Below are 72,089 nucleotides of genomic sequence, written 5' to 3' on the forward strand. Positions count from 1 at the left end.
GACTTGGTACACTTGCCAAAGTCTTAACAACTGGGACTGCGTAAATTGACGTGTTTTTGGATATTTTGTGATATGGTTAAACTAATGCACTTATATAATATTGATGATACTTTCATTTGACGTGATTGGATGATGATTAGCGGGTGTGTAGAAATCTGATAATTATGGGGTTGAGTACAGACTCGTAAACCTTTATGAGTTACTTGCGATTGCTATATGTGATGTATGGAATGGGCAATATGTTAATAATAAGCCTCAAACAGTTGGTGTGGAATTGATCTGTGTGTGTTAAATGTATGAATACCTGTGACTGAATCCGTGAGGAGAAGATGAATTGGGAAAATTGGGAATAATAGCTTTCTACAGACGTGAAGGAACCTAAATGGTTCTGGAATCACTGTCACGCCGCCCGGCGACACCTGATATACCGCCAGGCGATCCCGAGCTGCCAGCAGCGTTTTGGCATGTCCAGTGGGTGGTGTGCACATAGGGGAATCAAAGATTTAAGCGATGGGTGTTAGGATGATTGTTAGTATAAAAGGAGGGTACTTGTGTGAGGTTAGAATTATCAAAATAGGGTTGGGATTATGTATGAACTCTAGTTAAGGAGGCATGAGAAAAACTTGGGATGAGTATTTTTGTATGATGCATTTGGTATGGCTACACGGGTGTCTTGATTGCTGGCATGAAAAGGTGTTTAGATGAAGTGGTTGTTATTTAAACTGTCAAGGTGACATATTAGTATTTAGGAAGAATGTGTGCTTAAACTCCAACACCTAAACACATGAGTGCTTGCCTTGATTGTTTGTTGATGATTTGATGACTTGAGGTATTACATATATATACTTGTATTTGAGGAATATGAATGTATGATTGTATGATCTGGTGAGGCTTAGCAGCGAAGCGGGGAAAACTCATGGGAACATTTTTATAGAGTTTTATCATTTATGGTTTTGGAATAAAGATGTAATCTATTATGAGACTGTTTTGGTATTTTATTAAATTTTGAGAAGATTTAAACTTAGAGTTATATTTATTATGAAATAAATTCTTTGAAATTCCTGCATTTTTGGGAAATGGATTTATAATAAATGTGATTTTATTTTCTTATTTTATATTATATTTTTAAATCCGTAATATCTGGTCGGGATGTTACACAAATTAAAGAATTAGAGGTTGCAAAACATACTTAGAATTGTACTTTAAGTAGGGGTGCTTCTTCTTTCTTTAGATTTCTTTCTTTAGATTTCCTCCCTTATCATTTATTTTAGAAAATGGTAAACTTCACACAATTTCTCTCCCATTTGAGATTATGTGTGTTCTATTTACTTCGTATAAAGTATGTGTTCCGATTGGAGTACTACATGTTTATAATTTTCTGCATTTTGGTAGTAAAGAGAGAGGAAAAACATGGTGGTGGTGTTTTTCAGAAGTAAACATGCATTTCAAATTGAAATTGCAATGGTGTATTTTAATTGTTCTTGATTCAACTTATATGTAATCTATCTATGATATCCAAATTCTAGACCGAACCATTTTCATTTAAATGGAGGATTAATCCCATTGACACTATGAGTTGGTGGAATAATTGTGAGGTGTTGAACATGTCACATGCCATATGGTAAGGACAATATGTCAAGTCCGATGAAATATACATCATTAAAGTTTAAGGATGAACCTAAATGAAGAACTACAATACACCTTTGGGGAGCAGTCATTTGCTGCACCTATGACAGACACAACAACGACAATCGCAACAACGATAGAGTGAGGCAACTACAACTTGCTTTTGGTGACTTTCAAAAAAGTTTAAATGGAATATGAATGAAAGAGGAAATGGATTAGAGACAGGAGGGAATACGGGAATAGAAGGTGGAGGGAACGAGGAGCTTAGGCAAGTAAGCATAATACAAAATAAAAAAAGTCAGGAGATGGGAGAACAACCAAAAGAACAAACACACAACTTCTTGGCACAAGTTCTCATACGCTCTCTGCCAGAGAAAAAATGAAGATTCCAAATATACATCCAGTAGAAGGACAGGAACGGAGGCACAAAAAATCAGAGGAAGGAGAAGAACCCATTAGAGGAAGCCAAGAAGGGCAGCTCACTCGGTAGGAGAAAGAAATTTGCAGTTTCAAAATACACATACAACAGAAGGGAGAGAAATAGAGGAAGGAAGAGCAAAGAAAAGAAAAAGGAAGTGAGCAGCATAAGATAAGGGAGCTCCAAGAGGTAAGTGTCGTGCCTTGAGTCTTTGAGTACTTGCGTGAATATTATGTGAATATGATCTGAAGTGTGTGTGACTTGTTGTGCTTGTTAAATGCTATAACGAATATAATGTTCTATTGTGCTATGTTCTATTGGTTGTTGATTCATGATTTTGTGGGAGTTGTTACCATCTCCATTAACATGTGCTCATACTACTTGTGCCTTACACCTGAATAAAAAACAAAGAAACAAAACTCAACCACAACAACTATCATAAATAACCTTCACTGTCTCTCCATCTTCCATCTTCACTAGCAAAACCACCCATAATCTCGATCCAGTGTCACTGTACACCCCCAAAATCCCAACCACCAGTTTTCATTATTGTCAACCTTCATCTTTAGCCCCTGCATTTGTCATCGATTATCTTTTTTCATTTGCATTTTTTGTTCATCAACATCTTCATCGTTCACCTGCATAAAAGCCAAAGAAAACACAGAGACCCAAAATCAGCACCTTCACCCTCACAATTTCAACACCCAAAACCACACTCGTCGAGCCATGGTACTAGCACCATTCATACTAAACCTTAAACCCCACATTCATTGACCTTCAATCCCTATTCATAAAACCATCACCTTCAACCTGCACTCAAAAAAATCAAGCAGTCATGTTTCACCATCACTCTTCATTTTCTGTTAAATCCATAATAGCATTGAACCAACATCGAACCAACACCACTCGTACCTTTCACACCCAAGGCAGAAAACAGAGAAACCACAAGAGGAAGAGGAATAAACCCTTTAGGGTTCTCTAATTTGAAAAGGGAAGAAGTTGGGTTTGGGATGGCAAGCTCCCAGGTCCATTTCCACTTTCAGCACCCACAATGTTAATTTTTACACTCCCACGAGTTCATCGCACTGGGTCAGTTATATCTACTTGCTGCACACCCATACCATTTTATTTCTTACACCTATGTCTCACTTCACGCACCCCACCTGTTTACTTCACGCATGTCCACATGCGATAATCCCGCACTTTCATATTATTATTTGCTTGGGCTTGTTTGTTGTGTTACTCCTGCACCCCCACATTCAATATAGACACCTCCCACTAATTACTCACTACACCACTCATTGCCCTCTTTTTTTCCTAAATAAATTTAATAAAATAAAATCAAAAATAATTTTCTCTTTCACTTTATTGTGTCTGTTCGGTCATCCACATCGTGTGACACTCATTTTCAAAAAAATATCAATAGTTTTGTTTCACTTTTAGTGATTGTTAGGCCACTCACGTCGTGTGACACCTATTTTCAAGTAATTCAAAAATAAAAAAAAATACAAAATTCTCAATATATAAAAATATCAACACTTTCTGACAAACAATTTCTAAAGAACTATGTGACTCTGATTTCTTATTTTGAATGAGAATACGTAGGACCAAGGTCAATCCTTATCGGGCTAAAAAAATAAAATAAAAATATTTTGTTTCTTTTGTATATTCTTTCTTCTTCTTATTTTTAGGGAAATTAACATTTTGAAAACCACATCAATTTCACATTTCTAATTAAAGGTACTACGTCCGAGCGGATGCTGTGGGGTGCTAATATCTTCCCTACATGTAACTGACTCCCAGACCCAAAATCTAGATTTCCACATACTTGTCTTATCTTCAGGGTTTTCCATAGTTTTCCATAATAAACTATGGTGGACTCCAAAATCTCTTTTCAAACCTGTTTGCTTTTTGGTTCGTGGTCTCATCATGATTTTGGTTGCGATACCTGCAAATTGTAAGACCCGCTAAATTTAAATAATTAAATAATCAATTATTTAATTAAAGTGAGGGAGAGAAGCCTTTATGGCATTAAATGTTAACCTTCATGACGTGGAAAAGTACTAGTTCAAGTGGTTGAGAGTACTTTGGTTGTGTGAGAGGACTTGGGTTCAAGTCCTATGTATGCCATTTGTGCAGGATTTAATTCTATTTATTTCTTTTTCTAATATGTATTGTGCGTGTGAGTAAGAAGATGGCAATTGAGTTATACTAGTTGGCATGAAACATGAATTGGCATGATGGTTTGATATTGATTTTGCGATTTCATGGTTATGGGTTCTAGCCTTGGGGAACACCTAAATTAAACTTATTATATTTTTTTGGTAGATGTGGACGGAATGGGAAGGGTTAGGGGAAACCCTAGGGTTAGGGGAGTTCCTTATGCATGTTTTATTTTGAATCGTATGAAAATTGTGTTCTGAGCATGCTTGAACTGTGAAATATCTCAATTCTGATTTGGATCGCGTTTTCTAGGTTTTCTCCATGAACCACCTGGCGGCAGAGGATGAACCGCCTGGCGGCAGAGGATGAACCGCTAGGCGGTACATGCACTGTGACGCTGTTTTTGGTTGTTTTGGACCTATTTGGGATACCTATGATGTCGTCGTAATGTTTATATGTTGAAAGTGAAATTTTACGAATATAATCGACTGTGAATATTGTGGTTACGTTGGAATGCATGAACTTTATCTAAAATTGGGGGTTAGGATTATGATGGCCTCAGTGATAAACAACATACATCATGTAAATGCTTGGTGGGGTTGGCTTTGCATAATTGAGATTAACATATTTGATGTATGAATTCGGGATGATGCTTTGATATAAAATTATGTCTGTATGAAGGGGAAAATTGGATAGGCACGTTTGGGTGTGTTTCGGTGCAGGAAAATAATCTGGAGATTTCCAGATATGTATGCACCACCTGGCGGTACGTGATCTGCCGCCAGGCGGTCTGGCAGTGCAGTGGGCATTGTACAGTTCTAAATGGGCGTCATTTCATTGGGGTTTAAGAGGCAAGTTATAAGGATATTATTTAAAGAAAATTTAATAGAAAAGGAAAAATTTGAGTTAAATGGGACTGAGGGGAGATTTAGATAAATGAAGATGTGAAGTATGATATAAATAGTAATGTTCTTTTAAACGTGTGGCTGTATGTGGTAAGACAGATTCAGATGGTATGTTAATTTGATAATAAGAGTGAGATAGGGGTATATGAAATGGTATGGTTGGTGTAATTTTTCCTTAGGCATGTTTTGTGGTTGTGAACTGTTGGTATGGTACATATGTAATATGGATTAAAGTGTGGTGTCATGCTTTATATAAATTCCAGAATGTATGGTTTTATGATTGGGAGTATGCAGAATGTATGAGACATATTTGAAAGGGGTAAACGGGGGTGAGTATGGATGCATGATAATATTGGATTGGTTGGCATGTCTAAATGAGTGTGATGTAATTTGGTATAGATATATGTCTGGTAAATCATAATTGTGTTATACTTGGGTGATTGGTTTGTTTGGAGATCCTTTGGGATCTGTTTAGGTGCTCAAAAACCAGTAGCATTGTGTTATTGGTATAGCGCTTGGCGGCATGAGCAAGCCGCCAGGCGGACAGGAAAATAAACCAATGACAGTGGTCACAGCGGGAGCAGAGCGCCTGGCGGTGGGCGATGGATGCGCCAGGCGGTGACGACGAGGCAGGGCGCCTGACGATGTGGTGGTGTCTGCCAAGCGGTGGTAGTACTGAGAGGGTACTGTAGGCGCGTGGTGACTGGCGACGTGTGATGACCGCCAGGCGGTCTGGAGCTAAGTTCTGCCTAGCGACGTGTGATGCGCGCTAGGCGATTTTGGTCTAGTGATGATGCGCGAGGAAAGTTTTCTACACCGCTTTAAGGGATGATCATGATGCGATGCTTTGACTAGGGGCCCAGTTACGAGTGTATCTTGTATTGGGGTAACACGTGACCACTCTAGGTTGAAGCCTGGTGGTTTAGGAAGTCTAGTGGAGTGTGCGAGTTGTGGCTCGTACGGTGAGGTTCGGGTGATTGCCCTCTTTAGAGTGATTCTGATAGAGTTTTGGTAGTCTGGAACAGCTACAAACTTTATGTTTGTTCGGGGATATCCACTTGGTGTCACGGTGAGATGTTGTGGCAATGTTATTCCCACGTGTGGACTATCAGGTGGTGGCCTGTAGTTGGAGGGGCGTGTGGAGACTCGTGTAACGAAGATCGATCATTGTTCTCACTTAAAGGGTATAGAATTGATAGACATCTAAAGGCAAGTGATGGATGTGAAAGGGAAAAAAGGAAAAGTGTATTAAACTGGGTTTACTTTTGTTAGTATGGTATTTAATATGATATTGTTGTTTTTATTTAAATGAGCTCACCCTATTTTTGTGTGTGTGGCGATGATCATGTGACTTGTTACATGGGAGCAGATGTTGGTGCAGGTGAGCAGACTGGCACTTAGAGACGGAGTGGGGATCTTCCAGGGATTTTGTTATCACTAGTTTTCATGTTGGACCATGGTTTTCTTTGTAATAATTGCACAAACAATTTTAATCGTATTACGCATTTTACGACTATTTTTATTCATGTTAGCGCGTTGAACATCGATATTTAAATTTTTCCCGCGTGTTTTTGGGAAATCGAGGTTAATAAATGAGGTTGTGACATATTTATCTTTCTTATTTATTTTAAAAAAGTAATTTCCGACTAGGACGTTACATTTGGTATCAGAGCCGTGATTTCAATGATTTCATGGGACTTTTGGGGAGTGAGCCTAGCGTGACGTGTGTGTGTGTGTGTGTATATATATATATATATATATATATATATATATATATATGTTGTTTGTTTTGTTATGGAATTGAAATATAAATGGTTTGATTTACCAGTTAATATGGGGCGCATCCAGGCTATGGCTAATAGGAGGAGGAGAAGCGATGCGGGCGCTGATGAGATTGCACAGGCAATCCACAGGATGGTAGATGCCATGCAGCCGGTTGCGGCACAGCCGAGAGCTTTGGTGCCACCTACTAGAGCGGTGACCATGGAAGATGTCCTGAAACATAAGCCGTCAAAGTTCAACGGCAAAACTACTCCGGATGAGGCCGATGCTTGGCTCAGGGAGTGCGAGAAAATATTTAGAGTGCTTGCGTGTACTGAAGCACAACAGCTGAGCTTTGCCACGTTCCTGTTGGTGGGTGATGCGGAGTACTGGTGGACGGGAATGCAGCAGCAGATGCAGACCCGTCAGGAGGAGGTGAGCTGGACGAGTTTCGGAACCAGATTTCTGGAAAAGTATTTTCCAGATTCAGTTAAGCATGCACTAGAGGCGGAGTTTCTCACATTACAGCAGGGGAATCAACTAGTGCAGACCTATATCGACCGCTTTGAGTACTTGGCGAGGTTTTACTCGCAGGCGAGCATAGAGGAATGGCGCTGTCGCAAGTTTGAGGAAGGCTTGAGGCATGAGCTGCGCAGAGTCTTGGTGCCGTTGCGGATCCGGGAGTTTCCAATTCTGGTGGAGCAGGCCAGGACCGTGGAGAAGCTAGAGATGGGACCTAGTCGGGTCGGGAGAGCACAGAAAAATACTCCTAAGGCCTGACAGCAGAAGACACCATACAGCAGGCCGCAGCCTTCCTCCTCAGGGCTGCGAAGTTATAATTATGGTGGCCCACACCTTCGTAGGAACTGCACGAAGGCGGCAGGAGTTCGGGTGCTAGTACGGAGCACGTGAAATGTTACAAATGTGAGAAGATGGGCCACTATGCCAGTCAGTGTCCCACTAAGAAGATCGCTGGAGGGGCCACACCACAGCAGAAACCCCAGAAGGCGTTAGCCGATCGACCCCAAGCTGCGGGGAGAGTGTTTGCACTTACCAATACTGAGGCCACTCAGTCAGGTAACCTTATCCTGGACCGTTGTATATTGTTTAATAACAGTGTTTTGGTCCTGTTCGATTCAGGTGCTACTCACTCATTCATCTCTCAAGAGTGTGTGAGTAGGCTTGGACTTGTAGCTCGTGATTTGGGTTGTGAGCTGGCAGTCTCGACACCTGCATCAGGGCAAGTATCCACCAATCTGGCATGTCCCGGTTGTGTTATTGAGGTGGCAGGGCACAAGTTCAAGGTGAACCTCATTTGCTTGCCATTGGAGGGACTGGACGTGATACTCGGGATGGACTGGCTGTCGGACAATTGCGTCATGATTGATTGCGAACGGCGCAATGTGGTATTTCTTGAGAATGATGGGCTACCTTTAATCTCCATCCGTGAGGTGGTACATGAGGCGACTGGTGGAGCTTCTTGTTATGTGATAATGGTGCAGCCGGAGAAGTGAAGTGCAATTGATCTAGTCAGAAGCATACCGATAGTGGGAGAATACGCCGATTTGTTTCCAGATGAGGTGCCTAGATTACCACCCAGCAGGGATGTAGATTTTGCTATAGATCTCGTCCTTGGAGCTGGGCCAGTATCAATGGCTCCATATAGAATGGCCCTGGCGAAGTTAGCTGAATTGAAGAGGCAGATTGAGGATTTATTGGAAAAGAAGTTCATACGACCGAGCGCATCCCTGTGGGGGGCCCTAGTGCTGCTAGTTAAGAAAAAGGATAAGAGCTCCCGACTTTGTGTGGACTATCGTCAACTGAATAAATTGACGATTAAAAATAAATATTCGTTGCCCAGAATTGATGACTTACTGGACCAGTTGAGAGGAGCAGGGGTATTTTCCAAGATTGATCTGCGATCTAGGTATCATCAAATCCTGGTTAAACTAGAAGATGTTCAGAAGACTGCGTTCAGGTCGCGTTATGGGCATTATGAATATGTAGTGATGCCCTTTGGAGTGACCAATGCCCCTGCGATATTCATGGATTACATGAATAGGATTTTCAGACCTTGGTTAGATAAGTTTGTCGTTGTATTCATAGACGACATTCTTATTTACTCCAAGAACCTAGAGGACCATGAACATCATCTGCGTGTAGTGTTAGATGTGCTCAGGGAGCATCAGCTGTATGGGAAATTGTCCAAATGTGAGTTTTGGATGAAAGAGGTGCAGTTCCTTGGCCATGTGATCTCGGCGCAGGGTATTGCGGTGGACCCGGCAAAGGTAGAGACAGTGATGAATTGGGAGAGACCTCAAACAGTATTAGAGATGAGGAGCTTTCTAGGGTTGGCTGGGTATTATCGGAGATTCGTGGAGGGATTTTTGAAACAGGTGAATCCTATGACGCAACTCACACGTAAAGATCAGCCTTTCGCCTGGACAGACAGTTGTGAGAGGTGTTTTGAAGAAATGAAGGTAAGGTTGACCATAACTCCTGTCTTGGCCATTCCTGATACAGCTAAGACTTTCGAAGTATACTGTGATGCTTCATATCAGGGGTTGGGTTGTGTATTGATGCAAGAGAAGCGCCCATGACTTATGTGTCTCGACAGTTGAAAGTGCATGAGAAGAACTACCCGACGCATGACCTGGAGCTAGCTGCAATAGTGTTCGCTCTGAAAACTTGGCGACACTATTTGTATGGTTTCCAGTTTCAAGTTTTCAGCGACCACAAGAGCTTGAAGTACTTGTTCGATTAGAAAGAATTGAACATGAGGCAACGCAGTTGGATGGAGTATCTAAAAGATTATGACTTTGAGCTGATGTATCATCCTGGTAAAGCAAATTGGTTGCGGATGCTTTGAGCAGAAAGAGGGTGCACGTATCAGCCATGATGATAAAAGAGCTAGAGCTTATTGAGCAGTTGCGGGACATGAACTTGGGGTTACACACCGGGGTGGATTATATACAGTGCAGTATGCTACAAATCACTAATGAGTTTCTGGATGAGGTTAGGGTGGAACAGGGGAAGGATTCAGAGCTGCAGCCGATAATCAGTGAGTTAGGCACTAAGAAGAGGAAAGAGTTCAGGATGGGTAATGACGGCATCCTACGGTTTAAGGAGAGGGTCTGTGTACCCAGGAGTCGGGTACTCAGGAAGATGCTTTTGGAGGAAGGGCATAAGAGTCGTCTTAGCATACATCCGGGTATGACTAAGATGTATAAAGATTTGAAAGCAAGATTCTGGTGGGCGGGCATGAAGACGGACGTGGCGGATTTTGTAACATCATGTCTGGTATGCCAAAAAGCAAAGATAGAACACCAGAGGCCGGGGGTACCTTGGAACCCTTAGATATTCCTCAGTGGAAGTGGGACAGTGTAGCGATGGATTTCGTAACCCACTTACCTAAGTCTACCAGGGGTTATGATGCAATCTGGATGATTGTGGATCGACTGACGAAATGCGCTCACTTCTTGCCGATAAATCAAAAACTGTCAATGGATAAATTGGCAGCATTATATGTGAGGGAGGTGGTTAGACTGCATGGGGTGCCAGCCAGTATAGTGTCAGATCGGGATCCGAGGTTTACATCGAGGTTTTGACAGTCACTGCAAATAGCACTGGGTACGCATAAGGATGTCAACGGGGCGGGTAGGGTACGGGTAGTAGCTCCCCCGTACCCTACCCACTGAATAAATATTCGCCCCGTACCCGTACCCATATCCGTCGGGTATCCGTTATGCGGGTACCCGTCTATTTTTTCATATTTGCGGGTATCCACGGGTAACCGCGGGTATTTAAAAAAATATTTTAAAAAATAAATATTTAACCATAATTAGTGCTTGGATCAAGAAGTCTCTTTTCTCGATTGATTCTTGAAAAACAAACAAATAAAAAATCATGACCAATTTATATTGTAGTTTATTTTTGAATAAAATATTAAAGAAATTACTAACTTCATCAAGGTACACCTCTTGCAACATTTTAAAAAGTTTCATGTTGTCCAATTTTAATCTAGAAGAGCCTGAAAACATAAGAAGTTCATTAAAAATTTCTAACAATCACTTAATTAAAATATCTAAATAAAAGTGTTAATTTCATTACCTTCCATGTTGGTCCATAACCAGTCTTGGAGACACATCAATGCCTCCACAATATCTGAAAGTAATTTACTCGGTTGTGGGGTAAGAATCTGACCACCATTATTGAATGAAGACTCATAATGTTTTTTACTAATATATATATAAGGGTATTTTTCTAAATTAAAGTTTAGCGAGTACGGGTATCCACGGGTACGGATACTATGATACCCATACTCGCCCCGTTAACATGCGGGTATCAAAAATATTCATACCCGCGGATAACGGGTATCCATTTTTAATATCTGTTTCCTACCCGTTGCGGGTTTTATCCACGGATACCCGCGGGTACAGATTTTTTTGACATCCCTAGGTACGCAATTAAGGATGAGTTCAGCCTATCATCCCCAGACTAACGGACAGTCAGAAAGGACTATTCAGTCCTTGGAGGACCTCTTGCGAGCTTGTGTGTTGGATCATCTGGAGAGCTGGAGTGAGGTACTTCCTCTGGTAGAGTTTACTTATAACAATAGTTATCACTCCAGTATAGGGATGGCTCCTTATGAGGCACTATATGGGCGGAGATGTCGGACTCCATTGTGCTGGAATCAGGATGGTGAAATAGTGGTGCTTGGTCCTGAATTTTTACAGATGACCACAGAGAAAGTGAAGATAATCCACGAGAGGATGCGAGCTACCCAGAGTCGGCAGAAGTCTTATGCTGACAAAAGACGACGACCATTGGAGTTTGAGGTTAGAGATCATGTGTTCCTTCGTGTGACTCCAACCACTGGTGTTGGAAGGGTTCTCAAGTCAAGGAAATTGACTCCCAGATTCATTGGGTCGTATCAGATCACTCGGAGGATAGGTCCGGTGGCATATGAGATTGCGTTGCCACCCCATTTGACGAATATGCATAATGTATTCCATGTGTCACAGTTAAGAAAGTACATTGCAGATCCGTCACATGTGTTGGAAGCGGACGACATCCAGGTTCGGGAGGATCTGACGATGGAGGCTGGACTTGTACGAATCTTAGATTTCCATATCAAACAGTTAAGGGGCAAGGAGATTAGAACTGTGAAAGTCCTTTGGGACGAGGCTACACAGGAGATGACCTGGGAGATGGAGGACATGATGAGGCGGTCCTATCCACACCTACTTCCTGGTAAGTTATAATTTTCGAGGACGAAAATTTTATAAGATGGGGGGAATGTAAGAACCGTTAAATTTAAATAATTAAATAATCAATTATTTAATTAAAGTGAGTGAGAGAAGCCTTTATGGCATTAAATGCTAACCGTCATGACGTGGAAAAGTACTTGCTCAAGTGGTTGAGAGTACTTTGGTTGTGTGAGAGGACTTGGGTTCAAGTCCTATGTATGCCATTTGTGCAGGATTTAATTCTATTTATTTAATTCTGTTTATTTCTTTTTCTAATATGTATTCTGCGTGTGAGTAAGAAGATGGCAATTGAGTTATACTAGTTGGCATGAAACATGAATTGGCATGATGGTTTGATATTGATTTGGCGATTTCATGGTTATGGGTTCTAGCCTTGGGGAACACCTAAATTAAACTTATTATTTTTTTTTTGGTAGATGTGGACGGAATGGGAAGGGTTAGGGGAAACCCTAACTAATCTAGCAGCCAAGGAAGGCTGAAAAACAAAGGGGTCATGAATGGCCATTAACCATTAATTAAGGAAGAAACCCGTTTTTGCCTCATTAACCTAAATTTAAGAATTGTTTAAAAGATGAAAGTGGAGTATTAAGAAGGGTTTTGCCAAGGCTGAGTATATACCAAAAAGAGAGCACGAAAAGAGAGTGATTGGGAGTGTTGGGAGAGATTTGAGTCTGAATTGGTAGAAGGGCAAGAGGGAGATTGGCAAACAAGGAAGAAGTAGCACATTTAACAAATTGAGCAAGGAATCCAGGTTAGGGGAGTTCCTTATGCATGTTTTATTTTGAATCATATGAAAATTGTGTTCTGAGCATGCTTGAACTATGAAATATCTCAATTCTGCTTTGGATCGCGTTTTCTGGATTTTTCCAAAAATCGCCTGGCGGGAGTTCATACGCCGCCAGGCGGCACATGCGATTTCACTTGTTTCTCGGTTTTCTCCATGAACTGCCTGGCGCCAGAGGATGAATCGCCAGGCGGCACAAGCATTGTGACGTTTTTTTTGGTTGTTTTGGACTTGTTTGGGATACCTATGATGTCGTCGTAATGTTTATATGTTGAAAGTGAAATTTTACGATATAATTGATTGTGTATATTGTGGTTGCATTGGAATGCATGAACTTTATATGAAATTGGGGGTTAGGATTATGATGGCCTCAGTGATAAACAACATAAATCATGTAAATGCTTGGTGGGGTTGGCTTTGTAGAATTGAGATTAATATATTTGATGTATGAATTCGGGATGATGCTTTGATATAAAATTATGTCTATATGAAGGGGAAAATTGGATAGGCAGGTTTGGGTGCGTTTCTGTGCAGGAAAATAATCTGGAGATTTCCAGATATGTATGCACCGCCTGGCGGTACGTGATCTGTCGCCAAGCGGTCTGGCAGTGCAGTGGGCGTTGTACAGTTCTAAATGGGCGTCATGTCATTAGGGTTTAACAAGCAAGTTATAAGGATATGATTTAAAGAAAATTTAATAGAAAAGGAAAAATTTGAGTTAAATGGGACTGAGGGGAGATTTAGATAAATGAAGATGTGAAGTATGATATAAATAGTAATGTTCTTTTAAACGTGTGGGTGTAGGTGGTAAGACAGATTCAGATGGTATGTTAATTTGATAATAAGAGTGAGATGGGGGTATATGAAATGGTATGGTTGGTGTAATTTTTCCTTAGGCATGTTTTGTGGTTGTGAACTGTTGGTATGGTACATATGTAATATGGATTAAAGTGTGGTGTCATGCTTTATATAAATTGCAGAATGTATGGTTTTATGATTGGGAGTATGCGGAATGTATGAGACATATTTAAAAGGGGTAAACGGGGGTGAGTATGGATGCATGATAATATTGGATTGGTTGGCATGTCTAAATGAGTGTGATGTAATTTGGTATAGATATATGTCTAGTAAATCATAATTGTGTTATACTTGGGTGATTGGTTTGTTTGGAGATCCTTTGGGATCTGTTTAGGTGCTCAAAAACCAGTAGCATTGTGCTACTGTTATAGCGCCTAGCGGCGTGAGCGAGCCGCCATACGGACGGGAAAATAAATCAATGATAGTGGTCACAGCGGGAGCAGAGCGCCTGGTGGTGGGCGATGGATGCACCAGGCGGTGACGACGAGGCAGGGCGCCTGGCGGTGTCGTGGTGTCCGCCAGGCGGTGGCAGTACTGAGAGGGTACTGCAGGCGCGTGGCGCCTGGCAGCGTGTGATGCCCGCGAAGCGATTTGGAGCTAAGTTCCGCCTAGCGGCGTGTGATGCGCGCTAGGCGGTTTTGGTCCAGTGATGATGCGCGAGGAAAGTTTTCTACACCGCTTTAAGGGATGATCATGATACGATGCTTTGGCTAAGGGCCCAGTTACGAGTGTATCTTGTATTAGGGTGACACGTGACCACTCTAGGTTGTAGCCTGGTGGTTTAGGAAGTCCAGTGGAGTGTGCGAGTTGTGGCTCGTACGGCGAGGTTCGGGTGATTGCCCTCTTCAGAGTGATTTTGATAGAGTTTTGGTAGTCTGGAATAGCTACAAACTTTATGTTTGTTCGGGGAGCTCCACTTGGTGTCACTGTGAGATGCTGTGGCAATGTTATTCCCACGTGTGGACTACTGAACAAGTACATGTTGTTTGTCTTTTGGCAGATTTTGAAAATATAACCTTTGAGGAAACGGTGCAAGATGAGAATTGGAGACTTGCAATGGATGAGGAGATCGATGCAATTGAGCGTAATAACACGTGGGAGTTGTCCAATCCCCCAACAGGAGCTCGACCTATTGGTGTGAAATAGGTATACAAGAAGAAGATGAATGTTCAAGGTGAAATAGAGCGTCACAAAGCCCGACTTGTTGCTAAGGGCTATAAACAAAAGGAGGGAATTGACTATGCTGAGGTGTTTGCGCCAATTACTAGAATGGAGACAGTTTGACTGCTAATTTCAATGGCAGCTCAGCACAAATGGTTGATCTATCAGATGGACGTGAAGTTGGCATTTCTAAATGGAATCCTAGAGGAAGAAGTTTATGTTGAACAACCACTGGGATACATGAGAAGAGGAGAAGAGAATAAAATACTAAGATTGAAGAAAACGCTTTATGGGTTGAAGCAAGCTCCTCAGGATTGGAATTACTGCATTGACAAGTACTTCAAGAAGAAAAGATATGAGCAATGTCCATATGAACATGCTCTGTACATAAAGAAAAGTAAAGGTGATGTAATGTTTGTTGCTCTTTATGTAGATGACCTTATATTCATGGGGAACAATGCTGAGATGATTCAAGAATTCAAGGACATAATGATAAAGGAGTTTCAGATGACAAACATGGGATTGATGGAGTACTTCCTTGGCTTGGAAGTCAAACAGGGTGAGAAAGGCATTTTTGTGTCCCAAGAAAGATATGTCGAGGAGATCTTGAACAAGTTCAAGATGACAAACTGTAACTCGGTTTCAACCCCAATGGAACCGGATACAAAACTCTCGAAGTTTGATGGAGGAGACCGAGTTGATGCCAACAAGTACCGAAGCTTGGTTGGAAGCCTTCGCTATCTGACGAGTACAAGGCCAGACTTACTACTAAGTGTTGGAATAGTAAGTTGGTATATGGAGGAGCCGAGCTACAGTCGTTGGAAGGTTTTAAAGCGAATACTAAGATATATTTGGGGAACGATATCACTCGGACTATACTATACTAAGTCGGACAACTACTAACTAGTAGGGTACTCAGATAGTGATTGGTGCGGAGATGTAGATAACTGGAAAAGCATATTCGGGTATGTATTTTTCATGGGCCACAGAACGTTCACTTGGCTCTCAAAGAAGCAACCCATTGTAACATTGTCAACGTGTGAAGCCGAGTATGTTGCAGCATCATGGTGTGTATGTCGTGCGATATGGCTTAGAAATCTTCTAAGCAAATTAGAGATGAAACAAGAAGAAGGTATTGTGATACGAATGGACAACAAGTCGACCATTGAGTTGGCAAAGAATCCGGTCAACCATGAAAGGAGCAAGCACATTGATGTGCGCTTTCATTTCATCCGAGAATAGGTAAAGGAAGGCAATGTGGAGCTGGTGCACGTGGGAAGCCGAGATCAAGTTGCAGATTTGTTTACAAAGCCACTACCCACTGTGTTGTTCAATAACTGCAAGAAACTGATCGAGATGGAGGATAAAAGAAACATTTAAATTTACGGGGGAGTTTTGTTGGGTTTTAGTAAACTTAAATGTACTAGTCGTTGTGGGTAACTAACTATTGTAAGAAACTAGCCCTTGGGTGGTTAATGTACTAGTAGTTGGATAGTTAATGCACTAGTTGTTGGGTAGTTAATGTACTAGTCGTTTATAGTCGTTGGGAGTACAACAGACAAAATTGTAAGCTTATAAATTGTATTGTTGATGGCATGAATAAACACAACGAAAAAGTGAATAAGTTTCCATCCAAGAGCCTCTTTTTCTTAACATTTTCACCGTGGTTGATTCAAACATAAAGAGCATAAATATATTTAACAAACTGTAATACCAATATACTCATCCAAAAACTAGAGACCTACACAAAAACTTGGTGATAATATAAACAATAAAAAATCAAAGAGTAATTGATTTTAGTATTAATTAGCTTCTAACTTAGCTTATAAGTTTATCTCCTTTAGTTTATATACCTTTTCTAATAATATTTATATATCAACTTTCTTACATATATAAGATACGAAATCATCGTAACAGAGAGAAACCATCACTTATAAATCATTATTAAATTGAACTCATGGAAGAATCCAAGAAAATAAACCTTAATTTGGTAAACATTAAGAATGTGCTTTCAAAAATAAGAGCAGGAAGAAAAATAGCTAACGTAAGGTTTGGATCAATCTTTGACCCGGCATATAAAACATGCATTAAAAGCAATATGCACTGTAGTTTGATTATCGCAAAACAAATAACTAGTTGGTTGGAAGCTACTATGAAGTAAAATATCACTAGAAACAAGTACATTCAGTTATCTTTAAACAAGTTAAATCATTCTTATAAGAAAAATCCGTAAAGGGCACTAAAACTAATTAAGCTTGGGAAGGCATACACAGATTCAATATTATAATTGATATGGCATGAAACTAATTAAGCTTCAAGAGAGGTCGTTCTTACCGCTCTGTATTATCATGTTGGAATTATTGAATCTCTCTTCATGTCAAAGGGATTTGGCTACGGGTGAATGGCTTTTAGCAACTCAAATACTCTAAGATGAAAGTGTTTCTTTCATGTCAAATATAGTTAAAACAACATTTGTTGCGTTATCAAATTCAAAAAAAAATTGGATAGGGATAAGAAAAATCAAACCTTAGTATTAATATTTCTCCTTAAACATCAAAACCCTTTCCTGTTTTCGTTCAAGCAAAACAGAGGTTGTTCAACCAAATAGGGCCACCTTTTGCTAGACTTCTTCATCTTAATCTAACAACACACAAACACTTGAATAACCTTTGAGATTACAGACACACTATCATGTTAACATCAAGACTTTCGATTACAGAGTTTTTAAGAAAAATAAAAACCCTAAATAAGAGATTTTTTTATTAAACTTACATTCACTCTGAAACCAATTTCGATTCGGCTTCTGAAAGGTTGGCTACCAATTTCGATTGAACCCAATCACGAAAATCCAACCGCGAGTCTGAAACAATTTAACAATGCAAGGGAATATAGGAATGGCAGTGAGAATGGTCTGAAGTGCAACAACAATGTTCTTGTACCACAATTGAGCCTTTCCGAGAGGGTCTCCAACGTCGAGAGATGTTGTACCCTCAAAGTGGAGATTTAAGTTGTCTAAAGGGAATTTAGGGTTACGAAAGGGGCATTCGGGGAGGGCATTAAGAGAAGAGAAAGATAAAACCTAAACCAAGGGAGTGAAACGAAAATGAGGAGGAAGAAAAGAGGAGGTTGACAAGGGTAGGGAAACATATTTGGAGATGGGGTAGACAGAATTGGAGAGTTTTACGGAAGGAAGGTGAGACAGAGGGATGGGAAAATGAGAAGGTTTCAGAGATGAGAGGGAGAGTTAACTAGTGATTTTTTATTTTTTTTCAAGGCGGGAAAGGGTTTGGAAAAATAAAAAAGAGAGAGATTTAGAAATTAATTTAATAATAAATAATTATTGTAGAAATTAATTTAATGATTAATTTTTTATATATATTTGGTGATTACATTTCTTTAATTGTAATTTAAATATAATAATAATAATAATAAATTTAATATTTAAAAAAATGCATTTAAAGTTTTTTTATACATTTATCAAATTTTAAATAGTTTTATGTATTTAAAAAAATAATTATCTTCAAAATTATTAAAATAATATATCAATATTTAAAATTTTTGGATTAAATTTGATTGAAGTTAAATAAAATTTAAGTAAATTTTAAATAAATATTTTTTATGATCATTAATTAATTACTATAAATCTGATTTCTAATTATTATCATATTAATAATAAAAACAATTTTAAATAAGCAATCTGATAATAAATATACATAAAGAGAGCAACTTACATAAATATATTAATGTTAAAATTAATACTTAATCATAAATATTTTTCAAACATTATTATAATTGTTACGACACTTGTTATGACTATTTTTTTCATGACAATAACAATAATCAACCTCTTAAGATTGATAAAATAAAAACTTAATTCCATATTGAACAATTAGAAATTCTCAAATTACAATTTTATTTTTGAATAAAAAAAAGATTTTAGTATTTTATAATTTGGAAACAAAACTTTTATTTTGAATTATATAGTCACCGGAGTAGATATTTTTGTTAGTAATATTATCGATTTTTGTTTCAGTTGTTACACAAATTAATATCATTACACATTTGTTTAGTTACTAATTAAAACTTGAAATTAGCGACTAAAACCTTTTGGTCGCTAATTCGGTCACTAAAAATACTATATTTAGCGATTCAAAATGTTTGGTCACTAATTACCACATCATGCATATTTTGTAACCACCGGTTTTCGGTTGCTAGTAAAATATTTAATTCGGCCGCTAATTCGGCTGCTAAAAACATTACATTTAGTGACCAAACGATTTCGGTCGCTAATAAGGATTTTGTACATATTTAGTGACCACCAAATATTCAGTCGCTAATACAAAACACATATTGATTGCTAATTTGGTCGCTAAAAATATTACTTCCAAATTGAATAAATAGCAACCGATTTAACGACTATATTTTCGCTACTAAAATTTTTGGTCCCTATTTCCGTCGCTAACCATATTACTGTCACTAAAAGGTAATCAATTATTATTTCAGTGACATATTTGTCATTCGGTAGCTATTCCGGTCGCAAATAGCTAAAAAACATGTTTTGCATTATCAAATTCAGAGAAAAATTTGGACAGGATATGAAAAATAAAAACCTTAGTATTAATATTTCTCTTTAAACATCAAAACCCTTTCCTCTTTTCGTTCAAGCGAAATGGAGGTTGTTCAGCCAAATAAGGTCACCTTTTGCTAGACTTCTTCCTCTTAACCTAACAGCACACAAACACTTGAATAACCTTTGAGATTACAGACACACTATCATGTTAACATCAAGACTTTCGATTCTGAGTTTTTAAGAAAAATAAAAACCCTAAATAAGAGATTTTTTTATTAAACTTACATTCACTCCGAAACCAATTTCGATTCGAATTCTCAAAGGTTGGCTACCAATTCCGATTGAACCCAATCACGAAAATCCAACCGCGAGTCCGAAACAATTTGACAATGCAAGGGAGTATAGGAATGGCAGTGAGAATGGTCTGAAGCGCAACAATGATGTTCTTGTACCGCAATTGAGCCTTTCCGAGAGCGCCTCCAACATCGAGAGATGTTGTACCCTCAAAGTGGAGATTTAAGTTGTCTAAAGGGAATTTAGGGTTACGGAGAGGGCATTCGGGGAGGGAGATTAAGAGAAGAGAAAGATAAAACCTAAACCAAGGGAATTAAATGAAAATGAGGAGGAAGAAAAGAGAATGTTGACAAGGGTAGGGAAACACATTTGGAGATGGGGTAGACAAGATTGGAGAGTTTTTCGGAAGGAAGGCGAGACAAAGGGATGGGGAAATGAGAAGGTTTCAGAGATGAGAGGGAGAGTTAACTAGTGATTGTTTAATTTTTTTCAAGGCAAGAAAGGGTTTGAAAAAAATAAAAAAAAAAGAGGAATTTAAAAAATAATTTAGTAATAAATAATTATTATGTAGATATTAATTTAGTGATTAATTTTTATATATATATTTGATGATTACATTTCTTTAATTTTAATTTAAATATAATAATAATAAGTTTAATATTTTAAAAAAATACATTTAAAGTTTTTTATACATTTATCAAATTTTAAATAGTTTTATGTATTTTAAAAAATAACTATCTTCAAAATTATTAAAATAATATATCAATATTTAAAATTTTTGGATTAAAGTTGATTAAGTTAAATAAAAGTGAAGTAAATTTTAAATAAATATTTTTTATGATCATTAATTAATTACTATAAATCTAATTTCTAATTATATTATCATATTAAAAATACTATATTTAGCGACTAAAAATGTTTAGTCGCTGATTACCACATCATGCATATTTTGCGGCCACCATTTTTCGGCTGTTAGTAAAATATTTAATTCGGTCACTAATTCGATTGTTAAAAACATTACATTTAGGGACCAAACGATTTCGATCGCTAATAAGGATTTTGTACATATTTAATGACCATCAAATATTCAGTAATACAAGACACATATCGGTCACTAATTTGGTCGCTAATTGAAAAAATAGCAACTGATTTAACAACTATATTTCTGCTACTGAAATTTTTGATCCCTACTTCCGTCGCTAACCATATTATTGTCACTAAAAAGTAATCAGGTATTATTTCAGTGACATATTTGTCATTTGATAACTATTTCAGTCGCAAATAACAACCTACTTTTTTTCGATCGTCGATAGTTAAAAAAGTTATTTCTAGTATAATATAAAATTTAAGTGATAAAAATTATCAAATTTCGATATTTGTGAAGAGTTATAGTATTACCATGATCCTCAAATTTAGGATCACGATCTTAGAAATACAAGTAGTTTGAATATTAATAAAAAAAATTTAACATTATGTGCATGTGCGCCTGCAATTTTGCATAATTATCACATACAAAAAAATTTATGTTATGGGTCATAAAAAGTAACATTTCAATTAATTGACATTTTCATATATTAAAACACATGATCAAATATGACCGCAACAAGATGTCTCTTGTAATATTATGTTCACTAACTCTATCGTGATAGTTTATTCAACCTTCTTGTTTTTACAAATGATTTAAAAACTATGAAATCGAGATTATCAAATAATTAAGAATATTTTTGAAATAAACTAAAAATAATTAGAACTAATTATGAAATCGAGATTAGCAAATAAATTAAAAAAAAAACCATAAATTTTTATTTATTTTATACATTTACTCAAAAATCTTATTCCATTTTTGTTTTAAAAAACAATTATACAATATGTATTCCTAAATATTATAAAAATATATCAAGATCAATAAAATCAATTATAAATTTCTCTTGTATTAATTCAGTTTCGAACATTTTTCTCTTAATCTCTAGCCATCTCACTTGTATTCCATAGTCCAAAGACACTCATAATTTAAACAATATCATTTTTCACTTTTCTTTCTTTATTTTTTTTTTTAAGTCTCAAATCCCCTATGAAATTCAAATTTTGAAATATTAGAATATAAATCGTAAAGGTTTCAAATTAATTGGGTTTTGTAATAAAAATGGTGGTGTTTCAAACCCAAAGCGACTTAATATAGAATCCAACAACCATATCTGAGTATGATAAGACAGAATTAACTTGGAACAGTGATTTTATATTTAATTGAGGGTTTGATTATAATGGGTCACCTTCCATTCCATCAATTAACATACTTTTTAATTATTTAGTGGTGAATCGATACAACTTTGATCGCTGAATATATGAATTTTGTTTTCTTCTTTTAATTTATTATTACCAATAATAATAAGCAAATATTTTGATTTTTAAAAATATGAAAATCTCAGAAATATCAAAAGAAAAAACTTTAAACTTAAATATTTATTATAATCTTTTTACTTTTAATTCTTTTAAAAGATGGAGTGGTAGAACTAATCCATAGAGTGGCTAGTTGTCCTATTAGATTAATCAGATGAATTAATAGAATAAAATTATGATTCATTTATGTTTATTTGGTAGGGGACTAGTGTGATAGAGTTTGCCTTGTTATTCTTATCCCAATCTAATTTATTTAAATATATGATTTGATTAGAAATTTGTTTTCTATAGATTGATTGATTTGATTTATATATATATATATATATATATATATATATATATATATATATATATTTATTTAATTGAGTTTTTCTTTAATTTAACGTGTTTCCTTCCATTAAACCTTAACATCGTTTTAAAAGTCACATTTCAAAATTTAAATTTAATTTAAATTTATCGCGTGTTAAAATTTGAATCATGGTTGGTAATGGAAAACAAATCCAATGTTCTTATCTTTGTCTAGAACTGTCAAAACGGATCACCCGACCTAATCTGGCTCGGCCCGCGACGGATTGGTTACTTAGTGGGTCAACCCAACCCGGCTCACTTATTAGCAAGTCAACAAAATTAGAACCCGACCCGACCCACCACGGGTTGGCGGGTTAAACGGGTTGGCTCACTCGCTTAATTAAAAAAAAACACAATTTTTTTTCTTCAATCTTAAGAAAACTAAATTATAATTCCGATTAAAATCTAAATAAACTTCAATACAATCCAAATAAAATCCCAAATTATGTTAAACTCCAAATACAAACCAAAAATCACAAAAATATAAATTACCATCTAACATCAAATCATTATTGTCACTTATCAAACTACAATATTAGAATCTTGAATGAATAAATCCACAACATTTTCATCTCTTGAAGCATCTTCTTTATCCCCATCTATAATAAAACAAGACAAAAATAATATTAACTAATAATATTAAAAGATTAAGTATTAAATAATTAAATTAATTTTACAACATTAACATTAATGTTACCTGTTAGTTCAAAACCATACAATCAATTTTGTGTTAAAATGAGTGTCTCAACATTCTCTAAAAAAATAAAAAAACAATATTTAGTTAGCGCATGAGAACCAAAACTAAAAACAGACTCACTAACAAAAAAAATATATATATATATATATAATATATAATATAATATAATATACCTATATATAATATATATATATATATATAATATAATATATACATATATAATCTATATATATATATATAATATATATTATAATATAATATATATGTATATATATATAATATAATATATACATATATAATCTATATATATAATATATATATATTATAATATAATATATATATATATATATATATATATATATATATATAATATACATATATAATATATATAATATATATAATATATGCATATATATATATATATAATATATATATATATATATATAAATTTAATATTTAAAATTTATTGAGGTTGGTGAGCCAACCCGGCTCATCACGGGTTCAACCCGAATGAGCCAGGTTCTTAGTGGGTTGGGTTCATTTTTAACCTGTACTGAAATTTGTAATTTTTTTTTAACTCAATCCGATCCGAACCCGTGATGAGCCAGGTTAGCTCACGAGTTATAACTCATTTTGACGACTCTATCTTTGTCCTAATTTTTGATTTCTATCCAAACACATACTTTACATATTTTCTTCTATCTCCTTCTCATTGAAGGAGCTTACGTGATTTTTGGTATGGATTGTTTATGCCCTTTTACAAGCCAACTTTTTCATCTCTCAACTTTGCTTTACACATTCATATCACCCTAAACAACAATTTCTAGGCTTAAATATATATTTGGTCCTATTTTTGTTGTTTTTATTCAATTTAGTTTTCATTTTCATTTTGTGTTCAATTAGATATTTATTTTCGTCAAATTTTGGTTAATTTGGTCCTTTTAACTAACAGTATTTAAATAATTAATTTTTCTGAACAGTATATGCTATGTGTCAACTCTTGATTTTTTTTTTAATTTTTTTTAATTTCACATTAATAACAAAAATAATGATACACAACAATTATTTATATTAACAACAAAAGTAATTTCACATTAATAACAAAAATAATGATATACAACCCGAATAAAGTTTAAATACAGCAAATAACAAATAGTTTTTATAATAAATTTTATTTTATTTATAAAAAAATAACATAATCAAATATATCATATAATTTATTATTTTCTTAAAATAAATTACATTTAAATGATTAGAATTACTTTTTTAATTCAAAAACCTATGTAATTTATTATAAAAAGAAATCTACAAATATAATATATATATATATATATATATATATATATATAAATATCTTTTTTTGCATATCTAAGAAATATTTTCTCTTAAACTATAAGAAAAATATTAATTAATAATCAATTTTAGACTAAAATAATTAATTACTGTATAATTAAGTTAAATGTTATTTTATAAATTAAAAATTATTAATATCTAAAGTAGTCTCCATTATCAACAAAAAATTATAATTGGTATGTAAATTAGAGTTTAAATTAATATATAGCATTAGTTAAAGTTTTAACTATTTGGTTCTAAATTAGTTTCTAAATTTAAATTATTTGGATAATTTTTTATTTTAAAACATCCAAGGAATTAAATTATTATATCTACATAAAGAATCTAGTTAAAAAAATTTAAAAATACTAAATGTTATTTAAAAAATGAAAAAAAAAAGATTTTTAATATTTTACGAGAAAGAGAAGAAGGTTATTTGATTTTGATGGCGTGAGGGAGAAAGAATATGGTTGCAATAATGGTTGGAAGTGTAGGAGCGTTTATAATAGGCGGTTATATTCCAAACATCAAAATTAGTATAAGGGACCCACTCCTCACTCCTGCACTTCCCACACATCAAAATAACAATATTCCAAACAGAATGTAACAATCCAAACTCAATTAAAATATTGAATTGGAAACATCAAGGTAGTTTTAGAAACATTGTTTCTCAATCATTCCTTCTTGCAATAACTAGGACTCTACAAAACAACTTTAAATAATGCTATTACCTTTTTCTATTATTATCACGCTTAAATTTAATTTACCTTATTTTAAACAAACAATCTTTATTAACAAAATTTAAAGAAAATTATCATTTATAAAAAGGTTCTAATTATGCTTAAAAATGTCTGTAAAATTGATGAAAAAATTATTATTTTCCACAAAATAGATAACATCTATCATTAATATTTGCATATTTTTATCACGACAACACACGTCTTTCAATTAAATTTAACTTCATTTTGATGGTTTTCATCCTTTTTATTAAGAATAAATAATAAACTTTTTATGTTTTTATTTAGTAATAACGGTTTTATGTAAATAATTTGTTAAACGACATCCAAACTTGTTGGTTTATTCTTTTCTCGTATCATATTGCGTTGAACACTAAAAAGTAAAATATTTTCAAAATATTGTGATCACTGATTAATTAAAAAAAATGTCCAATCATTTAGATAAAACTACATCTGATAAATGTTTTTTCGTGAGTTGTTTGGATAGAAACAACACATTCTTTACTATCTACTCTTTAAATTTTTATAATGGTTGTTTTAATATTTATCTTTTCATTGATTTTTCAGTTTTTCATAATTTATATTTCAATTTTGTTCCCAAATAAATATTATTCTCTCATAATAGTTAGTGACATATTAATAAGAATTATGAAATAGAATAGAACTATGTTAATAAAATTGACCATAAAAGATGTTATTATTATGTTGGAGTAATTGTTTTTCTTAATCTAAAGACTTTAAACTCAAATAAATAAAAAATGGAGGGAGTATTAAAGAAAAACAACTTGTAATAAGCAAAAACATTAATGAGAAAGAGACGGAGAAGAGAGAGACAAGTTATTGACAACTTTAATTTCCAATTTGATGTAAATTTCGTTTGTTTTGTGGGTTTCATTTTGAGGTTTTTCCTCTTTCTCTCTCTCTCTGAGTGAAAGCAAAATCTTCATTGAGAGAATGGCCCAGCACTGCGGATCCAAATCCCCATTCTTTTCTGCTTTTCTAAGGCATCTCAAAAAGCAAAAGATCACTTTTTGATTCCCAACCTCTTCTGGGTCGCTCTCTTTTCGCTTCAACATTAATGCCTTTCTTCTCCTTCATCTTTTTCTCCAACGTTTCCACTACCTTCAAACAATGACTCATCGGGTGAGTGAGTCACTTCATTTTTTTTTTCTCTATAATGATGTCATGTTTCTTCAACATTTTCTTCTTCAATTTCCCATTTGTTTTGTTATAAAATTTTCTTCTCTGTACTACTTTTCAGTGGCTTCTTCCTTCAAGTGTTGAATTTGACTGTATTTTTTGTTCTTTTCACACTGAGCTATGTGTTTTAGTGATTAATGTAATCGGGTTAAGTTGTCTACCTTCCTTGCAAGTTTTTTGTGTTTTTTTGTGAATGGGTTACTCTTAAGTATTCTTCCTGTTACTTTTTTCGTACAGAAATGTTTTGATGGACTTCTTTCAGTTTTTGAGAATAAATACTTGTTTATTTTATTTCGTTTTGTTTGTTTTTTTTTGTGTCGTTGGCTGGGTCATCTGATGGATGGATTTGATACCCTTGTCTGGAGCATCTGATTCTGATTGCAAAAGATGATTTGCCTGTGAGATTTGTCTCAGAATTTTCTGATTGACTTGATACCATAACATTTGGCCTAACTCTATCTCGTTCAGAAAAATCTTTTGATCGCTCTTGGTGCTTCTGTGCTTGTCCTGTAGTTTATGCTGTGCTTATCATTATATGTTCTTTTTGATTATCATTAATAGTGTAGGCACAGTGCTCTTCTTCCCCTGTTCAATGATACTTGTGAGTGTTGATTTCAGGTTTTTTTAATTTCTGGTTAGGAAACATTTGCACTCTTTTGTGGATTGTTGACGTAAAAACATTTGATATCTATCATAACTTAAAAGTACCAATTCCCTTTTTGAGCCAATTGTGACAAAATTGGTTATTTGTTTCTGGGTCTTGTGCTTATCAACTTCAATTTTAAATGCTTCTCCAAGCAAGGTAGTTTTGTATTTCTTTCTGTTGTCCGTTTAGAAAATGCTTTTACCGGAACCAAATTCTTTCTTAACAGTTCAAACGTTTTCTTTTTGAGGGACATGATGAAAGAAATTTAATTTCTGCCCCTCTTGCATAGTATTACATGTGTTCACCATTTCTCTTTGTGAAGACGGTTATAGACTCTTGTCTATTATTCACCTGTTTGTCATGTAACCTATATATTTTCATTTTTAGGTGGAGAGGATTGTTTGGGGCCAAATTATTCTCTGACAATATATACTGCTTGACGAGATTGATTTCTTTTGGTGACGTTTAGTAATCTGTTGTCGATAGATTTATGTAAAATAATACTATATTAGCTTAAATGTGTGCAATGTATATTCCTCACGAGTGCTTAAAATTTGATGTCAAAGTGAAAAATAGTGTAGAAGACTATGATTAAAGTTGGCTTGTGGTAATTTTTATTTTCTTGTTGTGCAGATGGACTCACATTTCTTTGCAGGTCTTCATTACTATGACATCATATGGAAATGTCATGATCTAGAATTATTCCGTCTTCACAATTTTTTGTCAGATAAATTTATCTGTAGAATGGAATTCCCTTGTGGGTCATGTGAGCAGTTTACAAAACAGTCCAATTAAATCTAATTATTCTATTTTTGGGTGCACATTACATATATATTAGTTGGAGCAATCAGTTTTCTCCTTAGTGAACAATCTTGTATTCTCAATAAATAAAAACCTATATAAGGCAGAGTAAAGAAGGTGTCTGGGCTTAAACTGTATTTTTTTATTATTTATCAAATATTTCTCTTAAATTATTATTTAAGTAATAATCAATTTATTTTTGTTTTGATTGCAGGTTTTCATTCCCTTAAAAATGAGGATACTTTATAATATCTTGTGTCATTGAAATCTCTGCATTGTCATCTATGGCACTTTTGGGCATGAGTGCAAACAGGCAAAACAATGGTTTTATCCAAGGATATCATTCCCCGAGGGATCTTGTCTTCAGTGCAGAAGGCAGCACATGGACCTCATCTAATTATACTGGTGAACGTGAGGATGACTGTTATGGACTTGGATCCTCGCCGTTGTCATCAACATGTCATCTTTTAGGTTACAACAAGGAACTTCTGAAACAGACAATACTCAAGCATGAGGCCATATTCAGGGACCAAGTATGTTAGCTTCATGGTTTCATTGTGTTTATCTTTTCTGCATATAGCTGCCAAAAATAATTTTTTTGTATTTTTATTATAAGTATAATTAGTGTTGAAGGGCAAACATCTTCATGTGAGAAAGTATGACCCATTATCTACACAAATTAATAATTTTCATAAGCTTTCCTATTTCAGTCTTCGTCAAACACAAGATTAAACATTTATCATCTGCTGGTACCTGAAGTCCTGAAGTTGTGTAACTCTAGCTAGACTCTGAGGCGTTTTGAAATGGCAGTAAGAGGTTCCATTGTAATTTGTAACATGTTTGGGTCAGTATTAGGTTCTATGAGAAGAATGTTAATCATATTTGTTTTTTTATTGATAAAAGTGGGGAGCAAAATAAGAATCTTATTTGGAAAAGCAAATTATTCTAAAAATTTTGTCAAATTCATTCATTTCACCATGTATATTTATAAAAGATTTTACTTCCATCCTTATTTCATCCAAAATAAAGATAACATTGTGGAGGTTTGTTGTTTGTGGTAAACTGTTCTTGAATATTCTTGGATATTCATAAAGATTTAGCTGTATTTTTTAATAACTCTGGCCTGTGCCTTGCTGTTCAGATTCATGAGCTTCACCGTATTTACCAGAAACAAAGAGAATTAATGGATGAAATTAAAAGGATCGAGTTACATAAACATACTATAAGGTTGGAGACATCATCGTCAAGTTCCTCTTTATATTACTCACAAAACTTGCATGGGTTCACTAGTCAATCATCTATTTTAAATGCTGAAGGCATCCAGTTACCATTGGCTTCTATGCAAGAAAAGAGCAGGCAATTACGTCCTACTCCTCTTTCTGCTCCTGCCCCAGCTGCAATCATAGAATCTCCGAAAGATCCTACACTGTCAGTATCAGCTTACAGAAAAGTTGGTAAGAAAATATTGGATCTTCAACTTCCAGCTGATGTATACATTGATAGTGAATCTTGTGAAAATGAAAGGGTTATCAAAGAGCTTGCACTGTCAACTTATACTTTAAATGGAATTTCTAAGGCTGTTTATAACACTGTTGAGAAACCATTTAACTTTAATGGTTTTTCTGACTTAAATGTGCCATTTAAGCTTGAAGAAGAGACAGGTGTGAAGTCTGATGATTTTGGTGCGTCAATCCATCACAAAAACTATACCTTTCATGATATGACCAGGAGAATTAGACCGGGTTCTCATAGTTTTCCCAATGATGTGATCCAGAATTTGGAAAGAAAACAGGATCTCCAAGCTTGTTCAGATCCCCCACTACTAAACCAGGGGACAAAACATGGACGGCTGACCTTGGGTACTGGTTCTGGTGAGAACTTGTCTCTGAGATTGCCTTGTAATTATTGTAATACATATCTTGTTTTGATATACATTTTTCTGATATAATTAATTGTTAATTTTACAGGGAAAAACTGTAGTGACTTGGGTTCCCTTGCTATATTTAATGATACAGAAAGCCAATTTGTTTCAATTGAATCCATAAGTAAGAAGCTGAAACAAGTTAACAACTCTTCATGTTTTCATTCCACACATCAAATTGTCCCGGGACTGAGAACGGATAGGGATAGCTTTACTGGAACGCATAATCCCACCAGTGGTGTCTGGCTTGGACCAAGCTATTCTTCATGCCCATGTTCTTCACATCAGCTTGTTTCTGAGTCTGACCTGAAAAGTTCTAGGATTTCACCATCAGTCTTATGGAAAAGTATTGCATCTGGCTCTAATTCAGATTCTCAAAACTGTCTTCACAGCAAATTTTGCAACAGGTCCAATCTGTTGGGTCCACCATCAATTAATGCCGATGATCCAAACTACTGTGATAATCGTGGTCCATCGTCAGCTGGCCAGGAGCTTTGGAAGTATGTTAAGGATTCAGAATATGCGGAGACTGTCGGCATAAACCTGAATGTTATGCCTGTTGGTTCTTCTGAAACAAAAACTGCAGAATTTCAAAGCATTCGGATTACAGGTGAATATGATAAATTTCAGGATTCAAGGTTGTCTTGGCTTAAAGAAAAGCCTGTACCCAAGGTCAACCCCACTGATGAATGTCAAGCCTCAACCCTTATTGATTCTTCCTTTCTGAATCCTTTGGAGTTGAATAAGGTTCAGAAAAGTGACCTGTTTAGAGACAGGACTCTTGCATTTGACCTTAATGGAAAACCTCAGACACCCAAAGTCGTCCAGAGCCTGTCCACAGATCATAGGATTGAAGAAATTAATAAGATATCCAATGTAAATTTTCCTTCTGATGGTTATCCTGACATGGGCGAACAAGCATCTGTCAGTGAATACATGAAGAATGAAAAGAAGCACAAGCATTCATCAGATATTCTTGACCTAAATTCATGCACAAATGAAGATGAAAATATGCCAATTGATATTGATTTACAAGCTCCTTCAAGTCCGGAAAACAAGGAATGTTCTCCACCCAGAGGAGAATCTGATGAAAACCAGTTTGAGATGTTGCCATTGGCAGGGCAGGAGCAGGAGGTTCCAGAAGCACGAGAAGAGCAAACCAGAATTGCAGCCAAGGCTTTGATTTCCATATCAGAAGCTTTGACCTATGATGGTATCCAAATAACAAATTGCCCATCATCTGAACCTTCTATAACTGGTTCTCTCCACTGGTTTGCTGGAATTGTTTCTACAGTAGTCAATCATCCAGAGTATGAGGTTAAGGAGGATTTGAATTGTGCCATTAAGGATCTTGAGGACTTTCTGCCTGCTGACTTTGATTACTTTGAGTTCATGTCCTTAAATTTGTCTGACACCAAGGACCTAGATTATTGCCACTACAAGAGTAGTGGCCAAAATGAGCAAGAAGGTGTATCTACTTCACCAAGTCAACCAAGAAAGTGCCGAACAAACAGGAGGAGGCGGGGGAATGACTTCCAAAGTGACATTCTCCCAAGCCTTGCTTCTTTGTCTCGGTATGAGGTGACCGAAGATCTTCAAACCATTGGAGGTCTCGTGGAAGCTGCCAGAAGAACTCCCTCAGCATCAGGCTGTCTTAGAAGTGCAGGCAGAAATGTAGTAGCACGGGGTAAGAGAAGGTCTTGTGGTTCATCCTCTAACATCACAGACTTGCTTTTGAACTTGAAGGAACTAGATATTGACACTGAAATTGCCATTGAGAAAATGGGGTACATAAGCTGGGGAAAGATTTGTAGAAAGCCAAGGGGAAAGAGATTTCCTTCCAGTAAATCCCACTTAATATTTAGCCAAGTACATAACTAATTCCAAAGTTAAGTTCATGGACTTTTGGATGAGGTTTCTATGAACTATAGTATCCTCTTGTAAATGTCGTCATAGACACTTCATAGTATATGAGATTATGTTAGAAGAATAGAAAAGGAACCCATATGTATGTTCAAGTTGCTTATTGGAATCAAATTCATTCTCTCCTGTATTGGGGATGCAATGACTTCTACTTATTTGTTTGTTGTATTTTGGATCTTTTCCCTCCTTCATGTCAAGCAAATATATAAACAGGAAACATCATTCTAAGACATATATTATTGTTCAATTACTTCTTTCCTTGTTTGTTGCATTTTTTATCTTTTGCCTTAAAAAGCCAAACAAATATAAAACAAGGAACATCAGGTTCAGACATATAATATTATAATACTAGAGTTTTATTGTTCAATGATTTTGTCTTGAATGTCTTTTGAACTCTTTAGTTCATGTAATTAGGGGGGGCTAACAAAAGGTTAAATGCTCTTAATATCCCAGAATCCTTAATCTATTAGAAAAATGATGACATACATTTCAAGATTGATTTCGAAAGTGTTTGGCACTGAAATAATAATGGTGTTGCTTTAGTGAACTAATTTAGTGAAAATGACATGGTATGATATTTAATTCAAGAAAAAAAATGATATGATAACTTAAAAGTTTGGTGGTTTCATTTCATAGACTTCACTTTTTATGGTTGAAGTAGGTAAGATGACTTTCTTGAGAAGAACGTTTTCCTCTCAAAGATTTGCTACTTTCTAAAGTCGCTCTTTTACACTTTGGAGTTTATTTCCAACCTGTTGGTCTTTAGTAACCGTTTAATTCATTTATCATCTTGTTCATTTTGAAATACATTTTTTTTAATTAAAAGTAGGGCAAATAATCGACTATATAACAGGTATGATCATATTTTAATTTTAGAACTATGAGAAAAAATAATTAAGGTATTTGTATAAAAATTTTAATGGTTTAATTAAATTTTAAGTGTTTGATAAATTTAAACATGTTCAATTGAATTCATAATAAAATCATCGTCTATTAAGTATTAAAAATTATATTAACTTTAGTTTTCAGGATTAATTTTTCTATTAACTATTACGGGACATCGTCATCTTCCTTTAACAACTATTGTAAACTGAAAGGACAAAATAATAGTTACTTCTGATTAATAGAAAACTCAAATATAAAGACTCAATTATTGAAAAATATAAAATTTGTTAGTATTTTATATACTGTAAAAATTTATTAAAGACACAATTGAATGTATCAAAATTTGTGATGCAATTAAAATTTAATTAAGTTAAAATTTTCACTTTATGAGGAGATAATTAAATATTTGTCTGATATTTTTCATCAAATTCCTTGATTTTTTCACCTTTCAACCTACATTAAGACCAATTTAATAAAAAAGTTACATTAACTCTTTTAATAAATATTAGAAAAAATATAAAAATTAAAATAAATCATAAATTTTAATATATGAACTAAATTAGTAATTAAGTATCTTATAAATATTTCCCTATGTCTATGAACAATTGAGTACGCATTTTCAAAGTTGATTTACCCCGTGACATGCTCATTTTTTCTTTCTCTTACTTTCACTTGGTTGGTATTTAAGAGGAGCAATCAAGATATCTTTGATTTTTTTACCTGTGTTGCTATGATAAAGCTCATCACACTGTATTGTTGTGTTGAGAATACGGGTGATTATGGATTAATTTTTAATAATCTAATTCACGTCCATTTTAGATTTAAATAATTAAATTAGATTTTTGATCCAAATCTATTTTTTTCAAGAGAACTAGTTTGGATTTTTTAAAATCCAAATATTTGAATCAAAATTTAAATATTTGGATCAATTTCAAAATTCATAATCCATTTTTTATAAAAGAAATTTAAATTGAATGTTCTAAAAATTTCGATCGAGGATGGTGTGGTCGAATACGATCAAATTTGGATTAGGGCCAACTCGAAAAAATTTCGGTTGGGATCGACTTGACTGGATTTGGCAGAATTTCTGGCACGGCCGATTTAACCTAATATGACCAAATTTTGGCCAAACCTGACTAGACCAAATATGGCAAATTTGCGTCAGGGGCTACTCGACCAAATTTTTGTCACGACTAATTTCGTTGAATACAACCAAATATCAATTTCGGGGCTGACTCGACCAAATATGGCCAAATTTAGGTCAAGACCGACTTGGCTAAATTTTGGTCGGGGCCAATGTGATTGAATTTCGACTGAGGTCGACACAACTAAATATGGCCAAATTTCAGTCTCAACTGACTTGGCCGAATACAGCCAAATTTTGTCTAGGGTTAACTCAACTGAATATAGCCAAATTTGGGCTAGTTTCGACTTGGCCAAATTTCAGTCAGGGCCTACTCGACTAACTTTGGCCAAATTTCAATGAAAGCCTACTCGACTGAATACTACTAAATTCCAGTTGCAAGTCGGCTATACCAAAATGGCCAAATTTCGTTCCGATTGAAAAATTTAGATTGAAAATTTGGAATGAATTTTTCGGATTATCCATATTTGAAATCTGGATTTAGAGAATAGATATCAAATTCATAAAATATGTAAAATGTAGATCAAATTGAAATCTAAATCCAATAAAATGAATTTTAAGTGGATTGGATCAAGAAAATTGTATTTTTTGCCTACATTCTTAGAAGATAAAAAGTGATGCCGGTAAATGAAAACAAATATATAGAAAAAAAATGAAAATATATACAAAATACAAAATACACACACACACACATACACACACACACACACATATATATATATATATATATATATATATATTATTAATATTTTTTATTTTTTTATTTTTATTTTTTATTGTAATAAAATACACATTTTATTTTCAATTATGTTAAAAACATAATTGAAAATAATAATATAATATAATTGATTATATTTTCAATTATGTAATTTAAATATTACCAAAATATTTATAACATAAATTATGATAAAAGATATAAATGTTATGTAACTTTTTTTTTCTTTACTTTTTTTCACATTTAAGTGAAAAATTAGATCGGTCTTATCATCTTACTTTTATTACTATTATATTTATATGGTTTCTCATATTTTCCATTCCTTTTCATGGTTCGTGTCCACGCATGAAGCAATGAAGTAAAGACGCACAAATTACAGAGGGTACAAGTAACATTATAATTTGCACAAATATCTAACTATATTCAAATATTTTGATCATTTGTGCACTTATTTTGGTCAAACTTATTTTCCTTTAACAAGATTCTTAATAGTGTACCACTCTTTATAAAGATTAAAAGATGATTTTTGAAGTAAAATAATGTCTTGCAAACATAAATTGTCAAATATTCTTCAGTAGAATTCATTTTATTACATTTGGTAAGTGCTCACAAACAAGTCATGGTACAATATCAGAAAATAATGAAAAAACAAGAACCATTAGATACAGACTCTTGATCAGTTAATGAAAAAGTAAGGAACGAAAATGAATTCATAACTAAATTACACAATAAAAATAGAAAAACAAACAAAATGCCACAATAAGAGAGCCTGTTACATGACAGTGCTGCCTGATATCTATAATAATCTCACAAGCTGTATGGTCTGTTACGGCTGAAGCAAGTCTTAGGTTGCGTTTTCCAATTATTTGTTACTGCTATTCAAACCTTGAATGCCACATCTGTACAACTTATTTAACCTTTTTTATTTGTTTTCTCAAATTGTTCTATGCATTGTAATTTGTCACATTCCAAAAGCAATATCAGCTAGCAATTGTCTGTCAGATAGAAATGAAATGAGTTAAAAATGTTGCAGTTTGAAGCATATAACTCAATTCAGTTCAGTGAGTTGTGCTCTCCTTTCTGCAGCTTTTTTTCTGATAAAAATGCCCCACCTTAAAGCAGCTTTGAGCTTAAGCCACCCCACTACAGCTTTCCCTGAAGGCTTTCCCTGATCCTCACCGAATGAATGATACATCTGAGGCTCATACTGAAGGCTATAGGTGTAACAACCCTCATTAGAATGACCACCATTGATTGTCTTAAGTAACCTCTGCATATCATCACTCTCCAACATCTCTGAACTCCTCAGACGGAGTTCTTCTGCCACAATGTCTTCCAACCCTTGTCCACTTCTTGGTCGGGACCAATCTCCAGCGAAATAAGCACCACCATTGTCATGATTTTCACCTGTTATGTAGTTCATGCTGCCATTCAATGATATCTGAGAGTCAGTTAAAGATGTGCCTACCATCTGATTGTCAGATCTCCCGAATAGATAGTCTGCCAAACCGGGACTTGCTGAGTAGTTATTTGTTATCTGCGAGTGTTGGTTTGGTTCAGAGGAGACATATGAGACCTTGTTCTTTGCTGAGGAATACTGCTGCTCTGGGAAACTGTTATGGTTCATTATCTGAGTGGCTAAAGCTCTTGATCCCTTTTTTGAATTAGTGAGCGAATTTAAAACTTTTCCATCATATTCTACAACTTGCTCCCAATTGTCATATGCTTTCTTCACCAGGGAATCCACAGACATCTGTAAATCAAACTCTGAATGAATGAGCTGATGTAGTTACAAGACATGTCAATCACATACTAGAAATTGTGTTTTCAGTTAACGAAAAATTAACCTTCTGATTTGGAGTGAGTGATTCCAAAGAGAAGAATTGGCCATCTGCAATGAGGCCTCTCAGCTGGTATATATGGTCGAATACAATGCCAGCGGCATTGGTTTCGTCGGTGTAGTAAACAAAGAGCTTGCCACCCAAGACACATGTCTTGGCATGCTCCACAGTACTCTCCCACATTCTGTTGGACATTCCACTACCGAGTATCTGCAACAAAGATGGAAAATAGTGAAGTTTGTAGAAATGAGTACTTGGAAATTTTGGACAAGAGAACAATGATATTGAGTTCTTACACTTCTTAACTTCTGTGGCTCGCGGACAAGAAGTCGTAGGAAATCTTCTACAGTTACTATTTTTGCTTGAATCAACTTTTTGTGAAGTGCCCCATCCTTAGCTATCCGATCCAATCTCCAAACTTCATCATTCAAAGCAGGTGGATAATGTTTCTTGTATACTGCAAGTTGAAGAAAACAATTTGTTTAGTTGCCTTAAAAAACTATGCAAGGAAACAAACAACCTATACAGAGACAAATTTTATATGTTCATTATGTATTTAGCTGGATACAGAAGGTTAACATTCATGAACATGTTATCTGGCTAAAATATCAAAGTTTGAATAGTCATAAGCAAAAAACATGAACTAGTAGAAAACTCACGTTCTCCTCTGTGATCTTTAACTGCAAAGGCTTCAGTCTTTCCCTCACGAATACGAATCTCCTCGCAATAACCAGGAGCAACCTTAACACCAAGCCGGAATTTTCTGCTTCTTATCCAGCTAGAATTGTCAGTGAAAGTAAGATCACCTAAGGTTCCTACCCCTTCCTTCAGAGTAACCTGCAAATCTCCAGTTAGAAGTGGCCTTTTCCCATCACGCTCCTTTACTTCATGCCCTTCAAAGTGCTCTTTTGTCCAATCATCATCCACTTCCTCATTGAAGTCACCTTCAAGTACCACCACATTCAATTTCGCAACAGATTCTGGTCCAACATGAACCACACTGCCACTGTTGGGATCCATTAACACAACATGGATTGCAGATCCTTGCTCTCCCTCAACCTTTCCCCCAGTGAACAAATGAGGCGGCATTTTTGTTCTGAACTGAAGCTGCAGATTCTTCGGCACTGGTCCTTCTAATCTCGGTGGCTGAGATCTGACAATCACAACGTAATTGATTAAATCATGGATAAGGTATGGTATTTTTCAATTCAATATCAGTCATCAGCTATCAGTATCCTGCTAAACAGACACTTATAACTGGAAATCAAGACTTTCCAAGATCCAATTTGACAGGGAAACACACCTTTCAGCCAATTTATCATGGCCCAATTTTGCCAAAGCACGCTCCACTTCTTCACTGACCTACAAGGTCATGGTGTTTGAAGGATTAACATATTAACCTTATAACACATTTATATATCTTGGTTAATAGGATCTTTACTAATTCAGGTACATATCATGATATCTTTTTCTTTTCTTTTTCACGCAAGAAAATCTAAATCAAAGGCTGCAACTAAATTACATATCACACACTAGTTTAACGTCGCTTCTTCATTGAAGAAGTGCTCAAGGGTCCACTATTGTACAGAAAAGTGCTTCATCATTGCAGGTAAAAAGAAAGAAACGTTAAAATTGTGCTGTATGTAATATAAGGAAAGCAAAAGTAACTCACAATTTTTCTGAGAAGAGGTTCCAAAGATGAGCATAGTCTCTGCAGACTGTCCACCTTTAATGCTTCCACAATCACACTAAACACGATTCGAGTAATATATTGGTGTGAGTGTCACTTAATTTGTATTTAAAGGCAGAAAAAGTAACTACCAACTAGCGTACGGCAAATCGAAGATAACCAACATTGAGAAACAGATTGGGAAATTCATCAAATTAGTCGAAACACTAAAATGCTACATCCAATGTCATCTTCACTTCCAATAAAAGTTCGATATTCCTCTCAAAGTCTCAATGACAAATCTTACATTAATTAGTTTCGCAATTAAGAGGCGCAAAACATTAATCTGGGAACTGATATCATGATATCGAAGATCTAGTAATAATCTTAACGATACCACCCAAATGGAAATCAATTCAAACAAGAAACAGGAGTTTGAAGCAAAATAACCTAATTAAAAGAATGCAACTGATGATGAGCGATGAAATATTAGTAAACTGAATATACCTGGCTAAACCGGGTAGTTTTGGTTTCTTTGGATGTGTAAGACGGTGCTGTGAATCGTCATCCTCATCAACTAGCTCGTGCCCTCTTTTCTCCACTCTGTTGTTCTTGGAACTTTCCATTTCTAGAAACTTATCCAATACCAATGATATCTCTAGACACTATCTAAATTTAGAAACCTGGTCTTTTCTTAGGGATCCGTAGGACAGGTGCACCCAAGAACCTTCCCAGAAGAAGTGGAGAGAAAAAATCTTGGAACCAAAACAAAAACTAAAACTTGAGTTCACAAAGACATAGGAAGAAGAGGATGTTTATTTTTTTTTGTTTGACATCTGAGGATCTAAGATTACGACAAGTAAAATGTGAAGACTGTAGCATAGATCTACATTAATTTACACTTAATTTATGTTGAATAAAAAAGTATAAAGGTTCCTTAGATTAGAATATATAATTGATATTATTGATGATCACAGCTGTATTGGATGTGTGCATGAACATTGGAAAATGAAAATGAAACCGCGTTTTTTGTGTCTCATTTGTCTTTGACTTTGCAATGGGTGTCGGTGATAAGACAGAATCAGCCCTTTGTGTGTATCTCAATTACATTTTTCTATTGGCTAGCCCTCCATAAATACTAGTCATGTTTTGTCAGCAGAAACACTTGAATACGTTATGCTGATCTTCGAAGATTTTGGAGTGTTAAATTTTTTAGTAAATTGTTATATTAAAAATGTAATTATTTTATTATACTAAAAGTAAAATATATCAATAAATTAATATTTATCTTTTTTTATATATATACAAATATTTTGGATACCAAATATATAAAATATACTAAAATTAAAAAACATTTTTATTTATAATTCTATTTTATAGATAAAGGTCTTTTATACAACACTAATGTCGTGTTTTTCTAAAAGGAAGGATTTAAGGAAGAAGATTAGATGAATTTGGTTGGATATGAGTTGAGATGTCTCTTGTTTTTCTAAGGGATTTGGAGGTGATGACAAAGTGAATTTGCGAGTAAAATTTATAAAAATTTGTAGGAAAGTTGATTGATGTGACAGATTAAAAAAATTAATAGATTAAAATATAAGATTATCAAATTGTTCTTAACGATAAAATTAAAATAAAGTGATATTATGAGTTAGAAATATTTTAATAAAATTATTTTTCAATAATAGTTAAAAAAATTATTAATCAAAATAAAAAGAAGGAAATATATTTGACATAAAAAATTAAATATTTTAATTTTAAACACTAAAAATGAAAAAAAAATAAAAATATTGGAATCGGTTCCAACCACAACAAAACTGATTCTATCTCTCTTCAACCACAATAGAATCTGTTCCCAAAAAACAAATTTGATTCCCCCAAAGCATTATGTCCATGGTGGCTGCATCATGCGTGATAATATGAAAATAAAGCAAGGCTACTTGTGTAAAATGACTTTGTCCACTCTGAAAGCTCTTTAACCTAGTGGTATCTCCTTAAGACATTAATCCTGCAATTATGTGTTTCACATTGCTTCCAACTCGGTCCAAAAGAACACATCTCACATCACAAATCAGTGCCTGATAATCTCTTTAAATAGTAAATGAATGCAAAAGTACACAGTCTAAGCTCCGCCTTTGGTGATATAGATGTGATGGAGTTATGCATAGTATATTTAAATTATAATATATACATGGTACAAATATCATTTTACGATATTAACATAAATTTAAAGTGACTTTTACAATATGATATTAAAGTATATAAATAGTCTATTTTATCGAGTTTGTGGACCTATTGTTTCACCTATTACGGGACTCTGTTTTTTTAATGTTCTTTGCATGAGGGGTTGTATTGAAGATTCCACTAGAGATATGATCAAATTATAATATATATATATATATATATATATATATATATATATATATATATATAGGTAAATTTAAACCTTACTAAGCTATTTTTGCACTATAAGATTTAGGATAATGATATTTTGACCCGCTTTTAACCCACCCTTTAATTATCTGTTTTAATTTTTTTTAGTAACGTGATGTGATGATCTAAGAGTGATTGAAGTGGTAGGTTAAAAGTAGGTCAAAATATCATTATCCATAAAGTTTATTGACCTTATCATATCATCTACAATCACCCTCTATTATTGTTGTTCGAAAGAAAAGTCTAATATTCATGATTTTTATTAAGTGTTAAAAACAACAAAGCATAAAAGATGTTCATGCTTCATTTGTAAGATGCAAGTGTTTGTTCAAGTGTTTTGTTTATTAGACAATAGTCTTGTATTTTTGTCTAATAAGCATCGTGATGCTTAGATGATATGTGCATAGACTAAAACTAACATAGTATTTCATGAATATCCATATGTTTCTTACGTCTAACCAAGAAGATTCAAAAAAGCTTACATCACATCAATGATCTCTTGGAACCTAAGTTAAAGTTGTTTTGCTTTAGCAACTCCCAAGTGAATTCTTTATCAATCTAGAGAAGTCTATTTGCTTCGTATAACTCTACGTTTTTAACAATTTCAAGTAAAAACACTATGTTGTAAAGGCAAATTGTCTAAGGAGAGATAAGTACATCCAACTATCAGGACAATGCCAATTATTGAATTTGGTATGTTGACTATTGCCAACAGAAAAATGAAGAATTTTACAATTCACTGTAGAACGAATTTGCAACCCTAGAAAGAGAAGACAATATTTATGTATGTTAACAAACCCATATTGGTATAAAAAAATAAAATGCAGTGAACACTCTTGTGAAAAAAAAGATTTACTTAAAAACCATAAATAATAGGACTTCACAAAGAGAATATCATTTAATGTATGCATGGAGCACATTTACTACATCTTCCGCGTTCAAAAGCATTAGATGCAAGGAAGAGAGTGTGAAATTGCTTAGCGACTTATATAAAGCCTTTCACCAAGAAGAAAAGTAAAGAAGTTAAATTTGTAAAAATTATAAAATGCTATCAAAATCTTTTTGAGACCTAAAATAGCTTTTTAAGAACATTGTTATGTTTGTTTAACAAACTAGAAGAGAGTGTTCAATCTTGTAAATGTCGAAAGATGCAACCCTTATCTATTGAGAAACCTTGTGATCTTTTGATTACAACTTTAAACAATTTTTTTCTTATTTAGGAGTAACTTTTTATTAAAGAATAATCAAGTTTTAGCTAAAAGTGACTAGTTGTTAAAAAATACTTGACAAGTTGGCCAAAAGTGGTTACGTTGCAAAAGAATACTCATACAAGTTAGTTAAGGGTGGCTACAAGACAAAAGAATACTCATATGTATCTTGTAATGGTAGTCTACATAATGGACCCCAATTAGTTGATTGAGAATGGGAAGTAATTTGTGCTATTAGATGAACCAATATAAAACATCTTGAGTCGCTTCACTAACTTAAGAAGGAGAAGTTTTTGAACTCAGTTTGTGAACATCTTTGTTAGTTCGTCTAAATAATACGAACTTGTCATTCGATTGCACATTTTTCAGATGATACTTGTAAAAATCCATAAAAGAACAAATTTAACACTCTTTTCTTGTGTTTTACCCGAATTTCATAGTTGGTATTAGAGTTCAACCTCTCTAAGGTTGAACACCTTACTACATCTAGAGGAAAAGATCCAATATGGAAAGTATGGAACCATATCTCAACGTTGAATAAGTTTCCCTCTTCAGTCCTCCTATATTCTTAGGAGAATAATTTCCTTATTAGAATGAAAGAATGGAGATGTACATAAAGCCCATGCATTATCAGTTATGGCAAATCATCACTCGTGGTAGATCTCATCCCCTGAAGAGGACTATGAAGAGGAAGAGTTCAACCAGATACAATAGAACAATAAAACAATGTCAACTTTTATTTGTGACTTATCCAAAAATGAGTATGAAAAGATTTGCAATTTGAAGACCAATAAAAATATATAGGACTCTCTGATCATCAACTATTAGAGTAATAATGATGTGCAACTTTGAAAAGTTACCATCTTCACATGTTAAGATAAGTTTGCACAATTTTCAAAATTGTTAGTGAAATGGACCTTTATTGATATAAAACAATCCTTTCCAATTGAAGAAGATATAGAAATGATATATACTTGTGAAATCTTGTCAATATTCTCGCTTAGACCTTTATGTGCCCTAAGCTGAAGAAGAACATTGTTTATGTTCATTTTAGCAAATTAGAAGAGTGTATAACCCTTGTATTTGTTGAAAGATGTTATCTTTGTCCAGTAAGGAAATCTTATAATCCTTTAGATCCTTTTCTTTATAAAACTCTTTTATCTAAGAGTGGTTGCATTCTAAATAATATTAAAATCTTAGTTAAGAATGGTTGTTTCTCAAATAAAGTTTGAGTTGTTTAGCCATGAGTGACGGTTAGTCAATAGTTATTGAGTGTTCAAACAATGCTTGAATTATCTAACAATAAATGATTAAGTTCCGAATAATATTGTGTTAGAACTTCACATTGTTAGCATGATGGTGATCATAGACTAAATTTTAGAAAATCTAATTCAAATTCAGTCCAAATCTAAATATTTAGATCATATTTTGAATACAAATTTATTTTTTATAAAAGCAATTAATATTTGGATTAGCTTTTACCCGAATCCATTTAAAAAAAAATTCTGAATTGGAAATCCATACTTTCTAAAATAATTTAGATTTCTTATAAATCTAATTTTAAACTTAAATCTATATATATTTTTAAATACAATAAGTATTTCATCTAATACATAAATATATAAATATATGTAAAAAAGTTAAATAACATGTAAAATATAAAAAAATATAATAATATTATAATTTAATAATATCAAAGATTAAAGATAAGACATTGTCCCCACCATTTACACGTAAAAACTAGTAATAACATGTGATTAAAGTCCCTCAGTGAAGCAACACATCATTCATTAATGAATTGATTGCAGGCTGTATAAAATCCAAGACGCAAATGCATCTGAGCATCAAACTGTGAAATGAGTGCCTTTGACTTATATGGGACAACACAATAGTTGCCTTGTAGACGAGTCTTTTTCTTTTTGACAAAAAAAGATATGTTATGATTAGAGTTCAGAACAAAGATAAAACATTAGTGTCGCATTATTGCTACCTTGGTACCAAGGAGACTTCGTTGACTCGGTGCAGCAGTTTTGGTTCCTGTTACCTCAGTGTTACAGAGTTAGATTGTCTTCAACAAAAATTTACAGAAATGTGAGAATGTGGAAAAAAGAAATAGAAAAGTAAAGAAATAAGAAGGGGAACACAATTGAACTTTCAAAGGATAAGTGCAAAGAGAGTTCATCACTTGAAAAAGCTTTTCTGGATAAGAATCACAACCATAATAAAACTTACTCTTAAAATTGTCTCACAAGTGTGATTTTAATCGATCTTCAAAAATAATTTTTACAAGAGGCTTAAAACTTATTTTTTACAAGGAATGTTCAACCCGGGAGCATGAAGAGTTCCAATCATCCGTCCTAAAGAAAGAAATATAAAGTGTGAACATAAGACTAATTAAAATAATGATCACACTTCACTAATTTCAAAATTAAATTAGTACATGAATGGTTCATTGATTTTAGGTGAAATAAATGGACACCTTTTTCATTTGAAGAGAACTCCATACAAGTAGTTACATGAGTCATAAGTAGAGATGTGAAAATGAGTTTCAAGTTAACTCGACTTATCACGGGTTCGAGTCAGGTTAGACTAAGAAAAATTCAATTTTTTTAAAAGTGGGTTGAACTCAACTAGGTTTACTTAACCCACGAGTTCGAGCTGGGTTGAGGGTGGTGAGTTGATTCACTTAACCCACCAACATTTTTTATAATGTTTTTTTATATTTTTTATAATAATTATTTACTACTTCTAATTATATAGGTTCACAATTTCATATTTTTAAATGTTAGAATATTGCTCAATAATATTTGAATAATTTTAATGTTTAATTAATTTGATTATCAAGTTATATACGTTGATACTTTCATCTTTAACTATAATCTTTATAGTAAATTACTCAGGCAACCGTCTTATAAACAAATTTTTCTAAATTAGTATCACAAAGATGTGTAGTTTTTTTATTTATATTTTATTGAAAAGCATGACAGAAAATGTGTAATATTAGTTATGTTTTCTCGAACTATATGGACAATTTCTTGGAAATAATTCTTCATATATTGGTGGTGAGCATGAAAACATTGGTTCTTGATTTTATTGTGATTATCATCTTATGGATTGTTTAAAAAATTATTTAAATATTTGAATACTTAAAAATAAATACATAAATATTTTTTTTATATGGGTTGGCGCCAACCCACTTAACCCACCAATTCGTGGTGAGTTGAGCTGGGTTGCAAAATTTCTAGTTTACCATAAAGTGAGTCGGGTTGGATTCACTCATTCTCCTTCTTCTCTTTCTTCTTCTCTTTCTTCTCCTTTTTCTTCTTTAACTCGACTCGTGGTGAGCCAATTCAATTTATGTGAGCCAGAATAGCTCACTTTGACATGTGTAATCATATGAGTGTCTCGTAAAGGAGGAAGAGATACTTGAATTAACTATAACCTTCACATATACATATACTTTAGAAATGACATGTAAAAGATAGAAATCATTTTTGTGTCTTCTAACCGTACAAAATTTCATCCAAACATATGGAAGGTACATGTCAAATAGTTACAATCATCACATTCACGTACTTAAAAATAATTTATAAAAATAACCAAAGAATATATATATATATATATATATGTATATACTTAAAAGTGACATATAAAAGTAACTACTTATAATACACATATGCTTCTTTTTATATCTAACCAATATCTAAAATTTACAAATTATCTTGCTTTTCTTTATGTCTTCAAACTTCTTTTAACTTTTCTTTTTTACATCTTCCTTTAAATATTTTTATTCTTTTCTTTATCTTTGTTGTATTTATTTTTTTAATATTCATTTTCTCCTATATTCCTCTTAAATCTTACATAGTAAGTATATAATTGATTTGATTACTGATCCAAAGGCTAAAAATTAAAATCAGTGGTTGATCCAGAAACCAAAATTATTGACTAATTTAAAAACTGATACTAATAGCTAATTAAATGATAATTTCAGTTACTAATTATAATAATGAATTTGATGACTTATTTTTTATTACTAAAATTTCGGTAGAAAAAAAAATCATCATGGATAGAGACAACAGTTTTCCGTTACTAAATTTAATCATTATTTATCATTTTCCAGTTATTGATTAAGGTTTGTAGCATTATCAGTGTTGTTTGGTTTTCTTCATTTTTTAAAGAAAGTGACTGTATAGAAGAATTTGTTAGTAATATAGATACAGATAGTAGCGCACCATCCTTTTAGGATATGTTAGTAAAAGCTACTATTATTAATTTTGTAGTTTATTATTCTCAATCTTTTACTCCATACCCAACAATAGCTATAATCATTTCGCTATTTTTTTCCTTTTTAGTATTTGATTTCGATCACAGTGTTATTAATATAACACTTATTCAATTTCCATTGGTGATGGATGTCCTAATTCTCATTTTAAATTCAATATATGGAACTATTGATCTTCTATACAAATTTCTAGAAGTAGATGAGACAATTCTAGTTTTTTTGAGTTATTTTATTTAAAGTGTGTTTGTTTTAGAAGATGGATTTGGAAAAGTGTATTTAAATGAATTTGAGAATAAATAAAAATAAGAGAATTAAGAAAAAGAATAATAAGAAATGAAGATATTTAAGATGAAAGTTTATGAAAATTAATAAATGATGTGTTGCATTTAATAAATTAAAATTTATTATAAATTTTTAATCTATGAAAATATCATATTTTAATGCATAAATATTGTTTTATTTAACTAATATTGATTTCCTTCTAAATCTTTGCTTTCAAAACAAAAAAGAAAATGAATATACAAGTTTTGGCTTGATTGTTGTGTAAATTTTCATTGCTTTATGTGCTTTTGCACATTGAATCTTCACATTTCTTCTCAAATCAAACAAATCCTTAAAGTGATTCTGCTAAAGGTTTTATTAGTATTTTTTTTCCCATTTATTATTTAAACATGTTATGTTAATTTTGGTCAACTAATCTTTTTTTCTTTTCTAGGAATGAATTGTTATCTCTTCCTATTTTTACATCTGTTTATTCCTGAGAATTTAAAAGATTTCAGAGATTCCAAAAATTTAAAATATTTCAATAACGATTTTCTAACTTTTTGGGTATTTGAATTTTTTTCTTTATTGTATTTTGAATTGTTAACTATGAAGTAGTTTACTAGTATAATTAAGTTGAAAGTAAATATTTTTGTATATTTTTATTTTTTTTTTCTAATGCCTTTTGTCATTTTAAAATGGAGTTAATTCACTGTTTTCCAAATTGGAAAATTTTACTTCTTCTAAAAGAGGTTAGAGGTTTTCCATATTTTCTAAATCCATTTAATCGTATGTACATACCAGGTAATTAAAATAAGGGGTGTTTTTAAAGTAATTATAATTATTTGAGAAAGCCAGTTTCTTTTCAATGGAGCAAAAGATGCTTCTGTTGCTCCTGAATAAGATTTAATAATATTTTCTAATTCAACTATATTAGGAATTATTATATATATACAATCAAATGGAGGAAGGTGAGTACATTTATAAACATATTAATAAATTCAACTATCTTATTCTTAATCTAAAAAGTATTTATGTTAACGTGGATGACAAGGACTGAATTATTCCTTTCGTTAGTTCTTTGCTAAGAACTCAAAAAAACATACAAATTGTAGATATAGTAATTTTGGGTAGAAATTCATTATCTATGAAAGAAGTAAAAGTGACCTTTAAATAAAAGTCTTGAGAACTGAAAATACAAAGTATTAACTCATGTGAAGGTTTAATGGTGAGAGAAATATAGAGGAGAGGAAGAAAAGTTTTGAAATGTTTCAGTTTGAGATTCATAACTAATTAAATTTTATTTGAGATTCAATTTTGTTTTAAGTTCTGGGATATCATTGACGATATTTAGTAGTATCATAGAAATAAACTACAGTGTTATAAAATATTAATTATTGAACGAAAATTTTCATATGATTTAATTTAGGGGTTGAGAGCTGTGAAACGAAAAGTTCACTTAAATTACTATAAACATTCAAGCAACAGCAAAAAAACTCTTTTGGAGATGTAGGGGATCGAACCCTGTACCTCCCGCATGCAAAGCGGGCGCTCTACCATTTGAGCTACATCCCCGATTTGAAATAATGATTTACAAAATATAATTTCACAAAAGCTACGTGTTTTAAGAGTTTAATAAAATAATTAGTATCAAATATTATCTAATCTAAAAGCTATCAAAAATTGCTTTATTCAAATTTAATCAGACAACATTTATTAAGTAGTTTTTCGTTATATTCAATAATCATTTTGTTTGATTTTTATTTTACCATAAAATGTTAAAGATAATGACAAGCCCATAAGAATATAATTCATGTTAATGTATAGATGCGAATTGGGTTGTAAATTTAATCATTATTACGTCAAAAAGAATTTATGTTGATTAAAGAAGAAGAAGAATATTTTATTCTTACTCTTAAAGACCAAAAAAAGTTTTGATATGATAATAAATGAAGAAAAATTTAAGATTTAACGATGATAATGATTTATGGAATTAGTCGAAGAGGTAAAGGGATTTATGAGAATCGTTGAAAAGTTAAAAAATGTTTGAATTCAAAAGTTGATATATTTAGTTGTTGAAGTCATGTAATATATGTATTTAATAGTAAAAATATAATGTCACATGTGAAAAGGTAGAACCTAAGCATCACTGTAATGAGAAGCTTTTGAGAGTTTTATTTTTGTAATTTTTGTAATAAACATTAGAATAATCTGTTATTCTTAATGATAATTAATTATTTCAATGAAAAATTATTTATGAAAAAATTTTTATGAAATAATCAATTATTTTTAGTAATAATTAATTATCTAAGGAAAATTTTGTTTTCTATAATATTACAAGAATAATTAATTATTGCTTATAACAATTGATTATTCTAAACATTTTTTAGATTAATTTTTTATTTTCTTAACCTAATTTCAAATTTATAACAATCGATTATTCTAAACATTTTTAATGTGATTTTTTATTTTCTTAATCCAATTTCGAATTGGAGTTCTATAAATGAAATAGTAGGTTATCATTCAAGATACACAAAACTTTGGGAGACAAAAACTTGTTGAGGTTATCATTGAATATATGCACGGATTGATTTTCTATAGAAATTTTTAGAAGTAGAATGATACCATTCTGATCTTTCTATTTTGAGTTATTTTATTTAAAGTGTCTTAGGGTGTGTTTATTTTGGGGATGAATTTGGGGGAGTGTATTTCAATAAATTTGAGAGAAAATGGAGATGAGAGTGAGATTGATTAGATTAAGGAAAAAATTGTGAAAAAAAAGAAGAAGATATTTGAAATGAAAGTTAAAAAATGATGTGATGTATTTGATAAATTAAAAAAGTATTATAAACTTTTAATGCATATAAATATTATATTTTAATACATAAATATTGTTTTATTTAATTAATATCGGTTTCCTTTCAAATTTTTGCTGCATAAAAAGGAAAGTGAAATGCTAGTTTTACTTTGATTGTTCAATTTTTTGTTGCATAACAAGGAAAGTGAATATGCAAGTTTTACTTTGATTGTTGGGTAAATTCCCATTGATTTATGTGCTTTCTTTGTGCACACCAAATCTTTTGGCATTTTCGTCACTCAAATCAAAGAAACCTTTAGTTTGTGTTTGAATAAAACATTTCAACAATTATAAAAAATTAAAATTTACTGTATTTGAATTTTTTATAATTAAATTTTTTTATTTTCTAAATAATTTGTTTGAATTGAAATATTTTACATTTCAGTTTCTTGTTTGTGTAAAATAATTGAATTTTCCATACCTGATAAAATTTTATTTTAACAATATTTATTTTAATATATATATATATATATATAATAGAAATTAAATTTAAAAAATTTATTTGTCAACTTAAACTATTTAAATTCGGTCACAAAAGGTCGATTTGGCCAAATTTAGGTTGAGGTCAATTCGATCGAATTCAACTGGGTCGACTTAGCCAAATTTGTCTAAGGTCGACTCGACCAAATTTGTCCAGGGTCGATAAGGCCAAATTTGGTTGGGTCGCCTCGACCAAATTTGTCCAAAATTATGATGGATCTATCTCGATTGAATTTCATCAAATTTCGACTAGGGCCAACTCTGCCACATTCAACCAATTTTGGTTGGGGACGACTCAATCGAATTCGACCTATTTTCTGCCAGAGTCAACTCAGTCGAATTTAGGTCGATGTCGACTCGACCAAATTTCGATTCGGGCTAACTCAACTAAATTTTGCTAAATTTCAACTAGGGTTAATTCAATCGAATTTTGGATGGCACTATTTGGGACGAATTTTGGTCAAGGTTAACTCGACCAAATTCGGCCAAATTTTGACTGGTGTCCACTCAACCAAATTTGGCAGAATTTCAGGTAGGGCTGTCTCGACCAAATTTGTCTGAATTTCTCTTTGGGCCGACTAGGTTAAATTTGGCCAAAATTTTTATTGAGGCTGATTCAATGGAATACGACCAAGGTTGAATCTGAAGAATTCGACCACAATTCGGCCAGGGTTAACTTGACCCAATTTTGAACATGTCCAACTTAGCGAAATTCGACCAAGTCCAACTTTGGTTGCATTCGACCAAATTTTTGTTAGAGCTGACTTTGTCAAATTTGGATGAATATCATCCAAGGTCAACTCAACCGAATGCAGCCCAATTTTGGACGAGACCGACTTGAATTTCAGTTGGATCAACTAGGCCAAATTTGACTGAATGTGATCGAGTCAGCCCTAGTCAAATTTCGGTCGAGTAGGCCCCAACCGAATAGGTCAAGTCAGCCCTAACCAAAATGTGGTCATAACCAAATTTGAATCGAGTTGGCTCCAGTCAAATTCGATGGAGTTAGTCCTAGTCAAATATTTAGGTCAAACTCAGCTGAGTCGACCCTAACCAAAATTTGGCGAAATTCAGTCGAGTCAGATCGAACCAAATTTCGCCCAAGTCGGGACTAATTGAAAATTGACTGAATTTGGTCGAGTCAATCCTGGTCGATTGTTGGTTGAGTCGACCTTGACCTTTTTTTTATCTTAACCAAGGTGAAATTTCACAACTTGTGAAATTTCAATTTCATTCTTTTTGTAATAAAATTCAAATTATATTATTTTAGCTGTTTGAAATACATCCTTATTAGAAATCTTCAATTTCAATTTATTTTTAATTTTTTCATCCAAACATATTATTTTATTTTAAAAAAATTTAAATCTCCAAATAAATCGAAGAACTAGTGATTTTACTAAAGATTTTATTAGTATTTTTTTCATTTATTATTTAAACATATTATGTTAATTTTTGTCAACTCATCTTTTTTTTTTCCTAGAAATGAATTGTTATTTCCTCCTATTTTTAAATCTCTTAATTCCGAGAATTTAAAAGATTTCAGTAACGATTTTCAAACTTTTTGATATTTGAAATTTCTTCTTGATTGTATTTTGAACTGTTAATTATGAAGAAGTTTAGTAGTATAATTATGTTGAAAGTAAATATTTTTTTACATTTTATATATTTATTTTTCTAATGACTTTTGTCATTTTAGAATGTAGTTAATTCACTATTTTCCAAATTGGAAAATTTTACTTCTTTCAAGAGAGGCTAGAGGTTTTCCTTATTTTCGTAATCCATTTAATTGTATCACAACTAAAAAAATTCATATTTTCTATCAATTTTATTTTGAATTTTTTTTCAATTTTTGTTGTGAAAAGTTTTTGCAAAAAATTGCTTTGCAAAATATTTTGTATAAAACACTTTTCGCAATAAATTTTGTAAGAAATATTTGCGAATTTTATAATTTTGTAGGAAATAATTACCCAAGAGAAAATTACATACCAATTAAAATTCTTAGAAAAAATGGTAGAATTTTTTTTTCTTGCAAATATTTTTAACAAATTTCAACAAAAAAATCCCAGAAGAATTCTAATAGTGTATGTACAGACCATGTAATTAAAAATAAGGAAAGTTTTTAAAGTAATTATAATTTTTTGTAATAGTTTTCTCTAAATTATCTTAGTTTTTTCTTAGATAAAGATTTGAGAAAGTCACTTTCTTTTCAATGGGCAAAAGATGCTTCTGATGCTCTTGAATAAGATTTAATAATATTATCTAGTTCAACTATATTAGGATTTTATGGTTATGAGGTGTCTTCTACACTAGTACAGATTTTGCTTTTTACCTCGTCTTATATGTCTCAGTTGGTCAGGAACCGAAACATATAATGGCGCGGTGGCATTTTTGCAATTCCAGGCAACTTTTATGCCTCGGTTCAACGAAAACCCGAAGCAAAAGAAGGTTATATGCTTCGGTTCAAAAAAATCGGTGCCAAAAGAGAGTTATATGCTTCGGTTCCATAGACCCGAAGCCAAAAATGTGGCTGGATATTTCAAAAATGCCACTAGCCATTACATCTTTGGCCTCGGGTGTCACTGAACTGGGGCCAAATAAGGCTATATGCCTCGGTTATTAATTGAACCGAGGCCATATAGTTTAATTAGGGTTCAAAATTGGCGAACCCCTCTTCTTCCCTACGCTGCATTTCTCCTCTTTCTCTCTCTCTCTCTCTCTCTCTCTCTCTCTCTATATATATATATATATATATATATATATATATATATAATATATATATATATATATATCTACAACCTGCTGCTTCAGCCACCCACCACCACCACGCGAAGCTCTGCAACCACGTTGTGCTGCCACTGCGCTGCTCTGGCCATCGTCTCCGCGAGCCATCGCCAGTGGCTCTAGCGAACCGGGAAGCTTGCAAGGTCGTGACTGGGAAGCTTGGTTGAGTGAAGCAGTTAACGATGGATGAGTTTGAAACGTCAGTGGGGAAATTGCGCGTGGTTAACGAGTACATGCGACGCGGTACGAGGAATGAGAGTTTGTCGCGGAAGCTGACTTCGAGTTCGTACATTTCGAGGAGTTTAAGGATGAGCAAGAGAAGAGGGGTTGCGTTTCTGAAGAACATAAAGGGTGTGGCGAGTGGGTTCATTGGGGAGAGAGAGGCTACGACGGCTAACGCAGCGGCCGCCGCCACGGCAGCGGCGGAGAAGGGTCAGTGGGTGCGAGTGCGGCAGAGCGGGAAGTCGCACAAGGAGGTGTCGGCATTGCATCTGTGTCAGGAGCTTTAGGGGCACGAGGGGTCGATTTGGACGATAAGGTTCAATTTGGATGGGAGGTTTCTGGCGAGTGTGGGTGAGGACAGTAGCACAGAAGGTGGACTATGCATACAACTTCTTTGAGAAGAAAATCCCAGTGGATGCAGTTTTTCAGAAAGATGAGATGATTGATATCATTGGTGTGACTAAGGGTAAGGGTTATGAAGGTGTTGTGACTCGTTGGGGTGTTACTCGACTCCCTCGCAAGACTCACAGAGGTCTGAGGAAGGTTACTTGTATTGGTGCCTGGCACCCTGCCCGTGTTTCTTTCACTGTTGCTAGGGCTGGTCAAAATGGTTATCATCATCGAACTGAGTTGGGGGTTGAAGATGTGACTATATGGCTTCGGTTCTTACCATAACTGAGGCCAAAGGCTCTGCAAAATTTTTAATTAAAAAAAAATATTGTAAATCTATGGCTCTGGTCCCTCTGCAATCGAAGCAGAAAAGTGTTTTTATGGCCTCGGGTGATAACTGAAGTCAAAAGACACCCATTTTGACCTCTCCCAATATGCTCGGTTCTAAAACCGAGGCAGAATGACGAAAATAACCGGTTTAATGGTTTTAATGGTTTTGGAATAAACACATTTACCTTTTTGGATTTATTAATAAAATGGTAGTTTTGTCCCTGTGAGATATCAACAAGGCTTATGTGGCTAATTAAGTTTTCATCACTCAATTATTAATTTTATAAATTATATTTATGGGATGATTGAGAATTTCATTCACTTATCATTTATGTATCTGCATAATACATTGAATATATTATGAAGATGTCTATTGAATAATTAGGATAATTGTTTATATATTTCGGTCCAATGTATAAAGTAGTTTTAAATAATATTAGTATTTCATCTTATATCTGTTTAGGTCTATAATCTTTTAAACAATAATAAATAAATAAAAATTGTGTATATATATTTGTCTCAACAATTTTGTTTTGTTATTTTAATTAATTTTTTTTCAGGAAATAATATACTTTTAGTCTCTGAAATTTAATTTTAATCTGAAAATATCCCTGAATTGAGTACTGTTTGATCTCTACACCTTTTAAAATTATTGTTTTTTGACGTCAAAAGTAATAAATGACATGCAACGTGTTATTTTTTTATAAAATAAAAAACTAACTTGAACTAGTCAACACTTTTCACGATTAATTAAAAAAATAAAAAAATTAAAATATTCATGTCACCCTAACCCACTCTTTTTTTTAATTTAATTTATAATATATAATAATATATTATCAATATATATATTAATAATAATAATATCATGTAATTATTAATAGTATTATTATTATATACTGTAATATAATAATAATAATATATCATTATTAATATTAGTATTATTATACCAATAATAATATTAATAATATTATCTAATAATAAAAATATTATCATTAATATTAATAATTACATATCAATAATATTATTATATTATTAATAACATTAATATTATTATTATTATATAATCTAATTAATTACAAATATTACTAATACAAATAATAATTAATAATAATATTATTAATATTAATAATACCAGTATTAATAATTATATATCAATAATATTATTATAATTATTAATAAAATTAATATTATTATTATATAATCTTATTAATTACTAATATTACTAATATTAATAATAATTAATAATCAATAATAGTATTAATAATATATAATAATATTATCAATTATTATTAATATTATTGCTGATAAATTAATATTATTATTATATAATTACTAACAATATATTAATACCATTGGTATTATATAATTAGTATAAATATTAGTATTTTTATTATATATTATTAATAATAATATTGTTGTTATTTTTTTTAATATTAGAAATATTAATAATTAATAAGATTATAAAATAATAATATTAATATTAATATTTTTATAATTTATTATTTATTATTATAGTAATAAAACTAATATATAATTATTATTAATACTATTAATAATAAATAATAATAATAATAATAATAATATATAGTAATATTTTAATTTTTTAAAATTTTTATAAATAATTGTGAAAAGCTATACCGATGTTAGTTTTTTATTTTATAACAAAGTTAAATAATGCGTAGCACGTTTATTGCTATTTTTAATATTGTCTAAAAATAAGGATAAAAAATAATAATTTTGAAAGTGCATGGAGCAAATAGTAACCAAATTTCATTTACGGATCATTTCTAAATTAAGGTCAAATTTCAAATACTAAGAACATTTTTTCTTTATTTTGGTATTTCATGCATAGTAAAATACAGAAAGGAGAAAGAAGAATAAGAAAAGAGGAAAGAGACACCAAGATTGTGATATTATATCATAAATAGAGGAAATGGACCGAAAGAGAGTCAAATAGAGAAAGAAAATAGGCAAAAGACAGTCCCATCACAGTCTCAATAGGTTTTAGTCCCTAAGATTTTCTCTTAATTTCGAAATGGTTCCCATATGAAACTTAATCACTCTTTAATTCTTACACTTTCAAAATTCTTATTTTTTGTCCATATTTATTTAAAATCGTTAAAAATAACAAAAGGAGTATCATGTATTATTTAATTTGTTTTATAAAATAAAAAATTAGCGTTGACTAGATCAACGTTTTACACAATTAATTAAAAAAAATTAAAAAATTAAAATATTACTCTCGGCTTACCATACGTTTTCTTTTAATTTCATTTATAATATATAATAATATATAATTAATATATAATAATAATATATTATTATTATTATTAATATAATGGTAATTAATATATAATTAATTATATATTAATAATAATATATTATTATTTATTAGTAATTATTATTATATAATATATAATACTTCTAATATATAATTAATATTAATATTATTAATAACTAAAAATAATTATATATTGATATATCAGTAATAATATTAATAATAATTAATAATATTATATAATAATACTATTAATAATTATATATCAGTAATATTATTATTATTAATATTATATAATTTTATTAATTACCCAAAATTGCTAATGTTAATAACAATTAATAATAAATAATAATATTAATAATTATTATTAATATTATTACTAATATATTAATATTATTAACTATTATGGATATTATTACTGATATATTAAAATTATTGTTATTATATAATAATTATTTTTATTATTATGTATTATTAATAATATTATTTATTATTAATACTAATAATATTAGTAATTAATAAGATTATATAATAATAATAATATTATTATTATTATTATTTATTATTATGATAATATACATTTATTATTATTATTATTATTATTATTATTATTAATAATATAGAATAATAATAATAATAGTATATAATAATATTTTAACTTTTTTAATTTTCTTTAAGTTAATTGTAAAAAGTGTTAGTTAGGACGACGCTAATTTTTTATTACATGAAAAAATTAAGTAATACAAAGTATGTTGTCTGTTATGTTTAACCGTTCAAAAATAAGGGCAAAAAACAATTTTGAGAGTGTAAGAATCAAATAATGATAAAGTTTCGACCAAAGACTATCTCCAAAATAAGATCAAATTTTAGGGACTAAAAACATTTTTTTAACTTTATTTTTTTATTCCACGCATAATAGAATACTAAAAGGAGAATAAGAAGAGAGGAGAGAGACACAAAGATTGTGGTTTCACATCGTAAACAGAGGAAATGGATCAAAAGATAGTCACCCAGAGGAAATGGACCGAAAGAGAGTCACATCACTGTCTCAATATGTTCTTAGTCCCTAAAGTTTTTCCTTAATTTGGAAATGGTCCTTAGTTAAAATTTGGTCATTGTTTGATCCTTGCACTTACAAAATTATCGCTTTTTTTTTTCTGGATGGCGTTAAAAATAACAAACGATGTGTCATGTGTTATTTAATTTGTTTTATAAATTAAAAAACTAACTTTGACTAGACCAACGCTTTTCACAATTAATTAAAAAAAATTAAACGTTAAAATATTAGAGTATATAATAATTTAATATAATTTATAACTATTATATATTATTCATTGTTATAATAATAATACTAATATATAATAATAATTATTAATAATAATATATAATAATACATACTAATATTTTAACTTTTTAATTTATTTTAATTAATCGTAAAAAAAACGTCGTCTTAGCTGACATTATTTTTTATTCAATATAAAAAATTAAATAACACGTAACACGTCTTTTGCTATTTTTAGCTCTGTTCAGAAATAAAGATAAAAAATAATAATTTTGAAAGTGTAGTGATCAAACACTTAGTGACCAATTTTTGACCATTGACAATTTTTAAATTAATGCCAGATACTAAAAACATATTTTTCCTTTTTTTCAAGGCTGAATAAAGGACATCTTTTATAACAGAATTCATTATGTTTTTATCCTTAAACCATAACATAATTTTGGTTTTCGTTTCTATCTCAAACTTTGATCATGTTAGGTCCTCATACTCAAGAAATGCATCAATATAGTTTTCCTTGTCCAAAAGTGTAACTGTTTTTTGGCGTGACAAACAGGAATCACACTGAACCTTGTAAGATGTTGGTAGGAGGGAGAAACTTGTAGACTATATCTAATGTGATTTGTCATGTATCGCATAAAGTCAACGTGTCGTTGGATAAAAAAAGACTGCATACATATATGTCTTTCTTAAGGAAAATGAATTTTTAACAACTTTCTCTTACAGCATGAGGTGACATCTTCTAAGTGGCTTTCTATTTTTTTTTTCATTTTTTTCATTTCTCTATATTTCAAAACCACTTAGCAAATGTCACTTAGGTTGTAAGAGAAAGTTGTGAAAATTTAATTGTCCAAATATCATTGTCTATTTCTTAACTATAGAAATCTAACAAGATTAAAGTTTGAGAAAGGGACTAAAAACTAAAATCATGTTATAGTTTAAAACTAAAAACATAATTAACCCTTATTTATTTTGTATACGATATTTGGTATGTTAAAATTAGATTAGGATGAGCTGACATACATAAGGCTCTAAGGGTGTATTCTTATTAACGCAATGTTCGTTTCAGGGAATGGTACTGTTTAAAGGTATTTGAGAGAGCGAATTTTCATGTATGAGCGTGTTCGTTTCCAATGATTTTCGCGGATATGGGAGAGTGTTTTTGGGAGATGGATGAATTCATCCATCCCCTCAAAACAACGATGATATTGCAGTGGAGTTAGGCATATCACGAAAATGCCCTTGTTGAGTCCATGGAGGGAGAAGAAGATGAGTTGGTTGAGCGTGGTAGACGAGGAAGAGGATGAAGGGGTGGGTTGTGGTTGCACGGAGGTGGTGGCTGTAATTGTGCTAGGTGGCGTGGTGGTGATATGCATCGGTGCTGCAAGTGTGCAAGTGTGTGTTGTGTGGATGGCACCGGTTACGTAACCGGTGCCTTAACATTGAAGGGGATGACACAGGTTATGACACCAGTGTTGTGTGTGTGTGTGTGTTTTTTTTAACTTTGTATAATTTTTTAAAAATTTAATTGGATAATATTTTTTACATTCATAAAAATTTAATTTTTTTTATTTTAAAATTTCATACAATTTTAATATTTTTTTAATTTGTATTAATTAATTATAATTATTTTTATAACATCAAATTACAAAATTATTCGTTTTTTTCATCAAGGGTATTTTGGTAACTTCCTAATTCAATCTATTTTTACAATTAATTTTATCTATCATATGAATCAAATCTCTCACTAACTTTCATAAAACTTATCTCCAAATCCACTCACTTTACTCTCTAAATCCACTCAAAAAAACACAAAAATCCATCCACCAAAATCTACATAAATCCATCTTCACACTCTCCCCATATCCACCCCCTCAAAGGAACACACCCTAAAGGATTGATTTGAGAAAGAGGGAGATAATTAATTTGAGTGAATTTGAAGGTGCAATTTGTGTTGTTTTTTTAAGGGATTTGGAGGTGATAGTGAAGTAGGTTTAAGAGTAAATTTTGTGAAAATTTGTGTATGATTTGAGTGATGTGACTAATAAAAAATAAAATTTAATGTATGAAAAAATTAGATTACCAAATATTTTAATGTATTTGAATCGAAAAAATAAAATATTTTAATTTTTTTCATTACCAAAAGAATGATTAATTTTTAATCAACACAATCAAAAAATGAAAAAGAGCAACGACCAGAATAGGATACAAGCATGCTGGGATCGGATACAAGCAAGCTGGAATTGGGTACAAAAAAACACAGAACCGGATACATAAATTCTGGTTCTTTATCCAGACCTTGAGCCCATACAATTTCAGCAGCGAAGTATTTTACAATATAATAAGAGGGTAGAATGGTAAATTGGCACAACTATCACACAAATCTCTTTGAAACAACGAGATTGAAAATATGTTGTAATTTCGCAAATCATCGCTCCTTTCACTCAAAATTAGCAACATTTTCTATATTAAATTATCACTCTCCGTTCTTTCACTACAATAAATCTTTCAATGAGAACACGCCCTAAGACTTTAGAATGATATTCCTAACTCATCTTACACATTTCTTGGAGTCCGCATGCATATGAAATTATCTCATAAAAAGGACTTATTGCAAGTATAATAATTAAAAAAAATTAGATTTATTTATTATGAAAAATAATATATTAAAGTATAGCATTACGTAAAATTTAGATTTATACTTGTAAATCTATCGTACTGACAAAATAATGAATAAAATATTTAATTAAATTTAACAATATAATTTATACAATAGCACAAGATTAAGTTAATGAATGTGAACATACAAAATGAAATTGACAATACTTTGACATGTTGTTATAATATGGGAATTACTTGAAAGTGGACATATTGATGATTAAACATGAAAAAAAATCATTATAAAATTTGGAAAAAAGTGAGTCTCAAAACGTTTTATAAGAGTTATTTTATGAAACTTATGACAAGTTGTTATACTACTTATTTTTCGAGAAAAATTTGACTCGAGAATTTGCTCAAAGTAAATTATTTTGACAGTGGAAATCAATTTCAAGACTTAGGTGATTTTGATTCTTGATAAATGGTTTGAAACAAGTAAATAAAGTATTTCAAAAAACAATTATATAGAGGTTGCCAAAAGACAAAAACCGCCTCATTTATGAATAACACAATTAATAGAACTTGATAGGTATATTAGAACTTAAAAATATACATTTCTAACACAAATTATCTTTGTGCATTGAACAAGATTACTTCTATATTATATGATTGGCTTAAGTATCATTTTGGTCCCCTAATTTGTTGGATTAATTCATTTTGGTCCCCTTATTATTTTTTGGTTCAATTTGGTCCTCTAATTCTTTAAAAGGTTCAATTTGGTCTCTGCCGTTAAGTCAACGTTAACATCGTCTCGATACATGTCACGTGTCATTTTGTGGAAATTTTAATTTTTTTTAATTTTTTAATTATTTTAAAAAAAAATTAAACTGCCACATGTCACTTTATGATTGTGACACATTTCAATTTGAGATTTTTTTATTTTAAAAAAATATACTGCCACGTGACAGGTCACGATTGTGCCACGTGTCAAGCTAACATTCGTTGTTTTCAATTTAGTCCTTCTATTTGAAATTTTGATTCAATTTAGTCCCTAATTTTTTAAAATGATTCAATTTTGTCATCTCCAATTTGAGATCAAATTAATAATTAAGCTTAATTACAATTTATATATTCATGTTAAAATAATTTTTTACCATTTATACATCAAATCACTCCTTAAATACTCATGTTATTTCATTTCTTACATTTTTCACTTGTAATTTTTTACACTTGAAATTTTCTATACATGTAAAAAAAAAATAATTTGAATAGTTAGATGGAGTAATTTAATCTATAAATATAATAAAAAATATTTTAATATTATATAAGTTGTAATTAAGCTTAATTACTAATTTGGTATCAAATTAGAGAGGACAAAATTGAATCATTTTAAAAAATTGGGAGACTAAATTGAATTAAAATTGTAAATAAAGGGATTAAATTGAAAACAACCAATGTTAGCTACACGTGGCACAATCGTGACCTACCACGTGGCAATATATTTTTTAAATAAAAAAATCTCAAATTGACACGTGTCACAACCATAAGGTGACACGTGGCAGTTTAATTTTAAAAAAATAATTAAAAAAATTAAAAAAAATGAAAATTCCACAAAATGACACGTGGCATGTACGAAGACGGTGTTAACGTAGACTTAACGACATAGACTAAATTGAAACTTCTTCAAGAATTAGATGACCAAATTGAACCAAAAAGTAATAAGGGGACCAAAATGAACCAACCTAACAAGTTAGGGGACCAAAATGGTAATTAAACCTATATGATTCGCTGTACCTGTCTCTTTTTAATTTGATGTGTTTCAATGTTTCTTTCTTTTCATTGAATGAGTATACATATATATTATTTTCAAAATTTTAATTTGAGAGTTTAATAATAATAAAAAGAAATTCTTTAATTTAAAAATAATATTATAAATTTGTAAAATATGATCTATAATTAAATTGTAAAAAATATTTATATCAATTTTCAAAATTATAATTTTATTATTTGTTATTATAAAAAAAAACACGCATAAACAAAATAAACTAGTATGCACGAATGTGTTTTCATTAGTATTCGTAAATTATTTTGGTGTATACATTTTCTTATCTAATTTTATTCTTTAAATAACAACATTTCAAATTAAAATGATTATATTTATAATTTTATCATTTAAACAGTTATGAATTTAAATTTAATTATTTTATAACTTAAAATAATTATTTATTATTTAATCTTTATAAGTTACTATTTATTTTCCAATAAAAAATGACAATATGTTTTCACTGGTTAATATTTAAATGATTATTATTTGAATCAATTTTGAATTATATACTAAATGTTAGAATTGATTAAACATAACCAATCTTAAGTTGAAAATTATATATAGATAACCATGGTATAAGAATTCACTTTTAACTTAAAAAATACTTACAGAAGAAGATAAACTATACACAAAAGATTACTCTTCGGAACAACAAATATTCAACCTATTTTGACAAATTTTTACAGCCAAAGGACGCAATAGTGCAAAATAAGTATTGGTATGGTAATGGTACTGATTTGGCCATGGGTGCGTATAACCCAGTTTTCAAACTCCGACCAAACAGAAAAATGAAAAAAAGAAAAAACAACGGTTCACTCTTGCTTTTCTCAATCAAAACGTAACGAAAGCTTAATTTTGAAATTTGAATTTCAAATAACGGAGGGAGCCTCTCATGTTCAACAAAACCAACCCTGTATTGCTTGCAAATGGGTCCATCCAACCCCACCAGTCTCATTTTTTCATCACTCCCCTCTCTGTTTCCTCCCTCATAACCGTTTATCAACAGAGCCTCTGTTTTCCATGTCAGCATTGTCAAGATCAAGGTCCCAAATTTTGAGTTCTTCCCGCCCCAAACCCAAACCAGACAACACAACCTTGTACTATAAATAATTCCAAATGGCATGACCACTCATACACTTCTAATCTAATAACAAGTTGCTTGCTTGCAATCCTCGCAGTTCAGAATCAGACATGGAAGAACCCGTCGTGGAACAGTCCTCTTCTGCTGCTGCTACTGCTTCCTCTGGTACACACCCTCTCACTCTCTTACACCTTTCTTTCTATTTTTTCACAATACAGTAACAACTGAAATGGGTAGTGTTCTGTTTGGGTTATGGTTCAGGGAACACTGTCAGACCCAAGCTTCAAAAGTATGCGCTTCGCTCTGCCAATAAATCCAAGGAAGAGAAGCCAGATAATACACCCAATTGCTCCAATCCTTATGAATCAAAGAGGTAATTGTTCTGTTTTCAGATAATTTAAGTTATGTTCTTTGTCGCTAGAAATGTCAGAAATATAAGAAATTATGATTGGAGGAGTCAATTTTGCCATATTTATGTGTTTTGTTTTCAGGGTCAGAAGTGTGGGTGCTTCAAGTGTAAGTAAAAGTGTGAGTGTTGTAGATTTTTCTGGCAAGGACAAGTCTGGTAGTAGTACCAAGCCACCCAGAAGGCTCTCAATTCCTACCAAAGCACCAGCCACTTCGAGACCGAAGCTGGGTGGCAACATTACCCCAATCTCAGAGACTAGAACTGGGAGGAGTGCTTTAGGTCAAAGCAGAAGCAAAACACCCATTTCTGAAATTTCCAAGACAACAAAGTTAAATCTTTTAACTTCGGCTTCATATTGGCTGAACCAGATTAAGCTCTCTGAAACTGCTACCAACCACTCAATTTCACTTGCCTTCTTCAAACTAGCTTTGGAGGCAGGATGTGAGGTACTGCACAAATCAAATCATCAATACACATGACATATTGGCAAACTTGTGTGCAAATGCAGCAAATTTTTCTAATGATTTATTTTTCTTTGATTATGAATGACAGCCTCTGGGGCCAATGCAAGAAGGGCTAAAATCTTATGTGAGAAGACATCAACTTGACGATGGCCTTGGTGAAACTGTGAAAGCATTGTTTGAGAGCTATAACATCTCAGAAAGCATGGAGCAGTTGCAGTTGTCTGAAACTGTTTCACATGTGCCCGAAGAGGGAACTCGGTCTTCTGATGATGATGTCCATAGCTCGTCTTCTACCACTGAGAGTAGAAAATTGAGACCCAGGAGCTTAAATTCTACCAAACTCACACCTTCAACAGAGTCAACAAAGAAAGAGACATGTCAAAAGAGTAATCCTGGATCCAGATTGAGAGGGAATTTCAGCACCAACACCACAACTCCAAGGCCTTCTCTAGACAAAAGGAATAATAGGTTGGTTAAAAAATGTGATAAGCCAAGCAAGCAAGAATCAAACAAGGTCAAGAAGCAGGAAAAGAAATCCGATGTCAAAGAAGGCAAGTTCCCATACGTGCAAAGCAATATTTATGATCCATTGTAGCAATTCTTTTAGCATAACACTTACCATAATTATTTTTCTGCTCACAGCTGCAGCTACCGCACCAAAGAGCAACAAAGAAAATGTGGTATATATGTCTTGCTAAGTAGCAATTTTAGTTTTCTTTAAAATTGTTGATGTAGTAAAATATATAGCTCATGGTTTTTTTTTTTTGTTCTCTAATCTTGCAGCAAACTCTGGGTGCTGAAGAGATCAGCGTGACAGAAGTGGTGTAAACAATCTCCAGTTTGCATTTCTGAATTTTTGTGATTCTTTGTTGAGCTTGCTTCTGTATAGGCTGCATTTCTCTTTGCTTGGTCACTTGCCATATTTTTGTGTTTGTGTCATGTTACTTATACACTTGTTAATCAAACCATACTGCATCGAATGTTGTTGTTGGTGTCTATAAATGTTTCCATACTGTATGTTGTGAAGGGTGGAGATTTTTTCCACAGAAACAATATTTTTCTTCTGTATTAATTATTTTGATAATGTCAAAGTGAGTATATTTTGTGATCCTTTATGTGAATTAATGTGAAATGTTAAATGATTTATGCTTATGACCCTGGTTAGGTGACATTTACATGCTATAACAACAGCCAGCGCCGGGAAAATCATTGTAATTATGCTAAATATTTGTAACATGAATAAAGATTCCTAAAATATAATTTGGAAATTTAAGAGTTAACCCCTTTCGAGTTTGAATTTGAATCGAATTGGACCCATTCCTGCTTATGTGGGCATTATGAATATCAACTATGAAAATGAAAATATTCATGAGCACCTAAATTATTGATCATTACCTTAGGTGTAAAGACATGGCAAACAATTTCGCTGATTCATATTCATTTTTAGAAAAAATATCATTTTCATTTTTGTAATTAAATCGAAAGGGTATTAAATTTTTGTTTCATCTACGTCTCTACGGGATAACGAATTTATATTTGTATTTATTTTCTTACTATTTCAATATTAATTAATTAATTTTTATAAAATAATAAAAAATTATGATAAATAAATGTAATATTATTAAATACTCAATATGGATATTTTCATTTTTTCAATATTAAATATTTAGAAAAAGATTATAATTCAATACACTTCTAGACTTTCCTGATAAAATGGAAGACATAAAAACCCTAAGATCCTTTTTAGGACTTTTAAATTATGCCAGGAGTTTTATCCCAGACTTGGGAAAATACACTGCTCCTTTATACAATAAAACTTCTTTAAAAGGAGAAAGAAAGTTTAATTCTGAAGATATAAAATTAGTTCAAAACATAAAACAAAAGGTAAATAAATTACCTACCCTACAATTATCATTAGATTCAGATTATTTAGTACTTGAATGTGATGGATGTGAATCAGGATGCCATCCTAAAAAGAAAGAAAAATAAATATCTGTCAAAAGAAAATGAACAAATATGCAGGTACGCTTCTGGAAAATATACTGTGAAACCACAAATTTATCAGACCAGCACTGATTATGAAGTCAATGCAATTATACACGCCTTAGAAGCATTTAAATTATTTTTGATAAACAAACCAGAAATAACCATTAGAACTGATTGTGAAGCAATCGTTTCTTATGGGAAAAACCAAATAAATAATGACAAAAAACCTCACAGGCAATGGTTACTTTTTAGAGACTATATAAATTCCGGAAAAATTATAAATTTTGAACATATTAAGAGATCTGACAATATGTTTGCTGATATCCTTTCCAGGTACATCATATAAAAGTAAGACTCAAAGAGTCTTCTATACAATCATATACATGAATATGTTACACATCGAAGATCCTGAAATCCCTCCTGGATTCCGGGTCAGGATCAGAATACAAACATTATGGCCACGAGGAATTAGTCCTAATTTTAGTCCTAATCCTGCCATCGAAATATCTAAACTAATAAAAAGGTTTAAGAGAAAGTTAACCAAATTAAGGAGAAGAAGAAATGAATTATTCCCCCACAATCCTTTCCAATATGCTTTTACACTTGCCTCGTACAAGGGCAACATCTTGGTTTTGGAGCAACACCTACAAAGGCTTACACATTTTATTGCTTAACCTGTTTACTTCTATATTGCAGGTACAAATATTCCAAAATGGAATTTATACAAAACACAAAGAAAGGGCCTTCAGGCCCTAAATTAGTAAAGTCCCCCTTCGTGGTGGAACAATACACAAAGTATGGCAAACAAGAATTGCCAATACTCACAAATACCTACCATTATCCTGGTAGAGAAAATACAAATGTCAAATTAAATGTTTTAATTGACAACATATGGAATATTCCAAAATACACAGTTCAAAATGAACACCAAGTCACTAAGGTGAAACAAAGCATCATTAGTGCACTATACAATTTCTGCAATGCAGATAACAAAGGAGTTTTGTTAACTTCACCAGCCTCTCCCTCTGGGAAAGGATTTACACATTATGCCCTAATTACAGGGCCAAACAAAGGAGTTTATACTTCCTTCAAAGACCTCTCTGAGGCAAAACAAGACCAATTTTGGTCTACTTACAAAGGCTTTAATTCTTTAGAAGAAGCCCAAATGGCGTTAAGACTGGAAACCATTGATGAAGAAAAAATAAAAACAGGGCTGACATTTGAACCAAAAACCCAAACACATACCTATGTTGCCTCTTGTAGCCTCTCACCACAAATGAACCCAAACATTTTTCTTGCAAAATTTGAAGTCATACAAGAATTCTTGTTTGAAGTTCATTCTGAAACACAAAATTACAATGGATTATTTGTAAAACCTCAGACATATTTCGACACAAAAACACCATGTCAAGAGTCTTCTGACTATTGCAAAACAGTTACCACAAAATGTACATGCCAAATAAAATTCATTTTTAGAAAGGCTTTAATTGATTTAAAAACCTTCAAAAATCAATTATATAGAGACATAGTCATATGTCCATCACTACTATTAGAAGCAGGATGCCTCCAAACACTTCTTATCCCACCTACCGAAAAATTCAGCTCTCTAACCCAAGAGATAAACTCGGTAGTAAACGAAATACAGGCAGAATATATGACTAATATCTGCTTACAGATCACCTCTTCTCCAAAAAGCGCCACAACCCCTGATAGTGTGGCAACACATGTCATAAAATTATTCACAAAATCAAACCCAGAGGCACATGTCCATCTAGAACATGGGCCCTTGAAAGGATTATCACTCAACAAAGAAAAGCTATACCAGTACCAACTCTGAAAAGCTTACGTTGAAGGGTCAAATTGGAATTTCTCTAGAAAGGATAATACTGAATATATCCTTTTAAAAGAAACTATAAATACCAAGATATATTGGAAGAAGTTTATGGGAAACAAATTTCATCCTTTCCCTATAGAAGCCAGTCCTATACTGGTTAAAAGATTTGAAAAAGAAAGAATATACAGAGAAATTTATGAAGAAACAGGAAGCCACGGTCAAGGAACTCCTGGATCTTCTTTCCCTTCTGATAATGAAGACTCAGACCAGATACTTGAGGAAGATCCCGAAGACATGATCTCTACGGTAGTCTCCAAAAGAGGACAGTAAAGTGATCTTACCTGTGACACAGTAATTTTACTCATAACTGGGTAATAAACTGAAGGGTAAAAACACATAACGTCCAAATACAGACACGTCACCAGGTGACCCAGACTCTAGGTAACCGGTCATTTGAAAACCGGTTCAACAAGTTACAGGTTTCAAACTTTTTCTATAAAAGAGTCTTTAAGTCCCTTATGCTGGGCAAGAACTCTGAACCACTCTCTCTCTAATAACTCTTTTCCCTCTGCCTTCTCTCTACTTGTATTCCGCTTGTCTCTTCTCACCCTTCCTCTCCTGTATACTTGCAAACATAAATAAACAGGGAATTTCAGATCTCTCCCCCTTCCCACTGGAATCTAAGTAAGTTTTTATGGAGTAATTTTTCTTTAGGCATCTACGGATGCCCTGAGTAATATTTATTAAAAGATGCGATAATCATTTAAAGGCTTAAAAACGAATTATTTTCATACAGAATTTTATCTTTCTGTTTATCTTTCTGTTTATATTTTCTGCATGCTGAGATTAAAGTTTATGAGAGAATATCTAACCGGCTCTGCCAGATTTATATTCTCATAAATTTTACCTCTTATATTTTCTCTCTTTTATGTTCATATTTTCCTTTTCCTTTATTTTCCTCTAACCACTCAAATCTGTTTATATTTTCTGCATGCTGAGATTAAAGTTTATGAGAGAATATCTAACCGGCTCTGCCAGATTTATATTCTCATAAATTTTACCTCTTATATTTTCTCTCTTTTATGTTCATATTTTCCTTTTCCTTTATTTTCCTCTAACCACTCAAATGGTATCAGAGCCATTTGTATTAGAATACACTTTAAATTAGAATACTAAATAAAGTTTTATAAGAGTCAAAACATTTATTAAATTTGTATACTTTAATGAAACAAAAAGGAAAACAAGTATTCAAATTAAAAAATATTTTAAAGATCTATTTACTTCAATTTTTTTTAATTCTAATGAATTTTCTTTTTTTATACATTAATAAAAATTATAATACATCACTTGACCAAAATTAGAAAAGAACAAAGATCAAATTAATAGTAATTGAAATTTAACATAGATCTTTAATATTCTTTTGAACTTCAATCTATGTTATATAGTGATAACAAGATTTATGACAATTATATTAAATTATTATATTATAGTAAATAAAATTTATTTATACAATTGTAGTGATACAATTATATTTATGATAATGAATTATAAAACAAAAATAATTATATAAAAATATCACTATAGAATTCTACAAGATAAAAATAAACAACAAATAAAAATATTAATAAAATGATCAAATGTGTGTCTTAGAAACAATTTGATAACCATTATATATGAAATTGCACAAAGTAAAACAAATTTATAATTAAGGATATGAATAAGATGAAAAATACCTTATAGATTTGAGAAAACGTTTCAAATATCAACCTAGTTGAACGGTTGAAAAATAACAAAAATTATTTTAGGGGAACAAAATAGTTATTCAAATGAAAAAAGAATTATTAATGGGATAATAAAGATGAAAAGTTTTTTATATTACTTGTTAAATGAAATATTTATGTTACTGAATACTTAAATTGAGAGCTAAACATTCTTATTTAAAAAACATACACAATAATTAAAAATATAAAAAAATAGTAAAAATATTTAAATGTGAGACATAAAAAATATTTAATTGATATACATCATTTGAACATAATTACACAAAACTTATAATAAAAGAAAAAGTATCTTAGAAATGTGAATGAATTACGTAACAAGCAACAAGCAAAACGATTAGAAGAAATAAAAAATAAAAAGTAGGTAGTATATATATATATATATATATATATATATATATATATATATATATATATATATATATATATATATATATATATATATATATCCCGAGCAGGACCACTATGATTTGAGAGGATTTCTAGGAGGTTCCTAGGATACTTCTTTGTTGACTGACTATGTTGATCATGTTGCATGTGCTATTTGGGAGGGTCAGGTTAGTAAAGTACTTGAATAATTTTTTTGCTAAAAATGGTGGATGAATTTAATTTTTTTATGTAGTTTTTTTTACTGTGACCGAGGGGATATGAAGTTGGTCTCTCACGGTAAGAAGTTAAATAAATTTGGAGCATGCCATGTGGTTGCTGAGCCATTTGTCATAAATTATGGTTTGATGCCTCTATGTCATATTTTGTATGATTACGCCTACAAGGGCCTCATATTGGCGTTTGTTGAGAGGTGACACAGAGAGACAAATACCTTTCATATCACTGTTGGAGAGGTGATCGTCACACTAGACGATGTATCTGCCTTGCTACATTTTCCTATAATGAGACAATTTTGTCCAAATGAAACACTAGACTTCGATGCTACATTGAAAATTGTGATGGATCTTTTAGGCGTTCAACGGATAAGGGTGTCATTTGAGCTTATGCAATGTCGTGGTCCCCACGTAAGACTAAGTTGGTTGAAAACCTTTACAGTAAGTGTTATCAGAACCAACAGTGGGAGTTTTTCGCAAGGGTGTATCTGGTGCGTCTTGTTGGATGCACCATTTTTGTGGATAAGAGTGCTACCTACATTCGTGTCATACCTCCATTTGTTTACAGATCTACAGTCATGTGGGAGGTATGCTCAGGGAGTTGTTGCACTTTCACATCTTTATCAGCAACTTAGAGATGTGAGCTTTGCACAAACAAAGCAATTAGCTAAATATCTGACTCTTTTATAGGTAAAAAAATATCTTTAACTTGTCTTTAACTTGTATTTTCTTTATTGTTTCAATGTTGAGATGCATTTGAATTGTTTTTGTAGAGTAAGATATATCAGCACTCCCCTAGGATGAGAAGGAAGCAAATGATCAAAGTTGGATTTGGAAATCTAAAAATTATCAAAATCAGATTTCGAATTCTCATGTGTTTCCGAAATACATTTTCATATCCGTTAAGATTCCTAGTCGGATTTACAAATCCAGTGCATTCTTAACTTAGACATATTTACAAATCCGGGTGTTATCTAAACCAGATTTTGAAAGCCAATGTGTTCTTGATTGGCTTGTTTACTAGTATGAATTTAAAAATTTGAGGTTTATCTAAACCGGATTTACAAATGCAGTATTTTCTTTAACTGGATTTCTAAATCCAGTGGATACAAAAATAAGAAAAAGAATACTAGCCTTAAAAATTAAATAAACAAAACAGGATAATCAAGAGGAAGAAGGAAATAAATTCTTAAATGTGGCTTGAAATAGAGATGAACAAAAAGAAGAACAACTCACAAGAAGAAGATCACTGTTGAGAGGAGAAGAGGAAGAAAGTCGTGGAAGAAGAACGTTGTAGAAGAAATGTTGTTCTGAAAGTGACTTGGGGGTACTACTTCATTGAATATAAAGAGACACAGTAAATACGAGTTTGGTAAGGAGTAATTACTACTTACCTACTTAAGTGAGAAGGGTGATGAAGCTAAAATTTGGAGTGGAAAAGAAATCTTCTTCAAGGTATAAGAAGAAACATCCTAAAATGAGTATGTATATGTGTATCATTGCTTTAATGTGTATCATTGCTCTAATAGATAACACATGTCATAAAAGGAAGGAACCCTTTTTAAAATTTAAAAGGTGACTTTTACTTTAATAATGTTTAATTTAAAAGCTTAAATTTTAATGTTATTGTCTTGACATAATTGTGTTTGTTCTTTGAATCACATTTTTTTTGGGATAAGTATGTTTTTCGTCCTTGTACTTTCATGCAAAAGTGGAATTGGTCCCTCTCTAGAACTTCATACAAAAAACATCATTATACTTTTAAAATGCTTGGAATTCGTCCTTCATCTTGGACGACATTAAGTGATTGATGACGTGTCTAACGGAGTTGATGATGTGGATATAAGTAAATGATACGTGTTAACTAAAATTTAAAACACTAAATAACTTAAAAATCAAATAATGTGTTAATTAAATTTTAAAATAAGAAAGAGATTAAAATGGACATGTTTTATGTTTGCCAGAGAAAACCCCTTATTATCACAGCCAAGCACATCCAAGTTACGTTTTGCGTTTTTGTTCGGTCAATGGTTTTCGAGCAACCAAAGCATCAAGGTCACTGAAGTTGGATTGTGAGCTCGAGGTTGGTTCGTGGGTGTGATTGTGAGTTCGAAATCAAAGTGGGTTTGAGGTGGTGTGATTGCGAATCTTAGGGTTTTTCACTTATGACAACAAAGGTTCGTTTTGGAGACTCAAATTTACGGTTTAGGTTTTTTTTTTTCTAGGAAAGTCTCAAATTTTTGGGGATAAATGTTAAACCGTTCTCAGGTATTGATTTAATGATGAAATCACATGGTGAAGGTTGTGCATCTATTCGCAGAAGCTATGGGTCGAATAGTACAACTTCATCAACACAATTTTGGGCTTAAGAGGAAAAGGAAAAGTATGTGGTTGTGGGAAAACAATAATACTTCTCAAAGCAAACATTGTGAAGAACAAAGTAAGGTTATTCTAGAGATGCAGGAATTGGAGAGTAAGTAATGAATTATAATTTTTGCATTAAATTATGTTGTGACTATTTTTGTTTATGGGTTGTGGTTTTCATTGTAAAGTGATTGTCACTGCAATTTCTTTCAATAGGTTGATGAAGCAGAATGTGAAATGGAAGAGAAGCCAGAAATAAAACAAAAGGAAATTGGTGACGT

The 72,089-nt window shown here is 32.2% G+C and overlaps 5 protein-coding genes and 1 non-coding gene across 10 annotated transcripts; 4 read left to right on the forward strand and 2 right to left on the reverse strand.

Annotated features, from left to right (window-relative positions):
• The first annotated feature begins 6,945 nt into the window (after positions 1-6,945).
• On the forward strand, positions 6,946-7,653 carry LOC114163414. Its single transcript, XM_028047733.1, has one exon. The coding sequence runs from the start codon at positions 6,946-6,948 to the stop codon at positions 7,651-7,653; it is 708 nt and encodes a 235-aa protein (XP_027903534.1).
• Positions 7,654-7,805: 152 nt separating this feature from the next.
• On the forward strand, positions 7,806-8,387 carry LOC114163415. Its single transcript, XM_028047734.1, has 2 exons — positions 7,806-7,950; positions 8,014-8,387. The coding sequence occupies exons 1-2, from the start codon at positions 7,806-7,808 to the stop codon at positions 8,385-8,387; spliced, it is 519 nt and encodes a 172-aa protein (XP_027903535.1).
• Positions 8,388-26,193: 17,806 nt separating this feature from the next.
• On the forward strand, positions 26,194-32,044 carry LOC114163289. 4 transcript variants are annotated; one of them, XM_028047512.1, is made up of 5 exons: positions 26,194-26,464; positions 27,801-27,933; positions 28,183-28,501; positions 29,110-29,839; positions 29,936-32,044. In XM_028047512.1, the coding sequence occupies exons 3-5, from the start codon at positions 28,253-28,255 to the stop codon at positions 31,768-31,770; spliced, it is 2,814 nt and encodes a 937-aa protein (XP_027903313.1). In that variant the 5' UTR covers positions 26,194-26,464; positions 27,801-27,933; positions 28,183-28,252; the 3' UTR covers positions 31,771-32,044. The 4 variants fall into 4 exon arrangements, with proteins under 4 accessions (XP_027903313.1, XP_027903312.1, XP_027903315.1 ...); XM_028047511.1 differs by lacking the exon at positions 27,801-27,933; XM_028047514.1 differs by lacking the exons at positions 26,194-26,464; positions 27,801-27,933 and adding an exon at positions 28,679-28,812 and having other exon boundaries at positions 28,307-28,501.
• A 3,069-nt stretch (positions 32,045-35,113) lies between these two features.
• Positions 35,114-38,955, reverse strand: LOC114163398 (calmodulin-binding protein 60 E-like). Of its 2 annotated transcripts, XM_028047711.1 has the most exons (7): positions 38,574-38,955; positions 38,070-38,145; positions 37,701-37,759; positions 37,057-37,550; positions 36,694-36,854; positions 36,404-36,607; positions 35,114-36,309 (listed from the first exon to the last, which is right to left on the reverse strand). In XM_028047711.1, the coding sequence occupies exons 1-7, from the start codon at positions 38,690-38,692 to the stop codon at positions 35,605-35,607; spliced, it is 1,818 nt and encodes a 605-aa protein (XP_027903512.1). In that variant the 5' UTR covers positions 38,693-38,955; the 3' UTR covers positions 35,114-35,604. The 2 variants fall into 2 exon arrangements, with proteins under 2 accessions (XP_027903512.1, XP_027903514.1); XM_028047713.1 differs by lacking the exons at positions 37,701-37,759; positions 38,574-38,955 and having other exon boundaries at positions 35,127-36,309; positions 38,070-38,091.
• Positions 38,956-47,752: 8,797 nt separating this feature from the next.
• Positions 47,753-47,825, reverse strand: TRNAA-UGC. The gene has a single exon. It is a non-coding gene; the product is annotated as a tRNA-Ala (tRNA).
• Positions 47,826-62,242: 14,417 nt separating this feature from the next.
• LOC114162310 lies at positions 62,243-64,369 on the forward strand. Its single transcript, XM_028046155.1, has 6 exons — positions 62,243-62,536; positions 62,633-62,744; positions 62,863-63,226; positions 63,333-63,795; positions 63,887-63,924; positions 64,028-64,369. The coding sequence occupies exons 1-6, from the start codon at positions 62,482-62,484 to the stop codon at positions 64,070-64,072; spliced, it is 1,077 nt and encodes a 358-aa protein (XP_027901956.1). The 5' UTR covers positions 62,243-62,481; the 3' UTR covers positions 64,073-64,369.
• The last annotated feature ends 7,720 nt before the right edge of the window (positions 64,370-72,089 follow it).

This window comes from Vigna unguiculata, chromosome 9 (assembly GCF_004118075.2).
Source record: "Vigna unguiculata cultivar IT97K-499-35 chromosome 9, ASM411807v1, whole genome shotgun sequence".
Taxonomy (NCBI): Eukaryota; Viridiplantae; Streptophyta; class Magnoliopsida; order Fabales; family Fabaceae; genus Vigna; species Vigna unguiculata.

Coding starts and splice junctions, on each gene's coding strand:
- LOC114163398 (XM_028047711.1), bottom strand. CDS start 38,692: ATGGAAAGTTCCAAGAACAACAGAGTGGAGAAAAGAGGGCACGAGCTA. Junction 37,760..38,069: donor AACCTCTTCTCAGAAAAATT/GTGAGTTACTTT, acceptor ATGACCTTGTAG/GTCAGTGAAGAAGTGGAGCG. Junction 37,551..37,700: donor CATGATAAATTGGCTGAAAG/GTGTGTTTCCCT, acceptor TGTGATTGTCAG/ATCTCAGCCACCGAGATTAG.
- LOC114162310 (XM_028046155.1), top strand. CDS start 62,482: ATGGAAGAACCCGTCGTGGAACAGTCCTCTTCTGCTGCTGCTACTGCT. Junction 62,745..62,862: donor AATCCTTATGAATCAAAGAG/GTAATTGTTCTG, acceptor TTTTGTTTTCAG/GGTCAGAAGTGTGGGTGCTT. Junction 63,227..63,332: donor CTTTGGAGGCAGGATGTGAG/GTACTGCACAAA, acceptor TATGAATGACAG/CCTCTGGGGCCAATGCAAGA.
- LOC114163414 (XM_028047733.1), top strand. CDS start 6,946: ATGGGGCGCATCCAGGCTATGGCTAATAGGAGGAGGAGAAGCGATGCG.
- LOC114163289 (XM_028047512.1), top strand. CDS start 28,253: ATGGCACTTTTGGGCATGAGTGCAAACAGGCAAAACAATGGTTTTATC. Junction 28,502..29,109: donor AGGCCATATTCAGGGACCAA/GTATGTTAGCTT, acceptor CTTGCTGTTCAG/ATTCATGAGCTTCACCGTAT. Junction 29,840..29,935: donor GACCTTGGGTACTGGTTCTG/GTGAGAACTTGT, acceptor TTAATTTTACAG/GGAAAAACTGTAGTGACTTG.
- LOC114163415 (XM_028047734.1), top strand. CDS start 7,806: ATGGGCCACTATGCCAGTCAGTGTCCCACTAAGAAGATCGCTGGAGGG. Junction 7,951..8,013: donor TACTGAGGCCACTCAGTCAG/GTAACCTTATCC, acceptor TGTTCGATTCAG/GTGCTACTCACTCATTCATC.